Source organism: Alligator mississippiensis, chromosome 2, assembly GCF_030867095.1.
Source record: "Alligator mississippiensis isolate rAllMis1 chromosome 2, rAllMis1, whole genome shotgun sequence".
Classification (NCBI taxonomy): Eukaryota; Metazoa; Chordata; order Crocodylia; family Alligatoridae; genus Alligator; species Alligator mississippiensis.
The window spans coordinates 54407846-54478954 of NC_081825.1; the positions used below are offsets into that span (position 1 = coordinate 54407846).

The 71109-nt window shown below is 42.1% G+C and overlaps 2 protein-coding genes and 1 long non-coding RNA gene across 8 annotated transcripts; 1 reads left to right on the top strand and 2 right to left on the bottom strand.

Moving 5' to 3' along the window:
* The first annotated feature begins 4195 nt into the window (after window positions 1–4195).
* Window positions 4196–45888, top strand: GUF1 (GTP binding elongation factor GUF1). 3 transcript variants are annotated; one of them, XM_019481117.2, is made up of 17 exons: window positions 4196–4582; window positions 6153–6264; window positions 11624–11772; window positions 11998–12078; window positions 14185–14262; window positions 17914–17997; window positions 19320–19384; window positions 20519–20722; window positions 24269–24408; window positions 30558–30681; window positions 31040–31172; window positions 36371–36514; window positions 38349–38482; window positions 41474–41575; window positions 42762–42881; window positions 44582–44618; window positions 45511–45888. In XM_019481117.2, exons 1-17 carry the CDS (start codon window positions 4211–4213, stop codon window positions 45646–45648), a joined length of 2217 nt encoding a protein of 738 aa, XP_019336662.1. In that variant the 5' UTR covers window positions 4196–4210; the 3' UTR covers window positions 45649–45888. The 3 variants fall into 3 exon arrangements, with proteins under 3 accessions (XP_019336662.1, XP_019336666.1, XP_014450410.1); XM_014594924.3 differs by lacking the exon at window positions 4196–4582 and adding an exon at window positions 4676–4758; XM_019481121.2 differs by lacking the exon at window positions 14185–14262 and having other exon boundaries at window positions 4259–4582.
* On the bottom strand, window positions 4753–7233 carry LOC132248542 (uncharacterized). The gene is made up of 3 exons (XR_009459766.1): window positions 7139–7233; window positions 5320–6177; window positions 4753–4863 (listed from the first exon to the last, which is right to left on the bottom strand). It is a non-coding gene; the product is annotated as an uncharacterized LOC132248542 (long non-coding RNA).
* On the bottom strand, window positions 41353–59111 carry GNPDA2 (glucosamine-6-phosphate deaminase 2). Of its 4 annotated transcripts, none has more exons than XM_059721683.1 (8): window positions 58978–59111; window positions 56303–56466; window positions 55494–55595; window positions 54763–54945; window positions 54240–54424; window positions 53951–54125; window positions 42105–42211; window positions 41353–41692 (listed from the first exon to the last, which is right to left on the bottom strand). In XM_059721683.1, the coding sequence occupies exons 2-8, from the start codon at window positions 56424–56426 to the stop codon at window positions 41672–41674; spliced, it is 897 nt and encodes a 298-aa protein (XP_059577666.1). In that variant the 5' UTR covers window positions 56427–56466; window positions 58978–59111; the 3' UTR covers window positions 41353–41671. The 4 variants fall into 4 exon arrangements, 3 of the variants coding, with proteins under 3 accessions (XP_059577666.1, XP_059577667.1, XP_006269738.1); XM_059721684.1 differs by lacking the exon at window positions 58978–59111 and adding an exon at window positions 57184–58648; XR_009459765.1 differs by lacking the exon at window positions 41353–41692 and adding an exon at window positions 49906–50077 and having other exon boundaries at window positions 42123–42211; window positions 58978–59106.
* Between the last annotated feature and the right edge of the window lie 11998 nt (window positions 59112–71109).

The window sequence follows — 71109 nt, forward strand, 5'->3', positions numbered from 1 at the left end:
TGTTTATCTTCACATCACTAATGACCATTGCAGTATAGGAATTGCTAAGAGTACAGTGACAGGGGTGTAGGTTGTAGCAGTGTTGGTCAAAGGACATAGGCAGACAAGGTTCTTTGGGTGAATCTGATCTCTTTTATTAGACCAACTTAAATAGCTAGAATTTTTTTTCTTAGCAAGCTTTCAGGTTTAAAAACACTTCATCAGGCTGAGGAAGCATCTGCAGTTGGTGTGTGCTCTTCCTGGATGGACTCTATAAAATTTAGCACCCCAAATTCTAGTTATTTACTAATTGGAAACATCTAGGTGGGGCAGCCCAAGAATACTCTAGCACAGGGGTGGGCAAAATACAGCCTGCAGGCTGTATCTAGGCCACCAAATGATCCTATGTAGCCCACCAGCTGCCACCAGGAGCCTGAGGAGGGAGGGTTGTACCCAACGCCACTCCGCTGTGCTGCAGCCAGGGCTGTACTGGACTGGGTCATACAGTGCACAGATTCCTCCACCCTCCTCCATCCCTTCCTTACCCAGCTTCCTGTTGGTGCTGTGGCTGCACAGTCCTGGCACTCTGGCCACCTGCAGCTGGGCCAGCAGTGCACAGGACAGGGCTTGATTCAGCACATTCCACCTGCTTGCCCACCATGATGAACTGCTGCCGCTGCGGCGCCACTAGGAGGTGAGTCTGTGCCAGTTGCATGGGGTGGGTGCTTGGCCTGGGGCAGGCACCCCTGACTTTGCCACTACAGCGTGGTGACAGCAGATCATTATGACAGGCAGGCAGGACAGCTACTTAGTGCATTGCATCATGGCCCGTCCTGTGTGGACCGTGCTGCCAGAGGTTGATGTGACAGGACTGCGCAGCACTAACAGGAAGCCAAATGGGGGTGGGGGGGAGATGGATGTGGGGTAGGGTGGGGTGGGGGGCAAAGAAATCTGTGCACGGGCCAGCCTGGTCCCAGCTGGGGCAGAGCCAAATGGTGCAGTGCACAGTTCTCCCTCCTCAAGCTCTTGGTGATGACCAGAGGGACAGATAGGATCAATTGGCATCTTACCACCCTGTCCCTCCGCAGCAGCTCACCAAAACTCATTAAGCCCAAATAATTGTCCATCCCTGCTCTAACTTCTATTATTCTCTGGTATTTGGCTGGTACCTATTTTGGTGCCATTATTAGTAGATATTCTGTATCATGGCTGTGTATTGATTGATCTAGCATTGTCAGCATTACCACATATATTTATGTGGACTGGAATTTGGAAATGAAGATAACTGGCTTCTCAGTTTATTGACATTGACTACCTGTCATCTGACCATGCTCTGGCCCAAGTCATTCAGACAGCCTTATCCCATAGTTACGTATTTAATATACACGCACTGTAGTACTAGTGTTATTTCTGCAAGTAGTTGTGTGTTTCAGCAACCCTTCTGAGGTCACTGAGACATTCTTGTATGTGTTTACTTGTATATGTAATCATTGTACATAACACCCAATTTGTGTGCTGCTAAATCTGTTTACTGAAATATTTAACCATGCCTACAGCTGTTTCTCAGGTCTCCTCAGATCTCATGTCCCTGTGCACACACATTGGCCAGAAATTACACATGCACCAGTATAAGTGATCAGAAACCCGTTCAAATCTGTAACACAACAGAAGTTCAGTGCACATACACTTCTTTCAAAATGGCTGAAACCAGTTTAGATAAACCTGGATGGATGTATCAAACTGAGTTAGGTTAAATTGGTTTATTGAAATTCTATCCTCGATTCCCTCCAGATTCAAGTTAACTCGCAGTCCCCCAGCATCCCAGGATGTTTTGCACCTCTCCCACAACCAACCCCTCATAGGGTGGGCAGGCTAGCCTTGGACCAAGCTGACAAGGAAGCATGCTGTAGTGCCCTCCAGCTTCTGGCCTGGGCTACTGCAGGCTTGTGGATGCATTTTCAAAATCAAGTGAATGCCTGTTCACTTGTTTATCAGTTTAATCTTCATCATTAGACTAACCTGTGAAGATTGACTGGATTGAACCTCCAGCTTTTTGAAGGGTTATTATACGTCTGGGTTTTCCAGGACGTCGTCTTTTTTGGACCCCTGTGCTGCCTCTGGGTGGGTTTTTTAAATAAGAGGAAATTTCTGGGTTGTCTGCTGTCTGGGTCTGCTCCAGATTGGGAGCAGTGGCAAGCTGATTGGCTTTTGGGGGTAACATGCTCCCTGCACAAGAGAGAGAGAGAGCATGCGTGCATGCAATGCGGGAGCTGCTTAACCTGGGCAGCAGGGCTGGGGGGGAGGCAGGGGGCTGCGGGTCAGGAGTGAGGGGCACTGGCAGGGCTGGGGGCAGGGCAGGGGGCTGTGGGTCTGGTGCGAGGGGCACCAGCAGGGCTGGCAGGGGGCAGGGGCTGTGGGTAGGGAGTGAGGGGCACCCGCAAGGAGTGGCGGGGGGGGCTGTGGCTTGTCAGTGAGGGGCAAAAGAATGGGCAAGGGCAAGGCACCGGCACATCACTGCCCCCTCACCGCCATATTCCTCCCTTCCCCCCACCCCTCCTGCGGTGACAGGCGTCCTCTTTTTCGGACCTGGAAATATGGTAACCCTACTTTTTCCACTGTCTGTACTTAGACCCTGGGTCACTTCCGTGGCACTGAAATGCTTTAAGTGCATTATTTTAACAGAGGCAGAGATAAGGGTGATATGTTTTATTAAAAATGCAACCAGGACTCATAGTAGAGATTGTTGGGCATAAACTCATTCAAGCCCTACTTCTCTGTGGGCGAGGAGAACTCTGTGATTAACCACCGGCACTCATCCGACAACAGTCAGAAGCTGTATTGACTATAAAACATCTACTTAAGCACAAAGCAATTCATCAACTGGGGTCGCCAGAATACAAGTCGTCAACTTTACTGGGATTGCCTGAATATAAGCAGACAGTTACCAAAGACTGAGCGTGTTAATGTGACTCTTCACCGCTTCACAGTCTGTCTAGAGCTGTTACGCAGGAGTTACTTCCCTCAGCGGGCCGTTCTGGGAAAGGCTCCTGGGTTGCACTGTTGTTCCAGGTCCGAGGGCTTGGTCCTCCTTTACAGATCCATGCAGATGTCTCCCTTAGAAATCCATGCAAATGGTTCAGATAGCATACAGCAAACAGCAAACACCGAACACTGACTTTACTTGCTTAGGCTATTTAACTCTTTAGTGATGTCACCATTATCAATATTAGTCAAGCTTGTTATTTAACATTTTGGCTCATAGATCCTAAGAACAATAGCACATCCTTGCACCTTAGGAATATTTTCTTGTTATTTTCCCATTCTCAAATTAATTACTCCCCCAAATTACCACAGTATCATTTTAATTTAAGGTTCTAATTGTTCCATTGTTTTAAATGTTCCATGCTCCCTGGCATGTTACTTGGGTTAACTTTAGGCCACAATTATTACCAATTTTGAGTCATCTCGAAAAGACTTCTGGGAGTATGGTCAACTTGACATGATCAGATTTGATTTTCCTTGCAACAGAGATTATATCTTTTATTAGACCAACACAATTTTTGCAAAAAAAAGAGTCTTTTAATTGTTTGGCAAAAATGTTATTGGTCTAAATAAAAAGGCATCCTCTCTACTATGAGTCCTGATTGCCTTTCTCTCTAGAGCCATATGGTTACAACCTGGATACCTGATATATGTTTTATTCTATCTGTATTATGTATCACTGTTTATTATATATTTATATCTCTGAGGGTGATATTTTTATTGGCCCCACTGCAGGGTGTGGTCAGGCAAGCTTTGGGGGACCGGGCATTGTTTTATTTAACTCATAACAGTGAAGCGCTGCCCTAGGTTGGTCACGTGCACAACCCGCGCCGCAATGGGGGGCAGCCGGCCCTCCGCGGGTTCCTCTCATGGGAGGGTAAAGGTCCAGTCCGCTGCCTCACCCCGCCCCCTACTGCGCCTATCACCGCTCAAGCCCCGCCCTGCTCTCCCCCGATTCCAAACACTGCTCTCTGGACGGGGCTACAGCCTGAAGCTGCGGCAGAGACTAAGAAGCTAGAGCGCTCCACGGAGGGAGGAGGAGGAGGAGGAAGCAGGGCGCATGCGCACCGGCAGGACCCTCCCACTCCCAGCTGGAAGTCTGTGGCGTCCCTGCAGCGCGCGCGGAAAGGAGGTTGACTCCACCCCCTGTGGGCAAGCGGCTTTACACACGCCTCGCGCCCCGGGGCGCATGCGCGGTGCTAGACCGGAAGCCGCTGTTGGAATTGCTCCGACAGCTGCTCGCCGCTTCCGGGTGCGGCCCCGCACGTGGCCGAGCCCCCGCCCAGTCCCGCCCTCGACTGAGCGCGCTGCTGCCTCGCTGAAGCCGGGCGCCGCCGATGCTGCCCGTGGCCGGCGGAGGCCGGAGACCCCCCTGAGCCAGAGCCGCGGCGGGCAGGGCTGGGGGCCGTCTCTGAGCCGCCGCGCGGTTATGCTGGCGCGGGTGAGCCGCGCGGCGGGCTCCTGGGCCTGGCTGTCGTGCGCCGCCGCTCCCGCGCGGCCTTTACGCTGGGCGCAGCGATGCGTCGCGGCGCCCGTCAGGCCGCACAGCTCCCGCAGCAAGGTGGGAAGCGGGCTCCTGGCCTAGGGGAAGGGGCACCAGTAGCTGTTGAGCGCGGGAGCGAGGAGCCTAGCCTCTGAACTGGATCTTCCTACACCTGCAATGCTGGAGGCTGCAAGTGGGAGAGGATGGGAGGGGAGAAAGCTCTGCTCGTACACGGTTCTGTTTCCCTTCCGGCGGTGGGTCTCTGCCTTTTGCACCCCGTGGATTATGGGCTTGGGGTCATCAAGGAAGAACTTGGCAGGGAGGCAGCTGGGGACACATCAGCTGAGCTCAGAGGGCGACTAAAGAGAAAACAGGGACAGGATTGAGGGCACAGGATTAAAACAAGTGCTTCAAGCAGGGACTCTGAGCAGAGCATGCTGGACAGTGCCCAGTGGCCCCTGAATGAGTCAGTGGATGCTGCTCCGTGAAACTGCCCAGAGACCAGGGACAGGAAAACAGCCCCAAAGTCCCCAGGGGTTCTCCCAGGCAGAGCCTCCTTCCTGGTCAGGTGGATCACTAGCTTAGGACCAGAAAGAGGTTGACAGGACATCCAGGGACATTGTGGGGCTGCAAGTGGGGAGTGTGGAAATGAAAAGTTGCAGGATACTGGGCAACATAGACCTATGACCCGACAGTAAAGGGCACTTGCAGAAGGTATGAGGCTTAACTTGTGCGCTTGCCAAAAAAAAAAATTGGCCCCCATTGGCCTGGATATCTCATGAAACTGAAGAAAGTTGTGGGGTGTGTGTACTTACCCAGACTTAATGTAAAGGGTGCTTGTTAAGTTCACAGTGGTGTTGTGCTATAGCATTATCAGCAATAAAACTGGCTATCTGTCCTTTTCATAGCTGCTAATAGTCAGTTTTAAGAGGTTTCTATTAGAAACCTTTAAAAGGAGAAGACCTTATTCGTTTTGGAGTTGTTATTGTCACACCATTGATACCTCTCCATATTTAAGGAGTGTGGCTTGGAGCTCCGTCAGTGCTGTGGCATCTGTTAGCAGGCCTCTAACCAACCTCTGGCTTCTAATGGTCTATTTTGTGGTTGATCTTGGAAGCCTTGATGGTGGCAGCTAGTCATTTTCAGTTTCTCGTAGTCTTAGTCGTAGCTGCATCCTCTTCAGTTTTTGGCACATTTGAATGGAGTACAATAAAATTACAGTATAGTGACATTGAAATAAGCTCTACAGTCAAGTGATTTAAACAAAAAGCCACAAATTGGAACTGGCATTGTGGAATTGAATTAATTATGCATTTATCTGTTATGGATTTAAGTGTACTTAATCCTGTTTCATTGCTGAAGGTTAGAATAAGATGGTCTTTAAGGCCTTTCCAGAAGTCCTGTATTTCTGCAAAACAGATTTCAGTGTGTATGCAATTCCTGACAGCGTGATGTCATATTGTATACATTTACAGGTTTCTAAAGTGGGGACTGGAGAAGTAACGATTAAACTACTTTAGGCTTCCAAAAAGATTCTGTAGAATGAGGTGGAGCTTTCTGTAATGTATATAGAAATGATTTTATACCGAGGTGTGTGAAATTACAGCTTAATCTTTTCTTGACTAGGGATCTGTACTTTGTTTTTCAGGAAAAGCTGGATGTGTCTGTATTTCCTGTTGAAAACATAAGAAATTTCAGTATCATAGCTCATGTGGACCATGGCAAAAGTACTCTAGCAGACAGGCTTTTAGAAATGACAGGTAAGAGTAATTTTACAGACACTTATTTAGTTGCCATTAGTTCATGGCAAATATTGCATAAAAGTCTTTGTAAATTTCTGTTATAGCTTTTTGGGGTTTACTTTGTAATTACTATGTTGCTCTGATCTTGGACATGGCATGCTATGACATAACTGCAGATTTTATTATGGTATATTGACAAATTTAAATAAAATAAAAGGAAAATGATGGTAGTTGTCACGGCGGGGTCCTGCAGGAGGGCCGTGATCTCAAGGCCCCCTTCCTGTGCCAAGTTGCCTCAAGGGCACCCTCAAATTCTCGCCCGCCATGTCTTTGGTGTTCAAATCTGTTAGGGAGGCTGCCTTCACGTCTTCTCAGACACAGTTTATCTGTACTCCGAGCCCTGTGGGCTCCTGGATCCCTTTGTGGTCCCTGTTCTATTGTAGGTGTTTCGGGGCACCCTAGCCTTATGGGCTGTGCGTGGCTTCTACCACCCCTTATACCACACCCCAAGCCTCGCAGCTGGAATAGACGTTGTTTGGTCTCTCTCCGTCTCCACTCCCTCTCTGGCACTCGGGCTCTCAGCAGCCCTCTCTCGCTCTCAGGGCCTTCGCGCCCTTCTCTGGGGCTCACCATACCCGCACTGGGGCTTCTCAGCAACGCCTCTTCTCTGGGGCTTCTCAAATGCCCTTCTCTGGGGCTGGGATCTATGCACCCCGAATGCTGCACCTTCACTGGTGCTGGAGTCCTCACACTGCTGAGAGTCCCCTATGAGGCCTTCTCCAACCCTTAATAGCCTTACCCAAACCACCCATGACAAACAGCAACACAAACTCAAGCCCCTAGGCTATAACATAAACAGCAGCCGCCCAGCCATAACAACATCCAAGCCTACCGTGGATTCTTCATCCCACAGCAGTGTCAGATGCTGCACCTTCATCAGGCTTCTCTTCTTTTCCACAGCAGAGAACTCCTTTCTCCTGGGCTGTTGGCAGGGAACTGCCTCTGGCCTCAGCTCCTAGAGTTTATAAGGGAGCCAGGCCCTGCCCCTTTCAATCAGCTGACCACTGGCAGGTGTGATCTCTTGCTCCCTCCAGTTGCCCTGGCAACCAACAGCTGGGCTCCTTATGCACTGCTAGGGCTCTTTCCCTAGCAGTTTCCCCTTTTTAGGAGTAGGGCACCTCAGCGCTCTGCAACAGTAGTATATTAAGAGTGTAGTAATGTTGGGGAGTAAAAGGGTACATATTGTACTCAAACACAATGTTTTCTGTTTAATTTGACAAATCCAGTAGATCAGTACTCAGAAGATTTGCAAGGGCATAAGTGCATAGAAAGTTTGGGAAGGGTGGAAGGAAACTTGGAATCTGGAAATTTCAGATAAAGTGATTTTGGGGAGTAAAACTAAAACATGCTGAAACTTGAGAGCTAGCCTTGTTTAAAAGAATGAAAAGTAGGTAATAATTTAGGAGAAAATCGTGAATGTTTTAAAATTGGAGGTTTCTGTGGTAGGTGAGACCAGTATGGATATAATAGAGAGTGAGAGTGTCAGGATTTGTGGAGTCTGTTCTGGGAATATTTAACCATATGTTGATGTGGCTCTGCAGTGCACATATTAAGAATTGTGTGGGTTCTCTGCTGCTGTACAGATTTCTGAAATTTTGCATACAAAATAGATGAGGTTGTAAATTGTAGACACACTAACCTAATGTACTTATAGGGTACCATTTTGAGTACCTCACTATGATTAATGTGTGACAGAATGAAGCACTATTATTTCTTTTGCATATAGGGAATGGAGGACAGAGAGACTTGTCCATATGAATCATTTGGGGTCATAGAAAACATTTGTGGTGGAGCAGGGAATTGCACTCTGGTCTCCCAAGGCCTCGTGCTCTAATTACTGGTCCATTTTTTATCGTACGAGGTTGGAATTGATAGTAGCTGTGGCAGTTGTTCTCAGGCGTCTGTGGCTTGAGACAGTTCTCATTTGACTCAAGATGTCCCTTGGCAGACTCAAGGCATCCCTCAGAAAGTAGCAGCTCTTTGTTTCACTTGACTATGGAAAACCAATAGAACAGTTCTTCTGTTGCAAAGAACTCAAAGACTATAGTATCATAGAATCATATAAAATTAAGGGATGGAAGGGACCTCAAAAGATCATCGAGTCCAGCCTCCCGATCACTGCTGAGATCAAATGATCCCAGATGTCACAACCAAATCCTTAGAAGGCCGTCAGGCGGGTACTTGTGACGCTTGGAGTGGAATTAATTAGGCAGACGCTTATCGGTTGCAAAGCAAGATTATTTATTCACGCTGTCAAGGTGGTGAATAGCGGAGGTCAGAGATACTTGGTTAGTTACAGCTTAAGGTTCGTAGGTCATGGGTCGGTCTGCATAAGAGTTCGTCAGTTGGGCAGATAAATGGAGAAAAAAGTCGGGCCGGCAGGTCGTTGATTTACATCTGATAAGGTCGAGATGGGGGAGATTGACAAGTGATCAATTTGTCAGTTATTCTCACGCATACGTTCAGAGGTTTTTCAGGTGTGTGCGCTGAGGTCTCCCGTTCTTCACGGAAGTGAAGACGGGTTTTATTTGTGCAATAGCCAATTGCTTCGCCACGTCATAAATTTAATTAGAATCGCCAATTACCTAGCGGTCTTCGCTAGGGTATTATCTCACAGGGTTACTCCCTGTTTTCTCTGACCAGTTATAATGATTTATGTACAGCACAGAAGGCTAAGTTTTATCTCTGTTAGTGTCGCAGTTATAAATTTCTTTTTGACATGCGCAGCAAAAAAAGCGGTTATTATCATTATTGTTAACCTTTAGTTAACCTAGTGCAGAAAAAAAACTGTTTTGAATGGTTTTACTTGTTTGTGACATGGGCACTATCCCGACACCAGAAAGGTGTCTGTCCAGTCTCTTCTTGAAGACTTCCAAGGTTGGGGACTGCACCACCTCCTTGGAAAGTCTATTCCAGATTCTGGTCACCCTTACCTTAAAGAAGTTCTTCCTTGCATCTAACCTGAAACCATCCTCTAACTGTTAATGGCCCTTGCTCTTTGTCATCCCCTGGGGTGCCTTAATGAACAGTTTTTTTCCCCAGCTCCAAATATTCACCCCTTACATATTTATAGATGGCCACCAAGTCCTCTCTCAGTCTTCTCTTCCCCAGGCTGAACAGTCTCAGATCCCTTAGTCTTTCCTTATAAGGTTTGTCCTCCTGGCCCTTAATCATTTTTGTGGCCCTTCTCTGGACCCTTTCAAGATGCTCCATGTCTTTTTAGGAGTGCTGGAGCCAGGGCTGCTCTACGTTCTTTCTGGCGGCTATGCTTTGGCTGGGCAGGGTAGAGCAGGGCAGGTGGTGATGGGAGGAGGGGCTATGATCAAATTTTGGGGTGGCTGTAGCCCCCTTGCAGCACCCCTCCTAGTGCTGCCACCACCTGACCTGAGCACAGCTGCTGGGAAGAGGCTAGAGCAACTCTGGTCCTGAGCATGCAGTGGGCAGCCCACCATTGCCCCATGCACAGATTTGGGTGCACATGCCCCCCCATGCCTCCTCCAGGGCTGCATTCAGTGGTGGGAGCCACCCCTCACTGTGCCCTGGGTGAGCTGCCAACTCCGTCCCACACCCTACTTCACTCCAGCTGGGCAACACTTGCCCGTGCCTCTGCCTCTCCCCTAACCCCACTCCCTCCCTCACCGTGGCGCCCCGCGCCCCTTCCCTCCTCCATGCCCTTTTTCCCAACAGACTTACTAGCCAGATGCTGTTCTCCAAGCTGCCAGGCTGCAGTCCTGGCCACGTACATGCTGTGGCTAATCGCATGCACGTGGCATTTATAGGCAACACTAGCTAATTGTCTGTTAAGAATGATGGATATCAGGAAGTGTTTACATGGCCTCCCCTCACCCCCTGGTTACCCTTTGGGGCCAGCCGTATGAAGACACCTTCCGCTGCTGCTGCCACTACCTCCTCCAGCACAGGGGCTCCCTTTCCCTGCCCGCCTCCACCTCCCAGCTGAGCTTCCCCCTGCTTACCTCCCTCTCTAGTGCCTCCCCCTTCCTGTCGGCTGTTGTCAGGGCCGGGTGGTGGGAGGGCACCGCCACAGTGACTCTCCCCTCCCCACTTCCCTCTCTTCCTTCCTTCCCTGACGCCCAGAACCGACAACAGCTGCCATCATGACCCCTGCCCCTTTGCCTCCCCCCACTCTGTCCTGTGCAGCCTCCCTTCCTCCCCGCTGCCTCCCCCTCCCTGCCAGCTGTTGTTAGGGCCCCCTTCCCACTTGCCTCCCTCCCTCCCTGCTGCCCGGCCCTGACAACAGCTGCCACCATGACCCTCTTCTCCCCCCTCCGCCCCTTAACCCTTGGGCAGGGAGGCATGGGACCCATGTGTGTATGGGGCAAGGGTGGGCTGCCCACTGCATGCTTAGGGCCAGAGCTGCTCTAACCTCTTCCCAACAGCTATGCTCAGGTCAGGGACCCTCTCCCAGCTTTGACCTCAGGCAAGGAGGCACTGCTCAGGCAGCCGGGGCGTGTTCACCATTGCCATGAACTTCCCTGGCAGTGGCTCAAACTTGGGTCCACGCAGCCCAGGCTGCCTCTGTGGCGCATGCGCAGTTGGCCAAAAGTGTTACAGACATACATACAGATAGACAGACTAAGTCCTTTATTATATTAGAATTATTGGCCACATCAGCCAAAAAAAGCTGATTGCTGATAAAATTTAATTTTCCTTTTATCAGTGCTGATATGATATGGACCAATGTATTGATGCGCCTCTATCAAGTAGAGCACATGGGGTCAGAAAGTTATTGACTATATCTGTTTCTGTGTGAAATTTCTGGGTTTACCCTGTGAGTTGTGTATGTGTGTGAAGTTCTAATACTGAGTGACACCTTACAGCATTCTTCAGAGTATCATGTACCCTGGTTGAAAAAAAATCAGCGAGCTATGGAGTAAAAGTGGAACGATTCCTTAAATTCCAGAGGAACTTTCCAATTTACAACTTGCTCTGGGTTTGCCTAATGATGTAGATGTTAAGGCTCTAAATTGTCTTTAGACTCAGGAAGAAAATACTGTATTACTTTGCACCTAAGACTATTTTGCAACCATAAAAATCTGAAACATAATTTGTACATAAAAAGCTTAACTGATGGAGAAGAGCCTTTTGTGAAGGAATGTGTGCCATGTGCTTTGGGCCAGTGGGTTTAACATATTTTGTTTATCGCGAAACTACCATTTTGCTTTATAATTTACATTTTAAGATTATATAAAATTCTGTAGTAGAAATTAAATTGAAACTCCGTGTATTTTGATGCAACAGAAACTTAAACTTATGTAAAATAAGGTGCTAATTCAGTTATTAAAACATTGATTCTTAGGAACAATTACTAAAACCGAGCATAATAAACAAGTGCTGGATAAGTTGCAAGTGGAGCGAGAAAGAGGGATCACAGTTAAAGCACAGACTGCATCTCTCTTCTACAATTATGAAGGAATAAATTACCTCTTAAATCTCATTGATACACCAGTAAGTAAAATATAAGCATCTTTAAAGTTTCATAAAGCAAAATGTCCCTATGTTAAAATAGTAAAATAGTTTTAAGGCAAGTTTATTGCATTGTTTAGCGCTTGTAATTTGTAGAATTATCCTGAGAATTTTTTTTCTGTTAAGTTGCTAGCAACCTTTAAAATAGAGCAAATTAAATCACATGCTACATTTTCAAAGACACTCTTTGTTTTTGTTTTTTCACAGGGTCATGTCGATTTTAACTATGAAGTGTCACGGTCTCTGTCTGCCTGTCAAGGTGTCATACTTGTAGTAGATGCAAATGAGGTAGTTTCAATTCTTGTTTTCTTATGGTACCTCAGTAGCTAATGCCACCTAAGTTTCATAGACAAGGAAAATGGATCAACTTCCATTTTTTCAATTGGCTTATTTCCTTTTGGGCTGTAGCTCAGAAAAAATGATATTACCAGCTCAGAATAAGAAACTGATTTAGGAAGTATGTTTGCGATGATGCATGTTGTCCCATGAAACAAAACAAAACAAAAGTTTAGCCAGTAATACTGCAGGATGAGACTCCTGCTTCGTACAAAGGGACAAACCCATCTTTTTGAGGGTTCCGAGTGCTTTTCAACTCTTAGCTGCTTGCAGGGGGTATTGATTTGTTAAGAGTTCAAGAGGTCAGGTTGGTAGTCTCTTATGTGAAATATAACTATCCAAAACTTGTCCTGAGTTCTGTAACATGCTTGTAATATCTATTACTTATTACTTCTTTATAAATCATTAATTGGATTCCATTTTATATTTTGTTTTCCTTTATTCTTTTATTTTTATTTTACACACACACACACACACACACACACACACACACAGAGCGCAAATAGAATATTGGTATGTTGGTGTTCATTCATTCATGTTATGTGATTCTTCTCTGAGTTTTATGTTTATTTCAGTGTGAGATTTCTCCATTGACCCAGTTCTTTAGAAAAATGTGTCACAACCCATCTCTTACCTGAGCACTTTTATTTCTTTTCCTGTATTAGCAGGAATGTAGATTAGTTCTTTTCATGAACTTTGCTGTTTAGTATTTCTTTCAAATATGCTCTTGTTTTTATATTAGATTATATTAAAGATAGAGACTTGGTATTAATTGTCGGTCATAGTATCTGAAACCCTTTCCCTTATCAGCATTGTACACTACTGTCATTAATAGTTCCATCTCTCAGGCCTGTGTTCTGGGTCATCAACTGCTCTTTAGCAGTAGATTGGGCCAAATACAGTCATTTCTCCCTAATATTTGGATCCATAAGAATTCTTAGCTAACTGTATTGAGTGTCCATGCCCAATCATTTCTTGCCTTGGATGGGCATAGAAGGGGTAGGATTTATGCAGTCATGTCCCATTGCACTTAATCCTACCTTCTGTCTCCCCATTGAAATCTGTATATGGATGGCTATAGCTCCATTCAAAAAAGACTCCCTGCTTTCTGACATGTTGCCCCTTATCAGAAGCCAAATCATCCTTGTTGCCCTAAAACTCCTTTCCACTAGCCCTCTTATATAAGGGAATTGGGGGGAAAAAACAGTTATTTTAATATTTTTTTCAAAATAATTGTATGGGAATATGGAGACATTTAGGTTGAACAACACTGATTTTTTTTTTTTTTTATTATTATTATTATTTTTGTCTCTGTCATACTCCCTTTGGTCCACCCTAGGGTATAAATGTATGCAGGCAAGGACTAGGCATATTCTGATTTTTGATTACTTACATAACATAATGCAACATTAGTAGCTAAAATATACCTTGGGTATCCTGAAAAATCTATAATATAAATATTAATGAACAATTTAAGAAGTTGTGGGTCAGCCTTTGCTTTCTTTTTGTATTCTTTTGTCATTACCCATTATATATCACTGAAGATCAGTTAAATTGAATATTGCCTATTCCCAAGAAAGGAATTTGTGTGGTAAGAATGTGGATTTATGTGGTATGCTTGGTTACTCTTCAGCCTCCGCAAGAGAAGGTTGAGAGGCGACCTTGTGGCTGCCTATAAGTTCATCATGGGGGTGCAGAAGGGAATTGGTGAGGCTCTACTCACCAAGGCACCCCAGGGTGTCGCAAGAAATAATGGCCATAAGCTAGCAGAGAGCAGATTTAGACTAGACATTAGGAAGAACTTCTTCACAGAGTGGCCAAGGTCTGGAACGGGCTCCTAAGGGAGGTGGTGCTCTCCCCTACCCTGGGGGTCTTCAAGAGAAGGTTAGCTAGGCATCTGGCTGGGGTCATCTAGACCCAGCGCTCTTTCCTGCCTATGCAGGGGGTCGGACTTGATGATCTATTGAGGTCCCTTCCGACCCTAACATCTATGAATCTATGAATAACCCAAACAAAGAATAGTAATATTGAATACAGGTTTTTACTGATGTTTTCCAGGGTGTTCAAGCACAAACAGTGGCCAACTTCTATCTTGCTTTTGAAGCACAGCTGGCAATAATTCCTGTTATAAACAAGGTATTGAGATATTAGGCTTTTATGTATGTAACACTGATAATTTTGTATAACTATAAATATTGTGAAATAAAATGAGTATCTTACCAAGTACACTGAGGGCCAACCTTTTTGGCAGGTGTACTGTAAATTTGTCCCGCCCCCTTGCTCTGTCTCATGTGCCATTCTGATCCCTTTTCCTCGCCTGATCTGGTCTGCTTTCTAGCCTGTGCTCCCTTCTGGATCTAATGTTCTGCTTTCTGCTTCCTGACCTGTGTTATTGTGTTGCCTGTGCCTTCGCAGTCTATTGCATGCCACATACAGAGGCTGCCTGTACCACTTGTAGTTTCCATGCTGCAGGTTGGTCATCTCTGGCATAGTAAAATGTGCTAAAAATGGATGCAAATTTACTTGTGTTCCAAGATGCTAATCTAAAAAATAAAAGTTGTTGCAAATAGCTGGCCTCTGTTTAATGTTAAAATAATTTGCAGTGAATTTTTAGTAGTTGTGCAAGGTGCCAGCATTGTAAACAGTGTTTCCTCAAAACAGCAAGGTAGGTAAGTGGATCTGTCTAATAAACTAAGAAATCCTGTAGCAATAAAAGCAAAGGTTTGTCTCGATTAGGATAAAAGCTGTAGTGTTACTTAGCTCAGGGGTCAGCAGCATATGGCCTGTGAGCTGGATGTGGCCCATGGAGCTGAAAGGCTTCGTCTCTGCCCATGCTGGGGCTGGGCAGTGAGGAACCGTGCTAAGATAGCTAAAAGCTGTACCTGCATCACTGTGATGTTACCTTGCCCCCTACTTTCCGGTTGCAGTGCAAGCGCAGCTTCTAGCCAGCAGAAAAGCTTCCAGTTGCAGCTGGGAGGTTGCTGGGGAGTGGGGAGCATGTCATGCTGTGGGGTCCCTAGAAGTGGCCACGATGTCCCTAGGGGCCTGTGCCTGTGCGAGCTTTGCCTTGTAAGTGCCTGCTCCTCTCACCTGTCGTGTCTTGTTGGAATAGATAATAAAATAGGGAGGCTGCCCTCAAGTTTCTGCTCAGTCACGGTCCTAATGGACCCCACTAAAACCCCGCAGGTTCTCCGACTCCTTGCTGGGTCCCACGCTAAGTAGGTGCCTCAGAGGACACCCTAAGCCTTATGGGCTAGATGTGTGGCTCCAACACCTCCCTTTTACCACGCTCCTTGCCTCGCAGGTGGTGTTAAACATTGTCCCTATTTTTACGAGGCCTCAGTCTAACTCGGCCTCTTGTCATCACTGGGCCCTTGGCCCCTGTCTCTGCACCCTCTCTGGTGCTGGGCTCTGCACTATACTGTGTCCCCTGTGAGGCCTCCTCCTCCCCAATAGGCTCATCCTGGTCCACCAGGATAAAAACAACAACAGCAATATAAGCCCCTGGGCTATAACAGAATATGAGTATATGACTAAAGCAAGCCACACTCTTGTCTCTTTAAAACCCCAAGCTGCTCCTTGAGTATTGAGTGTCTCCCAGCCCTGGGTACCCTGTAGACTCCTGGAGCCTCATTAGCCATGTCAACAGTCTATATAGCAGCCACAGTGTTCCTGGGTAGTTCTTCCCTGCAGGAGCTCCTTCCCCAGGCAGCTTGCTGGAGAATTAACCCCTGCTGGCCTCAGCCCTGGGGCTTGTGTGCCCAGGGACATAACTCCTTGTGGTCAGATGACCGGATGCAGGTGCAGGGTGATTCCCCCATTAGCCTGCTGCCGTGGAAGCCTGCAGCTGTGGAGCTCTGTCTAGCTCCTTGGGTTCTCTAGCCAGGCAGTTCCTGCCCTTAAAGGAGCAGACATACCTTAGTGCCCTGCGGCAGGGGTCATGGAGGGGGTGAGGGGAAGCGGTAGCAGTGTGGATGTAGCTTCCCAGCTCCAGTGTAGTTTTCTACTGGCTGGGATTTGCACTTCCACTGCAGCTGGAAACTGCTGGGGCTGGGGAGAAGAGGCAGCAGCAGCATGGGCTCATTTTTCAGCTGTCTGGCCCCAGCACAGCTCCCCTCTGGCAGGAAACTGCACTTGCACTACAGCCCAGGGGGTGAGAGGTTGGGAGAAGCCATGCCAGTGCTGGTGCAGCTGCTTGGCCCTAGTACAGGCATGGACAAACGCTTCCTCACTCCTGGAGCACAGCTGAAGCCAGGTTTTTTGGCTTACAGCTTGAAAAGTTTGCTGGCTTCTCAGCTGGTCAGATTGAAGCTGAAAGCGGCCCTGATTATCACATCAAGTGGCTAGAATGTGTCATGTATATATAGAGGTTCAGAACACATTAGAATGTTTTCACATGTTCTTATGCGCCTGAAGTCTAATCAAGACAAATTCTAACTTTGAGGATCTAAGCCAAGATGTCATTTCCTCATCTTTTAGTTTATTGCTGTGTAATTTACTGTTTGTGACTGCTGTATATGGTCTCTTGGCAACATGAAACTTGAATTACTTCTGAGCTTAACTGATACTTTGAACTTGAACCTGAAAACACCAAAAAATCACAAGTGCATATGAGATGTTTGCTTTTTCTTTTTGCTCTAATGAAGCTATCAACAAGATGAAAAATCGTATGGAATGTGCTTTTTTCTAATGGGATGCATAAAACAGTTTAGCATATCGTGATGCAAATGTATCCATTTAAGTATTGGATATATGCCGGTTACAACATTCTCTGTAGCTTTTTTATTATTTCTGGTAAATAGGATAATCCCCTTTGCTATGAAGAACAGTTACACTAGCTCAGTGATTATCAACTGAGGTGCTGCAGCACCCTGAGGTGCCATAAGATCCTTTTTAAGGGTGCTATGAGGCGTGAAGAGGTAGGCACTGTAAGATGTAAATTAGTTTTTGAGGGTCAGAAAAATTATGGTGGGATGCCTTGAGTTCCAAAAGATTGAGAACCATTGCACTAACATAAAACTTACACTATGAGTTTTGCTTTATTCCAGCATACACTTAAAAAAAAAAAAAATCTTTCATAAAAATGATACATTGGTAAGGGTGCCAGAGCTGCTACTTAATCAGTATTCAAGAAATAGGCTTTTACTGAGAGTAAGAAAACCCCCCAAAATAAAACACTGCCTTCCCTGCTCCCTCCCCCAAAGAACCCATATCCCAACAGGTGGTAGAGTGGGAGATTTAGTTATTGAGTGTTTAATTAAGCAAAATGTAGTGTGTAGATGTGTTTTTTTTGTTAACATTTGATCCTGGAAATAAGGCTGTGTGCCTTACATACTTATCATGAAATTGTATCAACCTAAGAAAAACAGTTGTATTGCCATCATTTACTGTACTGGAGAAAAGGTTGCCTGATACCGGAAGTGTCTACATGAGACGCTAACTGCACAGTATCCTAATAATACTGCGCAGTAGTGTGTCACAGCACAAACAGTGCTAATATGCTACTGTGCAGTAGTGTCACTAAAAAAGGTGTTCGCTAGTGCTACTGCGCAGTAACTCGTTACTTTTTTAATAAAAATTATTAGAAGAAATTTTATTATAAAGATTTTACTGTTTAAGGACTCAGAAAATTCCTTGATATAGATAGTCTTTTAAAGGTAACTGGTGTTTACATTCAGTATTAATGACCAGGTATGTAATGATTGTTATCTTTTCGGTGAACCACAAACATGCAGTGTATGTGTGTATAATAGCACTTCAGATGTATAAAAGAACATTCTTTTATAGATTGACTTGAAGAATGCAGATCCTGAAAGAGTTGAGAAGCAAATTGAAAAACTGTTTGATCTCCCTGAGGATGATTGCATTAGGGTAGGCTGTCTTTCAGACTTCTAAAAACTGGTTGGTTAATAGACTTTTAAATTCTGTTGGGATATCATACAAGATGTCTTTGATCTCTGTTAAAAAGTTAATACACGCTTAAGCTTTTTTTTTTCCTTTTTGACATGCAACATATAATTGCATTGTGCTAGAGAGAAATTTTTACCAGTTTGTATAAAGAAAGCTTTCATGCTTAACAGAAGCTTCAAGGACAAATTTGAGATTTCTTATGTTGTCCTTCAGGCTTTCTTGTTTTTTCTTCCTGATATCTTATCTTTCTCTTTGAGGTTTTTTTACCGTATTGTAGAAATTTGTAATATACAGGCAGTCCTTGACTTACAGCATTTTGAGTTACAATGTTTTGCACTTACATTTATAAATTGACACCCTGTTTCAACTTTATGACGTCAGTTTTGACTTTACAACGCTTGATCTGATGCGACGCCACACCAGCGAACAAGTTTGCTGCGTTGCTCATCTCCCTAGAGCAGGCTTGTCCAACATAAGGCCCGCGGGCCGCCATGTGGCCCTCCAAGCTGTTTTCTGAGGTCCGAGGTGCTGTGATGGGAAATGAAAGTAAACACTGTACTTTCGTTTTGGGGAGGTGATGTGATGCTGCTTCCTGTGAGGTCTTTGAATATGGCTTGCCGGCCCACTGGGTGATAAAAAGTTCGTGATCTGGCCCCACATTCAAAAAGGTTGGACCCCTGCCCTAGAGCATATCTGTCCAAACTTCCTTGGATGCTTTCTTTAAGAAAGCAGACAAGACTCCAGAAAAACCTGCAGTCTCAAGACTCCTGAGAAGACTCCAGCCAAGAACCCTTTAAAAAGTCCAACCAAGAGCCCTTCAAAAAGTTCAGCAAAGTCACCTCAAAGAAGTCCTTCCAAATCAATATGATTGCTATTTACAATATAAATACATTAGCTATATTACTCATCTGTAATTGATCGAGTACAAAATTCTGGGGTATTTCTGGTGAAAATGGGCTATTGGGCCTTGGTTCAGGAACCAATCCCCCATTTATAATATTGTTTCTTAGGAGAAAATTGGTTCCAAGTTGCAACGTTTCAACTTAAGATGCGGTTTTCAGGAACCAATTGTGTTGTAAGTCTGAGGACTGCCTGTATCATAACTGTTGAATAGTTTCACAAAGTCTGGAATTAAAAACTGTTAAAAGTATTCTGCTCTACCTGTGGTGTTAAGCATTATAATTTTAGGAAAAGTTGCTTAAGTTTAAATGACATTGTTTATTTAACAGAATTGCATCTCAGCCAGACTTGTTCCAAATGATTTTTTTCCTTGAACTTGTTAGATTTCTGCTAAACTGGGAACAAATGTAGAAAGAGTGCTTCAACATGTCATCAAAAAGATACCACCGTAAGTTTTAGTCTTTTTTATAAGTGATGGAGTGATAGTTAACTCTTCTTAAATGATAAATGCACAAATTTAACTTTGGTCTAGTTTATATTAAATTTCTGACCTTTGGTTGCTAATGATTGGAGGTGCGGGATCCATTTGTAATTGAAATGGTCAGTTTTTAAATTCTTCTCTTGAAAAATTATTTTTTTTCAATGTGTATATTAATACACGTTGGAATTGTTAAATTTTAAATATGAGTAAAAAGCCATTATTAGATGAGAATGTTATATGAAATGGTGAAGAAAAAGCAGTTATATGATAATATGTTTGGAGTAAGCCCTCAAATAAGGGAGCAGATAAAGACTGAAACAGTATTTTATAACAGTGGTTATTTGAATTTCCTTTTACACATCAAACCCTTTTAACAGAATATTTTCTTATCAATGTTGGAGCAATCCTAATACGATTTGGGGGAGCACACAACTGTTACTTGGTTATATTTAATAATATATTTTAGGTGCACATACTTCCTTCTGAACATTACATTGTTTAATGCAACTTGTCCCAGGGCCTGAAGTTAACAATATATGTTTACAGCCTTTTCAGCTTGAACTGCAGTTTTAATTAAGATTTTTATCTGGGGATTTACCCATTGTCAGAATGAAGACAAAGGTTGCTAAACTGCAGTTTGACTTTGGATCAATACTTTGTTTTTCATTCTGTTCTTATTAGATAATACCTACAGTAACAAAAGCCAAACAGAACCCAAAAGATAATGTCAGTGGGAGATGGAAGAGCTATATCAGCAAGTTTTTTTGCTTGAGTGATTTTTAATCAGTGGAATATTATTTGTGAGGGGAATACTAGAAGAGGAAACAATTTAATGTTTTAAAAATAATTTTCAGCTTTTGTGAAATAGAGCTGATATGCAAAAATGAAGTATACAATACATATTAAAAGACTGCAGCTGGCATGTTATTGTGGAATGGCTTAAACTGACTCCTAATATCATGTGCGCTATATATAGTAGACCTATATTTTTGCACAGTGTTTGTTTGTTTGCTGCACTCTGCCTTTGTAGTCTGGGTGTGTGTGTGTGTAATGGTAAATAGTTATGCTTACTCTATTTATTATTTCTGTTTTTCATAATAGACCCAGTGCTCACACTAGCAATCCACTGAAGGCCTTAGTGTTTGACTCCACTTTTGACCACTACAGGGGTGTCATAGCTAGCATTGCACTCTTTGGTGGGCAGGTTCAGAAAGGAGATAAGATTGTGTTTGCTCATACAAGGAAGACTTACGAAGTTAATGAAGTGGGAATTTTGACTCCAGATGAACAGCCAACTCATAAATTGTAAGTAAGAAACCTTTGAGTAGAATATAATAATTTAGTGTTTATGATGGTAAGATTCAAAGTCCTGCACGTCCATGTCATCTGTCCAGTTTTAGCTCTGGATGGCAACGGCTGGGTGATGGATTTTTGAAAGCACCCACTTCAAAATCACTGAAGATTAGACTGATGATGACCCTTTTGAAAGATTCCACTCTGAGCTTTTGTCTAAGAGGTATTATATGATCTCAGTACAGGCAGTCCTCGGACTTACGACATAACTGGTTCCTGAAAACTGAGTCTTAAGTCGAAACGTTTTAACTCTGAATCAATTTTCCCATAGGAACAATGTTATAAATCTGGGATTGGTTCCTGAACCAAGGCCCAATACCCCATTTTCACCAAAAATAACCCAGAATTTTGTACTCCATCAATTATAGATGAGTAATATAGCTACTTTAATGTATTTATATTGTAAATAACAATCGTATTGGAAGGACTTCTTTGAGGTGACTTTGCTAGATTTTTTGAAGGGTTCTTGGCTGGAGTCTTCTCAGGAGTCTAGGCTGTAGGTTTTTCTGGAGTCTTATCCGCTTTCTTAAAGAAAGCGTTCAAGGAAGTTTGGACAGATGTTCTCTGGAGAGATGGGAGACACAGCAAACTTGTTCGTTGGCGTGGCGTTGCATCAGATCAAGCATTGTAAAGTCGAAACTGACGTCATAAAGTTGAAACAGGATGTCAATTTATAAACGTTACGTGAAACGTAACTCAAAATGTTGTAAGTTGAGGACTGCTTGTATTTTGAATCCATTTCTTAACGAGAAGTCATATCATATGCAGCATTTCCCTAGCATATCAGTAGTGGTGCACTGATACATGGGTCTGATATTGGATCAGCACCAACATAAAGAAAATTGGTTGTGTTGGAAATTGGTCTGATGTGGCCAATAATTTGGCCAATAAATGCCCATGCATGCGTGCAGCTGCAGCACAGCAAGCAGGCAGCGAGGAGCACAGCCTGGCAGCTTGGAGATCTATGTACAGCTGGTAAGTCTGTTGTGCTGGAAGTGGAGGCGGGAGGGAAGGAGTGTGGGGGGCAGATCAACACCCCCCGTGGTGAGGATGGAAGTGGGGCAGGGGCTGGGGCAAGCAGGTGCTGCTCAGCTGGGGCAGGGCGGGGTGCGGGACAGAGCTGCTGCTTGGTCAGGGGGTGTGGGGTGGAGGGTGCAGCTCCTGCCACTGTGTGCACCCCGGGAGGGTGTGTGTGTGGGGGGGCATGTGTCCCTGGATCTGCATGTGGAGGGGGGCTGGGCTGGGACTGCCCTCAGGGTGGGCAACAGCAGTGCTGGGGGGGGGGTGCAAAATTTGGGGTGGCTGCAGCCACTGCCCTCCCTGAGTGCCCGGCCCAGCCCCTTCTGGGAAGAGCCTGGTGCAGCCTTGGCCTCAGCCCACAGCTACAGCCTGCCCTGCTCCATCCTCCCAAGATGCATGCAGTGGCAGGAGTCATGCCCCCCAGATGAGCTGTGGTTCTTTCCCCTCTCTTCCTTCCCCTGGCTAGGCAGCGCTTGCCCCAACCCCACTTCCTCACTGCAGGGGCCTTGATCTGCCCCCTCATGCCCCTTTCCTCCCCCTGCCCCTTCCACCACAACAGACTTACCAGCTGCATGCAGCTGTATTGGAAATCAGCTCGGTATCGGTCAATATGCCTCCTTAAAAATTGGTATCGGCCCCAAAAATCTCTATTGGTGCACCCCTACGTATCAGGTATATGCAACCTCCTCCCTTTTCTGTTGGGACCCATCTTTGCAGTGTCAGCAGGCAGACTAAGGATTGAACGAGTTTGGAGACTGAATAACCATTTCATCTGTAGATCTAGCCTCTTCTCAGCTTGACTGAGGCACGTTGATAAATTATACCAGGTTCTCATTGTGTAGTTGCTGTTCATGTTCTTTAGCTGAAAGGACAGACTTGAGGTGGGAATTTCTAAAACGTCAACGTTTCATAGGAGTTCAAGACTCCATTGACTTTCAACGTAATTTATTGTCCTAAATCACTTAGCCACCTTTGGGAAATTTCACCCCCTTTCTAAAAAAGCTGTCTACCTAATACCTTTAATGAGGAGTACATTCATAAACATTTAGTTTGAAGTAAGTGAAGCCTTCACTCTTTCCTTCAGAAAAACTTTATAACTGAATTTGATACAACTGCCATCAAGGCAGCTAACCTTTGAAACAGAGTAACATTAATAAAGCTGTCAGAACAAAATGAAATAAAGACTCTTCTAAGATCAGGAAGGCTGATTTATATGTAAAATGCAATGTGGTGCTATCCTTTGGGAGGAACTAAGAATGTCCTTGGAAATTTTGCTGTTTGAATCTCAGTCCGTTTGGATGAAAGAATGAGATGAGAGTAAAGGGTGTTTGGTTCAAGGGATGTTACAGACTTTTTTTTACTGTATTGGCATCTAATTGAACTGGAGACAGGAAAGGAAATGGTTGTTTTAGGATATCCATAGTAAAGGCGCTCTCTCCCCTTCAAAGATGAAAATCTTTTCTTAAAAGACAATTAGAGCTAAATGAACAGTCTGTCAGTCTGTACCATTTAATTGTTGTTTAAGTTCTTACCAAATTGTGCATTAGTGTTTTTTCGTTTCAAATGTTATTTTCCAATTCCTTTCTATCTAAATTTTCTGTGGGCATGTCTCATTTGGGCACGTAGTGTTTGTCTTTCATGCTGAACAGGTAGTCTCAGTTGCCCTGCCTGATAGGCATGTCTTTCTGCTTCATTTTCTAGTTTATCCACAGGACCTACCTTAGGTAAGAGTTGCAGTCAGGCTCTTATTACAATTCTACCTATTGAGATGGAAAGCTTTTAATCTTTTTTTAATGGTCTGCACCTATAGGTGCTATCACGAACCAGTTCCTTTCTGCAAGTGTCAGGAAAATTCTGTAGACAGAATAGAAACATAAATAGACAAACAATTTCTGAAACATCTTCAGCCAAGTCCTGGTTTGGCTTTTCTTAGAGGTTCTCATGGAAGCTGGAGAAGGCCAAAATAACTGCTTCTTTCACTGTGCAGTTGAATTTTTAATTATACACCTTGTATTCCCATGTTAGCAACAGGGTAGGGTGGTGATCCATCCCCGTCAACCAACAAGGTTGTTCACAAGGACTGCAGAGAGTCATTTCTACTTGTCAGAGACAGGTTCTGCTAGTATCTCAAACTAACCATGTGGGGTCTGACATCTCTTCTGGCTTCCCTATTTTAGATGTTAAAAGAGTGTTCTTGTCCTTGTCTTTACATAGGAAATTGGATACGGCTGGAAATCCAAAAAAAACTAAAAGGAACATTTAATTTCTAAGTGTAACTGAAATTTAATTGCCAAGTCACAAGATTCATTCCTGAAGCGTCTGTTGCAGTAAACAAACAACTGAGCAGCAATATTAGACTGATTTGGGAGTTATGGAGAGAACGTGCTTGGATTTTGGAGGGAATAACTGCCAGGGGAAAAAAACTTTAATGTTATTAAGGCATAGTAAAAATTTCCATATAATACCAATTTTATTTAGGTATGCTGGACAGGTGGGCTATTTGATTGCTGGGATGAAAGAAGTCACAGAAGCCCAAATAGGGGACACGCTGTATTCGCATAAGGAGCCGGTGGAGCCCTTGCCTGGTTTTAAATTGGCGAAACCAATGGTCTTTGCAGGTGAGCAGCACACTGATTCAAAAACTGGAAACAGTTTTGTATTTCCTGCAAAAGTAAAAGAGCTACTTGGGCAGTGAAGAATAAAACAACGTGCATATAAGTTACAGGTTTTGAAGAATATTGCAGTAGCCAAGTGCTGCTCTAGAACAGCGTGCAGTATGGCCTTGAATAGTTTTAAGAGTAACAAGGATTAGTGGTTGCTTTAAAATTAATATGAGACTGACACTATTTTTACTTGAGGATGATTAGCTTTGTTCACTCGGGGTTTTCAATATATAGATACATAGATCTTGAAGAATTGCATCACCCATTCGGACTTATTTCAACTGATAAGCTTATGTCTACTATTTATTATGAAGCATTTTCTCTGGGAAAGGGCTTTTATCTGCTACCATCACTTATATCACAGTATCTTTAAAGGCAAAAGGTACTAAAACTAGTTCTTTACTTTCCAAGATTAAAATTGTATTTAAATACATTATAAGCATAATGGCAAGGCTATTGATATGTTAGGTATGGGGTTTTCAACCTTTTAAAATAAATGTACCCCCAGCAGCCCCCTTTTTAATAAATGTATCCCTGGGGGAAGGGGGAGGGGTGGCACACGGCCAGATGTCAGGTGGGGGGGAAGGGGAATGGTGAGCAGTCGGATGTGGAACTGCGGGGGGGGGGGCAGGGGAGGGTGGCGGTGGAGCAGTGGCAGCATGGCGTCTGTACAGCCCTGCTTTCACTCCACCCTGGCCCTGCTCCTGTGAGGCGGTGGCGCTCTGTCCCCGGTTGACAACCCCTGTGTTAGGCATTTATCTGTTGCTGTAGTAGTTTGGGAGGCAACATTTCTGTCTACAGAGGATGGGGAAAGGTGATTTCTAGGCCCCTTCTACATGTTACATTTCTATCCTGATTAGCTTTGGGTGGGCTGCTGGGTACAGGGTTTAAAGTCCACAGTGGGGGATGCCCTTTGACTTCCCTGTACCTAGCAGCCCAGCTAGAACTGCCAGGTGTGGGGCTTAAAAGTCTCCTGAAGGGGAAACTGCTAATCCGCCAGAACTGCTGTGCCTTAGTTTTTGACAATCAGCTGATTGCCTGTCTGGGCAGCGTCAGGTGACCTCGACTTATCAAAGTCTAGGCCAGGGCTGATCAATTGATTGTCAGCTCTGACCCTGGGACCTCACTGAAGCCCGTTCGCATCACCACTGGTTCCTGGGCCAGAACTGACAATCAGCTGATTGACCCCAGTTCAGTTTGCCAGGTCCAGGATTATGATCTAAGCTCCCCTTGTATTGGCAACTAGTAATGGCATGACTGGGATCTTATCCATAGTCCCAACAGCCATGACCCCTGCCATGCATTTGTGGCATGGTAGGAGGCGTGACTGTTGGGCGTGCATGGGGCACCTTGCCATGGCGGCATGGAGCTCCCAGTGGTGATACAAGCCTCACCGTCTGGTCCCACTCTGCCCTGCTGTGCTAGGTCTTGCCTACTGTGCTGTGGAAGCTCTGGGGGGGGGAGGGCAGTAGGGCAGGGAGTCCGAGCCTACAGCAGGCACCCTGCATCTGTGCCCCCCCCCCCCCCCCCCCATAAGCTCCACTCTGGCTGTGCCACTGGTGGGGAGAGGGAGCTGGGCTAAGCCTTCCACTCTGCCTCAGCAGCCGCTGCCTCCTATGGGTGGTAGCCGGGGCTCGGGCACTATTGTGGGGGGCAGGGGGGTCCAGACCCAGGTCCCTGGCCCCATAGCCCTGGCAGCTAGGATCCCCCTCTGGGACAGCTGTGGGGTGGGAATGGAAGGGCTGGGGGCTTGTGACTTGGGAGTGAGGGTCCTGGACCTGTGTCCTAGTGGGTGAAGGTGACAGGAGGAGCTCTGATTTTTCCATGGTAAAACCCCCTGAAATTAAATACCAAAATGTATAGGTACTTAGAATTTATTTTATTATAGTGATTGAGGCACTGGTAGGCTTCCAGATTAATTTAAAATTGTAAATATATGAATAAAACATTGGGTGTATGCACACATTCATGCGACACAGTGCTGGGCGCTTTTTGCACGGATTGGTATAAATGGCGAAATGTGTGTCAGTGCTGAGAAAATGGTGGCAGTGCATTTTTTTAACTAAAACACATTGAAGGTGCTTTAGTTTCAAAGCGTACCACTGCTATTTTCTTAGTGCTGACGTGCATTTTGCTGGAGAGGGCCAGGCTGTCTATGTGTGTGCTGTGCATTCCACAAAGTGGGGAGCCAGGTTGCCTGTACTATCTGCTGCAGGTGTGACATGCATAGCTGGGAGCGGTGTGGGGGTGCTATTTGCGCAGTGGGGGGAAGCAAGTTGACCATATTGCACGGTGGGATGCCCATGTGATGTGTGTGACTGGGAAGCTGGGCAGTGTGTGCTGCGGGGGGTGGTGCCCCCTGGGTATATGATCTGCTGTGTGTGGCCCCCCAGTTGGGCAGCCCTGAAATATACATATACAGAGTTCAGATTTAATAGGTGTTCAGAGCAAGTGATTGCTGTATTGAATTCTCCTTTCAAATATTTCCTGTAATGGTCTTATTTGGAAAATATATAGCAGATACTTATGACTTGATTTAATTTGGTCCTTACATGGTTGCATGGAAGTGAAGAGAGAGAGGTCATGAACAGTACACAGTGACTTCTGCTGTTTATCACTGTGTTCTGGAACGTGTGAACCACAACCTAGTTTGGCCATCAGTTTGGGACCAGCACATAAGGGAAAGATGTTAAACTTTGCCAAGTGGTGGAGTAGTGTGTGCTGCCTACAAATAGGGGACTGAATGCCTCCTGGAGTTCCCATGATGGAGCTTATTGATGCAGAGTAATCCATGCCATCTCCAGTAGATAACTGCGTCATAAGGACTCAGTAGAGTCCATAATGCCAGTTGATCAGGCTGTTGCTTTTTGGCAATTGTATTTATTTTTCCTGCATTTCATTTCTGATGATTCAAAACTGCATGTTTCTTTGTTTTTGTGCACTGGACTCTTTTTTTGGAAGGGGCATCTTGCAGAAGGGCAGTGATTCTGCTTGTCTGTGTATTTTTCATGGACTTCCAGATTATTAGTAGTTTTTATTTAATCTGGTTTGAATTTTAACTTTTTTTCATCAGACTTGTTTTAGGGTTTCAGTTAGATAGACAATTGAAGTGTGTTCATAGGCCAGCAAATTAAAGATCTTCTTGATCCACTCCTCTCAGTACCTCTTAACTTCCCATCCTGTACAGACATTTTAAAGAATGAGGTGCTTCCTGGTTTGATTAAGAATGTGTAGAACAGAAAAGATCATTACATAGGAAAGCTGGGGAATAAAGGAAAACTGGGTACACTGAAACAACTTTTCAGAGTGAGATTCAAAGTTTATGGAAAGCATATAAACTGCTTCTTCAGGAAAAAAAAAAGAATATTATAACCAGCAATGGGATAAATTGAGGTCGGCAATTATTGCTAAAGATAGTACAACTTTCTGGCTACTTGTATCAAAGGGAACAGCTAATTTTAATTATAACATTGAAAATAATATTACTGCAGACGATTGGGTAGAATATTTTTTTCAATCAGGTTACTTCTGTGGAACAAATAAGTAGTAATAAACCCCTCACTGATGCAGTTAAGTATCGGGTAACATAGGATCAAATAGCATATTTCCTCAAAGTACAACAGAAGAATAAAGCCCCAGGTCTAGATAGAATACCAGTGGAAGTTTACATTGATAATATCAAATGGTGGACTTAGATCCTGAAAAATGGTATAACTCTATAATTGAGTTGGGCCAAATCCCAGATTCTTGGAAAGGGAGTTTTATTGTACCTATTTTCAAGAAAGGCTTAAAAGATAAGCCAGAATCTTATCGCCCTATAAGCTTGATAGACGTTTCAGTTAAAATTTGATCCCTGCAGCTCCTGCCCTTGCCTCCAGGATGTTATGGAGCCTTGCAGCCAGATGATGTTACTACTTGCCCTTGCCAGCAGGAAACTGATCTGTTTATATGGGTGGCCAGAGATCTAAAATGGCTGCTGCAGTCAAGCACCTGTTGGCTGCTTGGCTCTGGTCTTAAAGTGACAGGCACCAAGAGTGCCCTGTCACACATGGGTAAAAGGGGAAAGCATATTACGTGAACATCAGATCGGATTCAGGGATGGATGTTCCTTTATTGATAACATATTTATTCTTCAATTTTTGTGACAAGTATGCGCAAATCAATACTGTATATTGCATTTGTAGACTTATCAAGAGCTTTTGACCGTAAGATAGAAGTAAACTTTGGGAGAAATTGATAAATTATGGGATTGACCCTTCCCTTTTGCATTTGTTGATAGAATATTGCAAAGATACATGGGCCCAAATTAAGTGGGACTTGAAGGGTGAATTTACACAAATTCACATCAAAACGGGGTTAGACAAGGATGTATTTTGGGCCCTTTGTTGTTTAATCTTTACATGAATGACATTATTGGAAATATGCAGGATGTGCATTTTCATCCCCCAAAACTATTAACAACACCAGTCCCTATTTTAATGTATGCAGATGACACTGTTATACTGTCAAAAACTCCTATTGGATTACAGAGAGCAATTACAACTTTTGAGCATCTTTGTGGAGTAACTTAAAGATAAATTATGCTAAATCCAAAATAATATATTGGGGAAGTCGTTTGATAAAATATCCATGGAATATAGGGGGGAACCAAACTTGAAGTTGTCAAAACCTATAGGTATTTGGGTGTGTTATTCACAGCTTCTCCCTCATGGAAACATCATATTCAGTCAGTTAAAACTGAGGCAGCCCAATCAGCCGTGGCTATAAAGAAATTTTTTAAAACCACAGCAGGACAATCAGTCCAAGCTCCTATATCAGCATATAAAGCCAAAGTTACCTCTCAGATCTTATATGGTGCTGAAGTATGGGGTTCTGCCAATAGTAATGATGTAGACGTACCTGAGAACAAATTTCTTAGCGCTCTTCTGGCTTTTCCTCCCTTAACTCCTGTATCTTTTTTGAGATTAGAGATGGGAATGGATTCTATTTTAACTAATATTATTATTAGAATGGTAGGATTTTGGTTTAAAATCCTGCCCCTTTTACCAGCTTGTCTCCTTGAATTATGCTACATAGAAGATATTTATAATCCCCCTCCTCTCCAATCACCCTGGTTAGCTTTTCTTTCCTGTACTTTTGCACTTTCTAGATGAGATACTATATCAAAGATAATGAAAGATTTTTTTCCCTAGAAAAGGTTCGGGTTTTCCAGAGGATGCGAGATATTGCCAGGCAGAATGATTTTGCAGTGGCTAGGGCTACTTGTATTGTCCCTTTTATATACACTTTGGAAGTTGGACTGGGGGGAGAAAGGTATTTACAGTTGGATCTCAATAATAAATGGTGATCCTCTTTGACTAGATTAAGGACCAGACAGATGCCCACAGCTGTTGTGGCTGGACATAGATTTTCCATACCAGCGGCTAAATGATGTTGCCCAGTCTGTCTAGGAGTTTTGAAAGATACTATCCATTATGTTTTAGAATGCTCTTTATATAATGACATTTATTACCATTCTTGCAGAAATTGATACATTTTTTCAAACAGAGATAAGTTAATCTGGCTTTTACAGCAAACACCAAATTTAGTAAACTGCCTTGTAATTTTTGGTTATAAGGCTAAGGCGATTAGCGCTAAATATCCTTTATTACTGATATGAGTGATGCATTTTAACATTAGACTTGATTTTATTGTGTCAGTTGTGGATCTGTGTACAACAATATTGTAGGTTCATGTCTTGATTTACTACTATATTTATATTAATAATGTTTTTATGTTGGGCTTTATTTTTGGTATAATATTTGTAGTTTGGTTACTTTGTTCGAATTTATTTATATTATAGTCGTATGTGTATTATGTCATTTTTGGGGGCATGGCATTTAGCCAGAATCCTTAATAAATTCTGTTCTTTTGAAATATTTCCACGTAAAACATTTCCTTTAAGGTGAATTAGATTTTAAATCCATTTCCCTATTTGTTATGTTATATAGGAGCTACGACTAAAAGATAAGTTTCAGCCTGTTGCGATATAGTTAAATGGTTTAGATTAATAAAGTGAGGTTTGCAAGGGCCTTTTTGTGAACTGTGTGACTTTGTTTTGACAGGAATGTATCCAGTAGCCCAATCAGAATATAATAACCTGAAAAGTGCTGTAGAAAAACTGACATTAAATGATTCCAGTGTAACTGTTCATCGCGATAGTAGTGTTGCCTTAGGAGCTGGATGGAGGTGAGGATTATTTTGTTACACACATTTTAACTTTAGGAACTATTTTATAAATGAGCATTAAAAATTGTAAATGATAAAAATGGCATTAGTCTTTTATTTCTGGGAACTTTCTTTTTAGTCTTATGATTTAGAATTTAAAGGTTTGATATATTCCTACTCTACATTTGTGCACAGCACGTTTGTCCAGTTTAGCAGTCCTTGTTCAAGAAAAATCATATTGAACAATTTTCAGTTTCATATTTCACTTTATCGAGGTTGTCTTTATTGCACTTAAGGGTACTGAATCAGTTAGTTAGTCCCTAGCACTATCTTCATAATAAGTAATACAGTACACACATTTAGTAATATTTTTTTTCAGGTTGGGGTTCCTTGGTCTTCTACATATGGAAGTTTTTAACCAGCGCTTAGAGCAAGAATATAATGCATCTGTCATTTTGACTGCACCGACTGTTCCATATAAAGCTGTTCTTTCCTCAGCGAAACTGATAAAGGTACCATAATAGTTATTTATTGGAGCTTGAAATGAACCGTTTCTAAGAAACAGTCGAATCCCCAGTGCTTAGATTTTTTTTCCACTTTCCATTTAAGGCCGCTTTCCTCCCAGGAAACTTGAGTTGAGTGATTCTCAATGAGGGGCTGCCCTGAGATGCTTTGAGGGTGATGCAGAAGGTATAGAGAGAGAAACAGGAAAGGGCAAGCTCCAGCTGTCCCTGCTTGTCTGCTTCCCCACCCCCCAATGCCTAGACCCTCTGCAAGGAGGGTAAACACCGCAATACATACTTTCATTATTGAAATGGGGCACTGTTACTAGCTGAAAATTTGCCATTTCCAGCTGATAAGTAGGGGACTACCCAGCTTGAGGTGGCCAGCTGATTTCACTGGGAGATTGTGGGGCTAGCCACCATTTTCGTGGGCTGACCATGCTGCCCCCCCCCCCCCCCATGCCTCTGGCTGAGGGGACCTGATGGCCCTGCCCCTCATCACTGATTGGTTGCAAGGGCTGTCCTTCATACAGCCCTGCCTCTTGCCACTGATTGGTGGAGAGGGGCAGAGCCACATGACAGGCAACCCTCTCAGCCAGTCAGTGGCGAGGGGCAGGCAGGGACAGTAGTCATGTTGGACTCCCCTTTGTGCCAGCAGCCCCCTCCCCACTTCTAAACCCCGCTCCCTCCCCCCCCAGCAGGTTGCTGTGCGGTTGGGTCGCAACAGCATGAGGAATGTAGGCTTCCTCTGGAAATCAAGCATTTTATTTTCATTAAGTTTTTTTTTTTTTTTTATGTGTGGGGATTTTGCAGGCTTTGCCTGTTTTTTTTGCAGGCAATGCTGGATTTCACAAAATTTACAAAATCGCTATTTTGGTAGGTCCCTAATAATAACATAGTGATTACTGTAATTCTGTATCAGGGATGGCAAGTAACTGCTGACAAATGCATCTTTCATCTCTCCTGTTCCCTGTTTTCTGTATCCTTTTTTTTTTTTTGATGAATTGTTATTAAACCTTTAAATAAAGGTGACTAATTGCTTAACTTTTCATTTGAAAGAAGTTAGGGTTCCTGTGCAGACAAGATGTCTGATAGAAACCCACAGAAAAAAGGAACCATAACATTAAGTCACTGAGCAGTATATTCCATTTTCAAGTACATTTTGCTTATATCACTGTTACTGTTACTGTACACGGCAAGCATATGCTACAACCTTAGTTCTGTTATAGCGAATACCAGTCATTCATCACCCTTTTTATTTGCTCTCTGCCAAACTATACGCTCGTTATATAAAATCATAGGCAGGGCTGTTCCTAGGGGGGCGTGAATCAGGACAACCACCCTGGGCCCTGCGCTTTCGGGGGGCGTGCAGAGTGGGACAGAGCAGTGGCGGTGCGGACCTGGGCGGAGTGGAGGGTTTGCATATAGCCGCTCACTCCCCCCCCCGAAGAAGCCCCCGCCACCAGCTTCTTCAGGTCCGGGGCCCGGATTGGAGTAGGGGCAGGGCCCCACAAGGGCTGATTTGCCCTGGGCCCCACACCCTGCTTGGGTCAGCTCTGATCATAGGAAAGGGACCTTAAGGATCATCTAGTCCAACCCTCTGCACATATGTAGTAAGCACCATTGTAAAGCATCCCAGACCATGGTGCTTACTACATATCTGAATCCTATCCAGAAATGCTCTGTGGCACATATGCATGTGCCAATGGAACTGACATTCACAATTTTTGCTGCAGATCTCTTTAGGTAGGACAATGGTGCTTACTACAAAGCTTATGCCACCTCTCTTTGAAAACGTCCAGTGAAAGAGATTTCATAGCTTCCATGAGCATTTTGTTTCATTGCACTGTGGTTCTTAGTTGAGAAGGCTTTTTTCTTTCCCTGAGATTTAATCTTTTGCTGTAATTTATATTTTTGCCTTGTGTTCCGCCCTCTGTGACGAGAACAATTTTTCTCCCTCTTGTTTATGATTGCCTTTCAAATATTTTAAAATTGCCATCGTTTTTCCCCTTAATTGCCTTTTGTCAAAGTAAACATACCTAGTTTCTACAACCTTTTATCATATAGCTTGCCTTCCAACTCCTTCAATGACTTACTTTTAGACTGTGCTTAGGTGTTTTGTATACTTCTTACAGTGCCAAAACAGGTTGCAGCTGAGGTGTAACCGGTGCTTAGTCGACTAGGATTCTGACCATTCACAACTTCCAGAAATAATAATGAATTATTTAGAACATCTAAGTGTTGGGTGCAGAAGGATGAAACCAGTGCAGTTAGGTTATAGTTACTGCAGTGCAGCAACGTGCCTGTCAGTCAAGGGGCTAGTTGGCATAAGTCTCATTTTTTATTCGGCCAAAGTGAAAGTTTATTTGATCATCATCTCCTTGTCAGTGGTTTACCTTTACATTTTCTTCCTTGTAGTTACCCATTTTGGGGTTTGTGCACATTTGTGTATGTGCATGTGCCTAGCAACCTAAAGAGATCTGCAGCAAAAATTTTGGATGTCAGTTCGGTTGGCACAATACATGCATGTGTGCCACAGAGCATTTCTGGATAGGGTTCAGATAACACAGATTCCCCATATTTTTTGTTTATTGCTGGTGGGAATCAAAGAGACCATGGGTTCAGGTCTCATTTCTTTTACTAACTTCTTTGTTTAAACCTTTGTTGATGTATCCCAGCCCATTAAAAGGGAAGGCAAATTGGGAGTCGCACCCATTTCTCTAATATGGGAAGCTGCATCTCGGGTTAATTCAGCATGCTCAGAATCTATGAAATGAAAGACTCAGTGCTTCTGTCTGAAATGTAGCTAGCCATGTGTATGTAACTGTTTTGAAAACATCACCATATGACTAGGCTTGGCAGGATTTGATTTTTATCAGTAAACGTTGATAAGCATTGATTTTTGCCTCACACTCACAGACTGACAAAAATATTTCCATTGTTAATAACTGAAATGTATAGAAAGGAGATGTAAGAAAAATGATGGCTGATGAAGTGTGTGACAGCAGGGGGAGCAATGCAAGAGAATTGTGCTGACTGTAGTTTGGACTGCAACTCCCAGAAATCCCAGGGGACTGGGAACAAAGGAAGAGGAAGTGACGACATGGACGATGGAGCTAGGGGCTTGCAGAGCCAGGACTGATGTCAGCTCTGCTGCTCTGCTGGTGGCAGTCTTACAGTAGCTATGTTTGTCATTAAAAAATTGTTGCCCCCCCACATCCCTAATTTCACACAGTCTTGAAAATTCAAATCAATAAAATTAAAATAAATGCTTAAAAAATTAGAATAAATTGACAGATAATATACATTTTATTTTTTTTTAATAAAAGCAAAATCTATCAAGCCCTATATATGACCTGGACTGTATCATAATGTGCACATACAAAAGGGAAGAATTAAATTTACAGAGGCACCTTTAATTTTAGTGCTTTCTATTTCTGTGTTTGGGATTTTTTAACCTAAATAATAGTTTTCTATGTAAATATATCTTTATTGCATGTCTACTAAGAAATCCCCTCTTTTTGGTCTTTCCTATGTTTTTCTTTTCCCAAAAGCTTTAATAACAACATATGAATTGAACTAATATAGTATCTTGTGTTTCTTCTGTATAATTTTGATTGTGATGAGAGAGAAATTATTTGTTTTGGAAAACAGGAATAAGACAATTCTTTCAATTGTTCATGCATTCAGTTATTTCATGAAAAGTAAACGGTGTGCAACCAAAAACTTTTCAGTTTTCCATTGATTTTAATTTAAAACTAACATATACTTGTGGGGCTAAGTAATTTTTTAGCACATCTTACCAGATGTTATACAGCTAAGGCTTCTAGTAATGTAATTATGAAGAATATAGAAAATACACTTCCAAATGAACATTATAGGAATTAAAGTTACAGTGGTGGGAAGATCTACAGCTGTACCACCAATGGTAGAACAACATTCCCAAAGTGTTAGAATTCTTTGTGTGTGGTAAGTTTCAGTGCCTTCCAAAATTTTGTAGGATTCTAGGATTCTAAGATTTCAAAATGTAATGTCTATATTTTTGGATAGTTTCAAAACATGCTATTCATTTATAGGCTTACTAAGGCAAAACATAGCATTCTTCTAATTATCATGCTGCCGATTATCACACTACTTTTTCCCTGCTACTTAAATGTTGAATTGTTTTTAGTGGTTATCATCTCACTATTAAAACCAGAACCAATTCATATATGTAATGCTGAGCCCAGAACCCCAGCTGTCAAGTGTCATAAATGCTGTGCGGTCTCACCCATTGGTGATTTTTAAGAGCAAGTTAGATAAATTTGTCAGGAATGATAGATGCTGCTTTTGGGGCAGGGGGATAGACTAGATGATCTCTGCCAATTCTGTCCATGCTTTCTATGATTAATTTAGTATTTAAATAGATTTTTATGAGAATAAATCCAGCATTTGTTGCAAAATGTAGACCATGTATGGTGAGAGGGGTCTCTTTCAGATGGTTACCGGATACTGTGGATAAGGCTAAGGGATCTCATTGGGCAATGAGAATTAAAAAAAGCCCCTGTCATGCTTCAGCCTGCAGTTCATTTTAATGTGATTATTCTTTAACATCATTTCTTGCCATTGATATTCCTAATGAACTGTCTGCAGGTATGTACGTTTTCATATTGGAAAGGTTCTTTAAAGTATTTTTTCTGTCTTTTGTTTCAGCTGCTCCTTTGACAGGAACATTATATGAATAAATATTACCAATTGTATGGAAATCAAAGGGTTTGAAAGACTACTTAAAAGTTGTGTATTTGTTCCCATACATTTGAACTGAGAAAAAATTAAATATTTTTTTTTTACTTCTCTGAGGATCATAACCTAGATGACATATACTGTTCAATATCTTCGCCACTGTAGTGAGGCATCTGTGATGAGGTATTAGAATTATTTGGCATATATTTGGGATAACAGTATTACTCACAAGTGTGTATCCAAATAACTGCAATACAACTCTATATCATCTCTCAATATTGTATTTTCATTCAGTTCATCCCTTTTTCCAAGAATGTAGTTTACTAGTAGTACTTTTTAAAGACAGAAGTTAAAGCAAGGTGGTACGTTAAAAATGAACTGGTTCAGCTTTCATAGCCAACAACCTCCTTTGTCAGATGCTAGGCGCACGTGTGTGTGTGTACATGCTGCTTTAAGTTCTCAACCTGCAGTTTCTCCTCTTACAGGAATATGGTAAAGAAGAGATTATTATAATCAACCCTGCTGAGTTTCCTGATAAAAATTCCGTCTCAGAATATTTGGAGCCAACTATTTTGGGTACTGTCATAACACCAGATGTATATATGGGAAAAATTATAACTCTGTGTCAGGTTTGTATATCACTTTAGTTTTGTATGCGCATTATTAAACTACCTCTGGTGTCTGAATGCTAAAGTGATGGGTAGCTTGGAAATGTTAAAAAATAATAATTCTTTTCCAGTAAAACCTAAATGTTAAAACTCGGGTGTGAATGACCTCACTTCTGACTTCAGAATTCCATATAATGTTCAAGCTCAGTATCCAAAGTCTTTTGAATGCTGTAAAAAAGATGTTTGTTCTAGTTCCTTGATTCTTCTTCTAGAGGGGAAATTAGTGGGAGCTGTTGGAGTAATTTACCTACAATGTTTTTAGGAGTAATTTGAAACATATTTTTTATCAGTCCCAAAAAAACTGTTGGGAAGTTTGCAGCTTCCTGTAGGAAAGCTTGCAGGTTCTTGTTACTCAGACGAGCATCTATGCAGGTATGATTCACCTGTTCTTGTCCAAATGTGGAACAGATCAGGATGATAAAAATGATGCTCAATATCCCATTTTAGCAAAAAAAAAATAGCAAAGTGTTGCTTCTTTCAGTTGCAAATGCACATTTTAAAAACTTTGTTCTTTACCTGAACAGCCCAATCTAGTTGCATTGGAAAGATTTTATTTATTTATTTATTTTTAATTAAGTATGAAGACAAAAGTAACAGTTGCAATAGACATAAATATCATAATGCTTTGAAACATATAAAATTACATAATACAGAACAGTATACTGTTACATTAGTGCCCAACGCATATAGTGTAATTAGTAGTCTGGAAATAAGGGAGTTAGGTATTGATCCTGCAGTCATCTGCAGAGCTATACTCCCATGTATACTTCAGTGGTGCTAGGTGTAGCAGTAAGATCCACATACTAAAAACTGTTTGCAGAATTTAATGCATTAAGGGGTAGGAGCAAAATATATTAGGATTTTCAGTGATGAGGCAAGAAGCATTTGGAAATCTTGTATTAGGTGGTGGAATAAGCAACATTATTTCATATGAAGTACAGATACTTAATGTTTTGTGATGTTATAATGCTTATTTAGTTTGGGGCCTAAGCAAATGACTAGAAAAAAGAATGTATGCTGTCTCATAGCTTGTGGCTGGAGTTTCTCAATGTACCATATTACTCACGTCTAAGATGAGGGCTGGGAATGGAAAGGGGAGCCTCTCATCTTAGAATTAAGTATGAGGGTGGGAAGGCAGCTACTGTGGCTCAGGCTGTAGCCCCTACCTGGGGTTGGGGCTGTAGCTGCTGCCTGCCCCACTCTCTGCTGCAACCTCTGCACCCCCGCATTCCTCTCTCCTCCCCACCCCCCAACGCAGCCTCTGCTCCCCTGCCTGCTCGTCTCCCTTGCCCCCCCTTATCCTTGATCTGTGCTGGCAGGCTCTGTCCATAGTGGCGTGGGACACTAAGCATGGCCCCCGCCTGACCCTGTAGCAACAGCGCACAGCCCACGTGGCTGCTCTGGGGCTGGGGCCATGCTTTGTGCCCCAGACTAGAATGGAAATGGAGCCTGCCAGCAGAGAGCAAAATTAAGGAGTGGGGGAAACAGAGGCTGTGATGTGGGGGGAAGCAGAAGATGTAGGGGCAGGGGGGGATCATAGGCGGGGGGTGAAGAGGGGGAAGGGCAAAGGAGGGGGCACAGAGATGGAACAGAAAGGAAAGTGGGGGCAAGGCTGCAAGGAGGGCAGTAGCAGGGGGACAGGCACAAGCAGGGGACAAGCTACTTAGCCTCCCCATACCACCTGTCCACCCTCCTGGAACACTGGGGACGACCCCTCAGTAATTAGATTCTGTACATGGAAACTATACATTTTTTATGCAGGGGAGAACTTCTGTTGTTTAAACTTATGTTGTAGGCTCGCAGGGCAGTTCAAAAAGACATAATATACATTGATGAACAGAGGGTTATGCTGAAATATCTCTTCCCACTGAATGAAGTTGTTGTGGATTTCTATGACACTCTAAAATCCTTGTCTTCTGGATATGCTAGGTAAGCTTCCTTTATTCTGAAGAGGTTAAAAATATGAAAGAATTTTCAAAGGCATGGAAGGAAATTTTCAGCTCTTAACACTAACATTTAATTGGGGAAGAATATTTTTTGTAATGATGCAGAAATGGTCTTTTATGCATGTCCTAACTAGTGTTGCCTTACATTCTAGTTAAAAAAAAAAAAAAAGAGAATGTGATGAAAAATACTGTGATTAGAGAAGGGACCCGACAAGGAGGGATACAACAGGGCAGATGAAACCACATTCTAAAGTTATGACTAGGTCTTTGACCGAAGCAAATATGCTTTGTGTTTTTCATGCAACTATGGGAAAACTAAAACTAGATCGTGAAAAATAGTTGAATGTTCAGTCAGCTTTGAGATGTGGGAGCTATTTTGGTTAGTAAATGTATAAAAGAAATTGTTACGTCCATTTGGCAGACAGGGTTCTTTGGGTACATTTCCATTTGGAATATTTTACATAGTAAGAGAAGCCTAGGAATTTTTGAAGTATAAAATATTACTACAGCTCTACCTTTTACCCAAGCCTTAGACTGTTTCTTTGAATAGGGTAATGGCATTAAATCTTTTACAGCTGAATCAGCCGAGGCAGAGAAGGAAGGTCATATTTGCAAAGTCAGTGGTACTTAACTGCTCTGGCCCTGTGGGCCTGGTGAGCAGTGCAGGGACAGTTCACTGTTAGGATCATGTGCACAAAGTTGGTCCCAAGTGTGATCTAGCCTGCTAGCACAATTCTCTGTGCCAGATCCAGCCACTGTGTAACTCTGTGCCAGCACAATCAAGCACACAAGGCCATTTCATCCAGGCCATGGGGTTCCACATAGGTCTGGAAATTTGGCAGTGAGGGAGTGGCAGCAGCATTAGTTGCCACAGCTCTGGGAGCAATTAACATTTCTACTGCTTCCTTGCTGCCAAATTTCTGGACTTGTTGGGAGCCCCATGAGCTGGATGACATGGCTCTGCAGGCTGGACATGACCCACGGGCCAGAGGTTGAGCACTGCTTCTATAACTAATTGACAGAAATGGGACAGAACCAACTGAACCTGACTTTAGGTGCCTTGGCACTCATGTTTTCTTTATATATCAGTTCTGAAATAACCATAGTTCAATGTCAGATGCTGTAAGGAGAGACACTCAATGGGATGGAAGTGTAATAGCTTCCATGCATTTCTGGGTATCACTATGATCATTATTGAAAAGGGAAATTCAGAACAGTTTTTTTACATTTTGATTCTGTCATGCAGGAAGGAGTTTTGAAAGGGGCCAAATGGAGTTTGGAGTTTAACTTCCTCTGCCCTTTTTAAAATTTCCAGCTGTAAACAGATTACACTATGAACATCAGTGATAATTAATCTAGGTATCAGTTAACCTAATTTACCTTCCTATAGAATCTTCTCTTGCCAGCATTGTTCCAGTGTGTGGTGCACTCCATTATGAGACCTGGCATTGTATGAGTATTGTTATTGTGTTAAAGGGATGACTGAAAATGGATTTTTAAGGAAATAATTCAAAATGGTAATTCATTAGAACTAGTCAGAAGCCCACATGAAAAGAAATGTTCTCAACTTTGTTCTGGGAATTATGCAAATAACTTTGCACATTGAGATGAAAATGCATTCCTTTAGGTAAAATCTTAAATGTTGGAAAATATAACAATGTGCTGGTAACTTATTAGTAGCCTAAGGGAGTTTAGCTGACTGGAATGTTACTTGGTAGATGAGATTTAAGTTGGTGAAAGCTCATTGCCTCTTGTGTCTGAAACCTGATCTCAAGAGATTTGGCATTAGGATGCATTATGCTTTGATGTGTCCTCAGTACTTATTTCTTTAGTGATCATAATTATGTTAGTCATTTTACAGCATAAGAATGACATGATCTTCTCCCTGGAAAAGATTATAGTTTACAACGGGCAAATGAAAAACTACTACTAAGTAGTGGAAGAGTATTCTGAGAATTACAATAACAGGGTCATAAGCTTGTTTTCGTGTTGCATGCTGATTAGTCTTCTGTGCTTTTCTTAAATTTGTTTTATGGAACTAGGATTATAATTGGCATTTTTTTTTTATTGCTTGTGTATGATTGAGCTAGAGGAGCAAGAAAATGGTGAAAAGAAGGGGAATCGCAGGAAAAGAGGGTGGGAATTAAAAAACTGAACTGGGGGTTTTGGAAATGAAGGAGAAAAAGAGAAGGAAGCTAATGGTGAAGAGGGGAGGGAGAAGCTGAAGAGAATGAGATTTGTTATCAAGTAGGAGCAACCAGTTAGTCAAATAGGAATATAAATAAAAACAGTTCAGCAGTCCTATTTTAAGGTATAGAATTCTAACCACAGATAAGTTTGGGCTGTGTAGTCTGCTGCTGCAGCTGATAGCCTCTGTGGGCTGGGGCTTTATGTAGCTTCCCCCTGGAATAATTGGGGAAAGAAGCTCCTTGGTCCCTGTGTAGGCTCCTAGAGATTCCACTGGAGATGGTGATGGTCCCAACCATGACCGACTGGTGCCACCTTATTCAGGGGGTCATGTGCCCACCCCAACAACCAGTCAGCGACCTGTGGGGGGCATTCCCCACAGCCAATCTTTCCGGCTGTGAGGGGGGCATCCCCATGGCAAAGCTTACCGACCAGAAGCCGCGGCTTACATCCAGCGCTCCCACGTCCTGGCCGGTGCTCACGGGGGTGGGGTCGCCTGCCCATCGCAGCTGGTCAGGGGGTGCATGTGGGTTCTCAGGGGGTGCACCACTGGTCCTAACTTACCCTACTTAATAGCTGGAAGAAAGGATGCCTGCCAATATTTGGGAATAAGATTTTTTCAGTTCTGGAGAGAACTATTTACTAAAACAATTTAAGGAATCTATCTGTATTTTAACAAAAATCCAAGTGTCTTTTTATTAAAATGGTATAGAAAACAAACTTTTAACACCGGGATCACAGGATTCATCACAAGTGTTGCTAACTTTTAAACTTTTTCTCTGTGTAGTTTTGATTATGAAGATGCAGGATACCAGGCTGCAGACCTTGTCAAAATGGATTTTCTTTTAAATGGAAACACTGTTGAGGAACTTGCAACTGTTGTACACAAGTGAGTTGATGAACTGGACGGCCTCAGCCAGCGAATCAAAAATAGTTTTATAGATGCTGGTAACATACATTAATATAGGACAGAGTACTTCACCATTCAGCTGCCTTCAGGAATGATCTGTAAAAGAAAAGAGGCATTTTAAAACTTGAGATATACTTAATACTTTAATTATTTTTAAAAGATACAAATTATTAATCAGAGAAAGTAGAAAATGTTAAGATAGGGTAACTGTGGATAAGCAAGAGTTTACACTGAGGGAGAAGGATAAACTTTCTCCTTTGAAGAGAGCAGACAATATTGTGGAAAGGTTTGATGAAAATAAGACACTGGTTTCTTAAAGGTATCCAATTAATTGAAAGTTGCTTAGTTCTATGTTCCACATAATTTCAGTTCCTTGTAAATTTGCTTTTGTGTTCCTGAGTTATGCCATACTTGGAAGAGTGTACACACAGTGAAAACAGCATTTTTACCAGGTGCCTGTGGTATATAAAGTTTTTTTTCATAATTTATCATGTTGAGTTTCTATTACCTTTTCAATATAGGGTTTGATATACAGCCCTTCACTGGTCTTTAGCTTCTGAATCCACTGTGACTTGGAAATCAAACAGGTTTGGTGAGAAGAGAGTTTATCAAAGACTGGAAAAAGAACATATGTAGAGTTCATATTTATAAAATGGAAACATACACGTGGGCACTGTAAGCAAATATTATTTTATGCAGATTTTAATTAACAAGGCAAGCTTCTTCAAAAGAGAAGGAAGCTGTGGTGTCCAGATTCATTTGACTCATTTTCCAGTCCTTAGTCAAATCCTACCTTTGTATGTGATTTTACCTCAGTATCAGTCGAACATTATCTTCCTTAAGGTAGACCCTTCCTTCTAAAACTGGTTAAGACTTTCAAGCTGAATTATTCCAGTATTATAGCATACTTTAATACAGAGTTCAAGGATATGAAAATCAATATCAAAGGACCAGAATTCTTAAATTAGACATCTTAAACTGAATTAGTTTAATTATATTGAACTACTTATTCAGTAAGATGCAATATATTGACAGTATATTTTGAATTTCATTACTGCAGATTGTGTGAAGTCTTTTATTATAAACTGTTAAAAATATTTATCTTTAATATTTTTTCTAGGGTTGCAGTATTTGCCCTAAAAACACTTGTATATTTCTTTTTCAGGGACAAGGCACATGCTGTTGGTAAAGCCATATGTGAACGTTTAAAAGATGCTATTCCTAGACAGTTGTTTGAAATTGCCATCCAGGCTGCTATTGGCAATAAAATTATTGCAAGAGAAACGTAAGTTGCACTTGTTCTGACTTCAGTGAAGTTTTGTGATGAGAACTCTTTATTTTCTGTTCAAATAGATTTTGTTGTATAAACAAACCTGTTTCAGGGTGAACAGTGGCAAGGTGCTGTCACTTATATTTCCAACTGGTGGGAGACTTAAATAAGGCGGCCTACATTTTTTTCTCTTATAAGGTATGGGCAGATGAAACAATTATACTGAATTAAAAGTGGGGGAGACTTCCTGCTCAGAAACACATATCATCTGATCAGTCCTAACTGTTCTGTTTGTTCACTGTATCCTGCAGTAAGTAAAGCTAAATTGGGGCATTTTGAAACAGCTAAATACTGCAGTTAATTTTCCACTTGATGTGGGATTGGGCTGGACACAAGATACAGCTGCAGTGGCACATGGTAATTTCTAACCCTCTCCTTTTTGGTATAATTGTTTTGTCTATCTATACCCCATATACTATCAGTTTTTTGCATAATAAAATGATTGCTTGATTTTCAGATTTTGAACCTGGTATTCTTTTCAAGTTTATAAAGTCAAAGAAAAAACAATCCAGTGTTGTTACTATGAGTGTATAAAAACAAAATGCTTTTAATGGATGGAGCATAAGTTGGAAGCAGATCACAAAGGGGAGTTACTTCTAGGATGTAGCAAAATAGTTTTCACTGATAAAATTTTCTTGCTGTATGCTATCCTTGATTAGACTTCCATTTAATAAAGGGTCCTAGCACCTTGGAAATATGAGAGGCAGGAGAGTTCTCTTTTGTTTTCCATCCCTTTGCAAGCTGCTGCTTCCATAGGAAACTGTGTGCAGGCTGGACCAAGGCATTTCCACAAAACCGGCTCCACTGAAAACCGACCATTGTTATTTGGTATGATACCAATTCAGTTTTTTGGTTGCTGCAAAAAACTAGGATTTGGATTATGGCAAGTAATTGCAGACAGTAGAGGATCCAAGCAGAAAAAGTTATCATGCCAGTGGTTCTTAATATGTAAAGAATTGATGAACAGTAGAAATCTGGGCATGCCTTTAAACAACTAGTCTTCTCTAATACAATGGTTCTCAACCTTTCTAGACCCAAGGCACCCCTTGGTAAATGCCAGCTCTTAGTTTTTCACACATTTTTTGACTAAGGAAAGATAATAGCAATTTTTGTGCTGCAGCAGGACAGGATGTTTTTAACAATGGGTTTGTTTGAAATCTTTGGGTTGTTCCATGGCACTCCTGAAAGGATTTCAAGACAGACAGCACCAGCACCTTGGTTGAGATGTTCACTCATCTAGCAGATAGTGAAGATTGCTTCATTGCAATAATGAATTCTTGGCTACACAAAAATTACTGGCTTTTGGTTAATGAAAGTATTGTACGTTTTTAAACTACACTTATTTTGATAAAGTCACAGATGTAACTTTTAAAGAGGAAGATCATAACATTTTAAGTTATGTAACATACACTCTTTTTTGGATTTTGCAGTTATTTATTCAATACTGGGAGAGTTTTAAAAGGCAACCTTCAAGTTTTGTTTGGACTGTAGTATTTTAAATGCGATACTGATTTGGGTAATGATGCCCAACCATCTGAGGATTGTGTTGTATTGTTTCATATGTTCTTAAGGGTTAGAATAAGGCACCTCATGGAGGGCCTGGACTTCCTAAGATATTCAGTCATGCAGACAGTATATGGTATTTTCTCTTTCAGGTTGAAAGCTTACAGAAAGGATGTCCTGGCAAAATGTGTATGTATTTCTTTTCAGTTGGGGAATTCCTAATGCATTTAAATGTAAATCCTTTCACTAAAGTGACACGATCCATCTACCTACTTCCTTGCGCCTCTTTCCGTGTCTGCCAGAGAGGTTGTGCTTGCTTTTCTTTCTTGTGGATTGTTTGGATATTGTAACCCACTGTGAGCCTTTCTGGAAAGGGAGAGGGAGAAATCTAAATGTATTCTGGTGATTGTCTTTTTTTGCATCCTGACACTTTTACTATACTTGTAATACGGTTCAGAGAAGTTGGCTGTTTTACAGCAGGTGTGTGTGTGTGTGTGTGTGTGTGTGTGTGTGTGTGTGTGTGTGTGTGTGTGTGTGTGTGTGTGTGTGTGTGTGTGTGTGTGTGTAAGCCACGCACACGCCACTGAGTCAGTGATATAAGAAAGTCCCCAAGCTGACACTAGTTTATAGATAGGTTTATATTGATTTTCAGTGATCAATTTAGAATGTAGTTTGAATGATGTAAAGCTTAGCTTTACACAGACTAGAGAGAATTATACAAAAAGCAACACTTGTTGGACTTTTAAGGATCTAAAAGACCAGAAATAAGTTAGAGAAGTAAAGCTTGCTTTCCCTTAGTCTTTGTACCCCTTGAGCAAATTCAGCATGCGATCAACCTGTGTGATAGGGAAACTGATAGTGCATACCTATGGAACTGCCTAAATTAGTCTGTTCATTGCTTCTCTTCTCCCTTCCAAGAGGTGACTATTGGGACTTAGTTTAATTATATGTTGCTTATTATCTTAAAAAAGAGAGACTCTGGTAGACTTTATAATAGTTTTAAAACTTGCGTTACAGTATAACTTTTAGACTAAGCGGTATTTAAATATGTGGAACTTGAATATTTTTTCCCCTTTAATAGTATGGTGGAGATATTTCAAGAAAAATGAAGCTTTTAAAGAGACAAGCAGAGGGAAAGAAGAAGATGAGGAAAATTGGCAATGTGGAAGTGCCAAAAGATGCCTTTATAACTGTCCTAAAGAGACAATCTGACAAATAATTGGAAACTAATAATATACTTTAATACCTCTGGGGGAATTTGTGTGCAACTTCCATCTAGTGTACTTGATTTCTAATACAAAATGTTGTACCTGCATATTCAGAGATACTGTTGTAATCATGTATATATATATTTGTAAACTACAGTTCAGTTTTTATTACCAGGTGCTACTTGATAATATGTACAAGTGCTTGTAAATGGTCTTAGGAAATTAAACTTGAATGATTGATGAAAACTAAATATTTTTCCACATAATTTTTATTAAAATTTTATACTTTCCAATATTTGAGTAAATAACTCATTCTAACACCATGAATAATACGCTATGTCTAATCTTGTGGAAACCTTTTGTGCCCGAAAGAACCAGGGCAGTGCATCATACAATTGTATAAAATAGAATTCTAGTATATTAACTGTCATCGCAGAAAGGTAATTTTCTTATTGAGAAACTTGTATTGAATAGTTACCTCAAAATAATTATTGTCCAACTTACTTGCTAATAGTTGCTATTTTCAGCTAATAGTACCTATGTTACAGCAGGATGTGGTTAAGTAGTTGGAGGATTTTAATTTTAGTGTTTCAAATAGTAGATAAAAAGAACATGCAATCAAGTTCCTTAAATCTGTTAGTATTGCTCAGCTGTTCTTCTGTTCAGCCCAATTACAGATTCAGCAAAAACACCAGGGCCAGGTTATTCCTTATCTGTATTAGGAAGAACCTAAAACAATAGTCAGCAGCCTGTACCTGCCAATGCTAGGGGCTGCTTGCGCTGGGCAACAGGGAGAAGCAGCCAAGGTAGGGGTAGGCAACTCCTGGCATGTCTGCCAGTGTGTGGCACACAAAGGCATTTTGCTTGGCATGTGTGCTAGGGGCTGGGTTTATGCTGCCACAACAGGGATTGGGCCCCTTATAACTCCCATGCTCCAGCATATTACAAATCGAGATTACAGGTGTTTTTCACATTCTGCCTAAATATATTGCTGATCCCTGAGCTAAGGCCTTTTATACTATTCAATACAGGGATATAGGGTCAGTTCTGGACACAGATCTTTTTTGGAGTGGTTACTTCTCTAACATACTAAGTATAGATCAGGAAACATACTCATAAAAAAAAAAGCTACAGGATTGGTATTTCTGAAGAGAGGCTTACCTTTGATGAAGAAATGCATGTACAAAAGTTTATACCCAGCTTAAATGTAGGTGACTTCTTTTAAGTAAGAAACTGGGGGTGGGCCGACTGCTTGATCCAGGAAGATTAAAAATAGCCTGATTAGGGTTAGTGGGCAGGAGTAGTACAGGCCCAGGGGTGGCGAGGGGTTGGGCTTTCCCAGCCCAAGGGCTGTATTGTGAACACAGGCATTTGCTAGATCAGGTTAACCCTCTGGAGAGCAGGTGAACTAACTTTTAAGGATAACCTCCTGGAAGTGAACTAATTTAGATCAGACACACTTTTTGGGGCAATTTAAAGCCCTGTTAATGGCTGCAGGACCAGGCATTGAAGTCCATCTAACTTTGTTTAGGTCAATATAAATGTAACATTTGTACATATCCCAGATCATCACTGAACCGGAAGAAGATTTCAGACACAGGTAATGTAAGAAGAAAGATGAGAACTGCCAAGAGGTTGGATGGAGTTGGACCTTATCAAAGCTATTAAAACAACTGTCTTAGTGAATGAAGTGGGCTTATTCTATAACATAATCCAGCTATGGTCTAAGCACTAAACAGATGCTTCCTTTTTTGAGACAGGTTTCTAGTAATTGATGTTACTCAGAACAAGGTACAAAGGCAAGTTCATGCAGAGAACAAATAAGATTGAATGTGGGATTAAAAAAGGGACAGAGTGGCCCTCTATAAATTTTTGCCCTGTGAAAATAGCTATTCCTGCAAGAAATGCAGAAGCTAGTCTTTATTTCCCTCCTGAAAAATTTTAACTAAAAAAAGTTCTAGAAGGGTCCCACTAAGTCTCTGTGGGTACATCTACATGTTTATTAATGCACAGTAGTTACTGTGCATCTAATTTATGACTTGCTTAATGAAGGACTAAGAAAATGCACAGTAACTATAGAGTTACTGTTCAGTAGTGCTGGCACATGATTTTTTAGTGACATTTACTGTAAAGTAGCATATTAACATGTTTTTTGCCTGGCATGCTACTGCAAAGTGTTATTAGGCTGCTGCACATTAAGTGCTTTTGTAAACACACCCTGTAAGGAGTATGTGGAAATGAATTATAAGGATTATATAGTGTTCCTACCTGCTGCATAGCCATTTGTTACAGCTTGCTTATTTTTCTATGTTATTACTAGTTTCAGAATACATTTATTGCAAGTTTGGCTTCAGGCTTGAGGGAATTTAACTTTGTATTTGAGGCTGGTAACATTTCATTTGATTTTTTGACACTAGTAAGACTATGTTTCCCTACTTGTACTTAGTGGCAGCTTCCTACTAAAGGATTATTCAGTAATAAACGTACCTGTGTATGACATGTTTGTAGTTAAGAAATGCTTTCAATTTAGCTTTCAAGAATGTAATTTTCACAAGCAAATGTTTTATAAAGCATGAAAGCACAAAAAGAACACTGAATACTTTACTTTTAAAGTTTGTGTGTAACATACAGCAGGTTTGTGTGAGGACAGGTACACAGTGGGTGCATCTACACATGCCATTGGGGGCAGCAATAAGACTACAGAGCTTATTGCTCTGCAGTTTATTGCTCCTTGGCATGTGGCTTACATGTGCATCTGGACTGCAACACATTGAGGGAGCCCAGGGACTGCTCTGACCATGCTCAACCTGCTGTAAAGGAGGTACTTGGAGCATGAGGGTGCTTAAGTATGGGCCTAGCTGGCTGGCAGCCTGTGAACTGAAGCACCCTCCTGCCTCAGGCAGCTGATGTGTGCGCTGCTGCATGTAGATACTGACAAGAACTCTGCAGCAGGATAGTACTTGCATGTACAAGCTGCAGAGTTTATTACTTTCATGTACCCTAATAAGGGCACATGAGTAGACCTTGAGAAGTCTACTATGCAATTAAATTGGTCAACTGTGCAGTAAACATCTTGCATAGATCCACCCAATGGCAGATAATGCATGGAGCAGAGGATCAGCACAAGGCAGGAAGCAGAAAGCTGAGCAGGCTGGGTAAGGGAAAGGGACTGAAGTGGCACTTTCCAGGAAGAGTGTGGGGCTAGTATGTGGTATGTCCAGCAAAAAGGCTGGCCCCCACTGATATTTTTATACTATGTTTTTGAGAAGCTGGCCTGGGATGAGATTAACTGCCCTCTTAGCTAGAGAACAACAGTATGCTTTCACTACAGCTCACTGAAAACTAGTCTGCTCTTTAGTCCCCCTTTACATTCAACAAAATAAAAGTTTAGACATTTTCAGTTTGTGTACGTAAGCTTTACTTGGAGCAAGAATGTAGAGTGTTCAACAATTATAATAATACAATGCAAAATAGCTATCCTACTGCAAAAGTGGTTCAGTAACAGATGTCATTGTATTAAAACAAGTCTCTTTTGTAGACTATTACATTAAATAATTGCAAAGAGGTTATATTATCACATCACTGAAGCAACTAAATTCTTGTCTTAAAAAAAAAAAACACTTAACATTTTTCCTCATTTACAAAGCTCATAATTACTAACCATATAAAAATGCTAAATTAATTTGTAACGTAACAAAGAAAAGTGCTATGGCAGAAATCTGATACGTACAAAACTGTAAAATAAACTTTTTGAAGGGGGCAGCTGCATTTTTAGGCACCATTTCCATGTTTGTTTGTTTTGTTTTTTTTTATTTGCCTGAATTTTGTGCAGTAGTACTTACTCTAATTGCTCTTGGACAGCTCGTAAGATAAATTTAAGGCAACCAAGTGCAAAAGCTCAGTGTGCATTTGAGATATGTAAACAGCATTTCATAGTAAAAAAAAGTGTGCAATTTACAAGTCCATACCAGTTGACAATGGAGAGGCCAAAAAAACTGTTCTGCCTCTAAAAACTAGAATGAGGAGTATAGTTTTGCACTATTGGAACTAGGATTACAATGCTTGAACCAAGATTCCATTTACTCCAACACATTACATTGCTGTGCTATATAGAGTACTCTGTTGTTTGCCATTTCTCATAAGCAACTTCCATTTTTATTTGCTAAACTCAAGATAACAAAAAGTTATAGCAAAATGTACAAACACATCATCATATAGATATGGAATGTGATTGTATAAATATTGGACCTTAAAAAAAATTACAGTACCTAATATTCCCCAATTTAGCCAGTTGTCAGCATATTGGATAGCAGTAAATTCTTCTGCTACCTAAAAGTAGTTGCTGTGTTCACCCATGTGAAGTTCCTCCTCAATTCCTCCTTCAGTTCTCTTTCATACTGTACAATGGATCCACAAGTTTATTGTGCACATGCATTAAACCTTAGGGGGGAAAAAGCAGCTAATGTAAAAGTCAGCACACATTATCTATGTTTATTTACTACAAGTAAATACATTTTTAACAGTCCACTGAATTAGCAGAGAAAGCAGAATGACCACTCAAAAGCACTTTTAGAAAAACCAAATTTTATGCAGGCAGTTACTAAACGTACACAGATTAAGCAGCAAGGGCAGTGCAAGTTCCTAAATGTCCCACAGTGATATATCCAGACTATGTATTTTTGGAATAAGCTAACTCAGGACACCACTAGGAAATTCAATATTTCAGCTGTATCCAACAATTGACTGTTACTGCCAATCAGTTTTTAGCCTCCAATTTCAATTGGATTTTGGAGTACACAGATGCACTGGTTCCTCTGTTGGGACAGAAGTTAAACTGATTGCAATATATGTGCTACACAATTCTTTATTCCATGGGTTATGACCACCTGGAATTGCATCATATACTAGTTTGATGATGCTCCAAAATGGCCTGGATCGTGACACGAAAGATTACTATTAGGGGCATGTGAAATGGCCTGTATTAGATACAAATCAGTGATTCAGCCATAGACAAAGCTTTAAATATTTTTTCAACATACCTTGAGGTACCAGTCATAGCTCGTGAATACTACAATGCGGGGGGAAGGCATGCTCAGCAGCAAACCTGGAAGTGCTTCTGGTTCACTTTCAGGTCTGCTGCTGAGCACGCTGAGGAGCCCCCTGCGTTTCTGTGGGATGCTTCATCCCCACCTTACCATCACAGCATTCACGAACCACCTGGTACCCTGAGGTATGTAGATAACATCTAAAAGCTGTGTCTGTATCCGAGTTGCCAAATCGTTCTGAATCGATTCAGAGGGTTTTGATTAAATTTGGAGAGATTAAAAGGGCTTCCTGATTCTATCCAATTCAGGGATTTGGGCACCAAATCGAATCGGGGACCAAAGCTTCACATAGCCCTAATTACTATTTGTGAAGATGTCTATTAATAAGCTTCCCATGCACTGAGGCTTGCAGAACAAAAAGCTTAAAGTTATTAGAAAGATCAAAACCCCCCATATAGATTCAACACTTTGGGCACTGGTGTGTCAGTTTTATACCTTAGATCTCTTCAACAGACATTCACAAGCTAGAGATGCTGGGAGGTTACCCAATTGTGGGGTGTTTCAGAGTATAACTTATTTTTTCAGCATCTGTCATGGCAGCTTAAGTTTCCAGGCTTGACAACATCAGTATCAAACTCTGACCTCAAGACAATTTCAACTGCTTTTTATTAAAGTTAACAACCATTAAAGACTATTCTACCTTGTACCAGAGGAGGTGAACCACAGCATTGGCTAATGTTTGTTGTATGCGTTATTTTGTAGCTGTCCTGGTTTAGAATTACCTTATTACAATACAACTCATCTATTTCCATCAAAGTTACACATGCATAAGGAATTCATATTAGTGTTTTCAACTGAACAGTAAGGAAATTAAAGTTAGGGCCCTTGACCTTGGTTTACTAACATGGCACATTCTGTGTCTGTTATTATGTTAAAGAGTCTGTAAATATAAAACATAATATACGCACATATTGAGGCTAACTTACATGTTGCTGTAGTAACTGCATTTCCTTTAGTTGGTTCCCCCCTATGCAGTTTTAATGATAAGTTTAAGCAATCATGTGAAAAGCCACTTTATACAGCACCAGCACCTTGGGTTTTTTCTAGTTTATATCTGCCATCATAGGCCAGGCATTACACTTTTACCAGTATAAGTGATTGGTAACTGGTCTATATCCTTAGCAGAACAAAAGTTTGACACACAAACACTGGTTTAGAAGTGGCAGAATCTGGTCTAAGATTTTCCCTCTCACCTCTCCCCAAAGGGCAAACGTGTGTTCTGTTTGGTACTGATCTGAGCTATGGTGCTTACAGTGGGCACGTCTACATAGGCTAATGTACATTAAAGTGCACATTTTAATGCATATGCAACCATCACAAAAAAACATGCTTTAGCTAATGCATATTAAAATAGGCTAATGCGCATTTTTCTAGTACCTTACAATGGAGGTAATGGATTTTAACATACATAACCTAAAGCATATTAATTGAATGTGTAGACAAGCCCAGAAAAATTAGATCAATTCCATTTTGGGCTTTTTGAATGGCTGTACCTAGACTTAAATGTCAAACAGATTTTAGGGATTTCCCTATTCATGTTTACTATGAGCACTGCGGGCCAAAGGTTCTCCCCAGTTCATGCCTCCTAAGATTTTCCTTTTATTGCTGGTTATTTCAAGAATATAGTAACCAAGTTTTGAAATAGTGAAAAATGGGTATTTCATTTTGAAGTCATTTAGGTACTGAAAAGAGTTCGCAGTTGGCGTATAGGATCCAAAACAATGACTAGGGCTGCTACTGTCATTCTACTGTGGCCCCATTTAAAACTTTACACAACCTTATTTTACAAATCAGTCAATAGTAAAAATTCTAGTAGTAGTGGTAGTATCCTATTCAATTTATGAAAGGGTACAAAATAAATTTTCCATATAGCCCTTTGCTTCTTCAAAGCAGTGGTCATATCAGCATCACAAGTCTACTAGTTATATATCAGTATGTCTGTTAGGTGACAAATTCATTATTCAAGAACCTTCATAACATTTTGCATAGTGGAAGGAGAGAAAAGTATTCAATTCATGAAGTAATTCTGGCAAATTTAGATTAAACGTTCACAATAATAGTAGTTCGGCTATTAAGACAGATATAAAGACAGATTTTTTTAAAACAAAACCATAATAAAAAGAGACAGAAAAGAGCAATGAGATACTCATGTATAAATCTGAGAGTGAGTGACAGTAGGCAAGGGAAAAATAATCAAGCCAGGGGTTATGTCAGCACCAAATATTGGTTTGCTTTTAAATTGGTAGGGTCCAGAGATTGATTTGGATAGGGAAGCAATTTTAAAAAGACAGAAAGCCACCAGCCTAACTCTCAGTAACAAGCAGACCCTGGACAAATAAAATAATATTGTGATTAAAACAAAACCAAGTCCCACCCTCTGTTCCCCAAATCCCTAGAACTTTAGTTTCTAACTACATTATTTTCCCAGCCTGTCTCCCTGACCTCATCAGGTTTATCTGCTACAGATCACAAAGAAACAAGTTTGTCAAGTAGCAACTTTCACCATAACATTAAAAAGCCATTCAATTAGAAGTTAAGGATCAATATATAAAATATCAGTAAAGCAGCTTTCACTGAAATAATTAAATCAAAATGCAGCATGTAAAACCGTGTACGTCTTGGATAAGACAATTTATGAAATAGTGGATATTCAGTTATACAAATGCCTGATTAGGCAAGCTGTCCTTTAGTCATTCCAACCTCTTTGTCACACATTGAGCTTCTGGGGCCCAAAATTCTAGCTTATTAAGCAGATAAGACAAATAAACAAGATGGAGAAACACTATAGACTACAGCAAAAATGTTAACAGCTTAAAGTCATTTGGGATAAGTCTGTCATATCAAGTTTATCAATAAAAACCTGAATTTCACTTTCCAGTGTTTTTAAAGTACAGTGAAGGGGCATATGGCTAACAGTACAAACTTAAAAAAAAAAAAAAAAGAGGGAGAGACCATGTCTCTTCCCTGACAAATTTTATTTGAACATCACAGATTCTGTACAGTTCTTTTTGCTTGAAAGAAACACAGCTAAGTTTTTTAAAACTCTGTATTATATTCAAATTACAAAGCTCAATCTTTCATATTTCAAATACTGTAGCCATTTTTCCTTTAATATACATGCTACACTGAAGGGCCAGGATTTAACCACTTAATTTTTAAACTGAGTATTCAAACAAAGGCAACTATTCTATTTTGATTCAGTGCTCACCTTTAAAATATTTCACGGTTTTAACTCTTAGTTCTAAAGTAGCATCTTCATCACATACGAAGATAGTGCGAGGGTGCTGCTGGAAAGCAGAAACTGTCCACATATGATTGACCCCTTCTTCAATTGCCTTATACAAGGCAAAAGCTTTGTGTGCACCTGTTATGAGAATCATTACCTGAAAAGCAAACAGTTCTTAGTTTATCTTAAATTTCAAAGACAATTTTGATAGTAGTGTCCTGAATATAAATACATGCAAATAAAAAAGTAGTTAGAATTAAAAAACTCTTACTTCTCTAGCATCCATCACTGTACCCACACCGACTGTTAATGCCATAGTTGGTACTTTAGATAAATCTCCATCAAAATACTTAGCATTTGCCAAAATGGTGTCCATCGCTAAAGTTTTTAATCTTGTTCTCGAAGACAGACTTGATCCTGGTTCATTGAAAGCAATGTGACCATCTGGACCAATGCCTTTACAAAGCAGAAAAGAATCATTTCTAATCTTTAAAATAGTCTCAAAAACAATGAACTGTCTCTGCACTGCGCTGCCCCACCATTCTTCATAATCCTATCTTATTCCCCCCCCTCCCCCCCCCCCCACAGTTGGAACTAAAGGTTATTTATACACTTGTTAGTTACCACAAATTGGACTCTCTGTATCTTCACATTCAAACTGATTCTTGATATCAGTAATGAAAGTCTCTTAAATCTGTGCTTCAAAGTAAAAGTTCTTAGATAAAAGTTCTGAAAGTCCTGATTCAGTCCACTTATTAGCCACAACTGATCACTGCTAGAGCATTTCCCCATACCTCCAACAAACAGTTCGATTCCCCCAGCCTCTTCAATTTTCTTTTCAAATGCATCACACTCTGCTTGCAAGTCCAGAGCATTCCCATCCAGGATATGAGCGTTATTAGGGTCTATATCAATATGCTTAAAGAAATTATTCCACATATAGGAGTGGTAACTCTCAGGATGATTTCTGGGAAGCCCTGAAATGGTTTAAAGTGAAATTCACATTACTATGAGCTAACTGAACCAACCAAAGTTACGCTTGGATTTACATATACAGTGCTTATATTAGAAATGCACCATGTCTCAAAAATCTGTCTCACCAGAACACACAAATGAAATAAAGAGTTTTAAGTGATCCTCCTATAAAAACAGACATATCTCTTAACTGCCATGGATGTGATACAGTCATTCCAGAGAGTGGATAGCATTATATTTAAGTTTTGTACAGGACCTTGGAGGAAATTAGGCCCAATACTTTGTTCTGCAGCGCTTTCTGTAAGGATTTTAGTCACCTTACAGAGTGACAATTTAGCCTTACCAGCCACTTCAGTTGCACATTTTTTTATTTTTTTTTTGCAGAGGAAAATTAGAAGCTGACTTGGGAGTTAAAAAAAACAAAAAACAAAGCCATGACATATGTGCTTCTCAAGTCTCAGTTTTGTGCTTTAACCACAAGATAGTATTCTTTTCTCCAGCATTTAAACTATAAACTGAGCCTCTCAATATTTTCAACTTCAGAGCTTACCGACATATTCATCCATGTTGAAAGTCTTTACATATTTGAAGGAGAGATCTCCGTTCTTGTGATATTCTATCAGCTTTTTGTAGCATCCCAGTGGTGTACTCCCTATATTAAATAATTTTGTTATTCTTTTGCTTCATATGCCAGTAAGTCACATTTTTAGATCCATATGGAAAATTATAAAGTCTTCTAAAGTTGGCTTCTGTTACTATAACAGGCTCAAGAACCTATTACATTTCAAGAGGATTCTGAAAAACTCCTACTGACTAGCAAGTTGTCAAGCTTCAACAACACTTCCCTATGAAGTATTTAAAAGAATACAGTAGAACCACCAAGATTTTGGTATCCAGGTGATTTTCAACAGGTTGCCAATTAAGAACAAGATGCTTAGCTGTTTGCTGCAGCATTCACTTCAAAAGGCACATCTCTTTCATAGAGAAGTAAGGTGAGAAGGGACCCCAAAAGATCATCTAATCCAACCAGGATCAAATCTGCAGCCTTGGTGCTATTAGCATTGTGCTCTAGCCAACTGAGCTAAGCCACCCCTGCATCACCTGGAGCATATCAGCAACCCTGTAAATATGACTGAAGATATGGCACCTTTCTAAAATAAAAGGTGCACACCACCAGAGCACCTCAGAGGCTCTGCAGTCATTACTACAGCTATATGCACATAAATCTGAGGAACCTAATTTTGGGGACTATCTGTGTTCTGTACTGCATAACATTTGATTATACAATCAAGCAAAGGATTGCTACTGACTAAGCACAGAACAAACACATCTGTTTGCTCTCAATTATGAGCATTTTACCTGTTGGTAGACCAAGCGTAAAATATTTTCCTTCACTTGGCTTGAACTGGATAATACGGTTACAAATGTATTTTGCAGCCCATTCACTAGCCTGGTCATAATCGTCAAGAATTACAAGTCTCATTCTGGTGGCGAGCAGCTAACAGGGGAAGTTAGGATTAAATCTGTGGAATATGTGAGAAGCAGTCAGCATCACATAACATATATACAAACTGGAATTGAATTAGTTTAGTTTCTTCTTAGATGGTCCAAGACCTTAAAAAAAACACCCCTTCCCCAAATTTACACTTACAACGTAACACTGAGAATACAAAAAGCATATTATTGTCTCAACGCAAGAATAAAGCGAAGTAAGTAGTCTTGACTAGGCCAATTCAACCAATTTCAACATTCTGGACCACTTCAAAGGGTAAGAAAGCCTAGAAAATAAATTCTTAAAATGTTAGCTATTTTTAAAATGTGTTAATTAAAATGCCTTCTTCACAGACCAAAACTGGAAAGATCACAACAAGATAAATACACTTGTGAAACCCAGAGCTCTAAAGCCTAAACAGTTTGGGAAGCTTAAATGTCTGCCCCATTTACTACCAAATAGTTTTATGAATGCTTCCACGAAACTTGGTGGGACCCAATGAGATAGTTCTTAAGTGTTTGCAGGATTGAAGCTTTAATATACATCCCTCCAGAGAAGTGGGTGCAGTCTTGGTACTTTGTCTAGCAGTTATCTAGTGAACAACTAGCAGTTACCCTCCTCTGAGGAAATAGCTTCCTTTGATAAGCAGTTTTTGTTTAAAAAAAAAAAAAATCATCAAGAACATCCTTTTCCATAACAGGTTGAAGCTGGGTGAATTTCAGTTACAAAGAGAAGGCAAAACACACACTTGTATTACTGTTTTCTCTGTCAATTCTTAAGCAAAAACAAGCAGTTAAACCCCCGCTCCTCATTACAGGGAAAGACCACCTTTGTGGCAGGTGCCACAAATGAAGAGGAGTGCCTTACCAGGGGTTGCTCCAGTTTCCCATCCTATCTGCTGCCGCTCCCAGTCTCCTCCCCACCCCCAAAATGCCACAGGCAGGGCTAGTTGAAGCCACCTGCCATGCTGTGCTTGTACCGCAGGCTGGGCATACCTGCCCCAGGGACAGCAGTATATCTACCGGTCATGAGCCTTGGCTAAGCGACAGGGTCCTCTCAAAGCCCTTTTCCAGCTACTGAGGGCAAGTTTTTCTAGTCAAAGCCTTTGTACACTTACACTGGAGTATTCAATTTTTTAGTAGATCACAAAACAGCAGTTTTCCAGTTATAGCTAGATCTTAATATCTCAGCTTTTTTAACACCACTGCAGTTCAGGCTTGAACACCAACCATTATTTGTGGGGGCAGTTAAAGATTTATTCTTCAAATGATATGAAAAACCCACAAATTAATTTAAGTGCAAAAGCTATGTTTGTGTGTTAGAAGTCAAAATCTAGAGAAAAGGAAAGAGTAATTATACCTGTGTACTTAAAGTCCAAGAGTATAAAGTCTGAAGATATAAACTGTTTTATTCTATGAAAAGGATGCAAATTCCAGGCCATGGCTATGCCACATTTTCTTCTGCTTTAGAGTTTTTTTTGGTTGACAACTAAATAAAGCATGTCCTGGCTTCACACAAGCCAGTTTCAACCCATGACTGGCAGACACTGATATTCTTGGCTGATTTAAGTGGTCAGTTTTAAAGTAGCCAACATGATGGGACTGCACCTCATACTTTTGTAGGCAAGCACCTGTTCCTTTCAACAGGTAATGAAGAGCTTGTTACTAAAGCAGCTTATACCCCTTATTACCCAATTCTTTCATTCACTTCCTAGGCAAGTTGCAAGTGATGAAGCTACAGAAAGCATCATATAAAATAGGTCCAAATCCAAAAGCGTGATACTAATTTCCCTTTAAAAAATCATCCTATAGCCCCAGCAATCCCACAGTGCTTTAGCAAACCAGGTATTGCCTCTTCAGCCAACCTTACTGCACCCCAAGAAGCAGCAGCAGGAGCAGGCGGATGTGCTGCAGCCGGTCAGGCAGCCACACTCCAGTTCTACACAATTTTCTCCTATCGCATCACGTCACTGACAGAAATAAAATACAATGCTCCCCCTGCCCCAGGTTTTCCCTGCCTTACCGGCAGTCTCCAGTCTCAGCGAGCACTGCAGTCGCTTTCACAGCAGTAGGAGCCCACCTTTGTGGCAAGTGCCACAAGTGAAGAGGAGTGCCTTACCAGGGGTTGCTCCAGTCTCCCACCCTATCTGCTGCTGCTCCCAGTCTCCTCCCCCACCCCATATGCCACAGGCAGGGCTAGTCGAAACCACCCGCCATGCCGTGCTTGTACCGCAGGCTGGGCATACCCACCCCAGGGACAGCAGTACATCTACCGGTCATGAGCCTCGGCTAAGCGACGGGCCTCTCAAAGCCCTTTTCCAGCTACTGAGAGCAGCTCGGACCCAGGCTCCGCTGTTTGCAGCCCCGGGGCTCAACCTCCTCTCCCACCCCGGGCTGGAAGCTCCCGGCCCACAGGTGCCCGGGGACAGCGGGGTAGGTGGGTCAAGGGCTCCAGACGCGGCACCGGCAGCAACACGCTCAGCGCGGCTGAGGGGCGCCCTGAGGAAGCCCGAGCCCGAGCCCGAGCCCAAGCCCTGCCCCACCTCCTGCAGATCCAGCAACGCCCCTGGGGCCGACGAGGAGCAGAAACAGGAGCCGGAGTCACAACCAGGCCCAACCCGTGCCGCTTCCGCTCCAGCAGCCGGGACCGAACCAGCAGCTGCTGTAACAGCTCCGTGAGTCCACCGGGCTTGTGACCCGGAAACAGCAGGGAGAGGCCGGAAGTGGGAGCGACAGCAGCGCTGCGCATGCGCCAGAGAGACCATACTTGGCTGCGTGCGCAGGTATGTGTAGAGTGTAGTTGATAGAGTGCGCATACGTCGCAGAGACTGTAAAGCTTGCGTGCACACGCGTGTGGAGGGGTGTTGTTACAGCACTTGTGCTCGAGCTGTGGGAGCTTTTAGTCAAAGCGTGTCGCGCGGGGTCCTCGCAGTAGGACTAGAGACATACGGGACTTGGGAGTTAGGCTGCCTGTAGGGAGGCTGTTCTGGTATCTGCTGCTCCCCTAGTTCTCTGCTTCTTTTTATAAGTGGCTTTCAGGCAAATTGGGGAAAGCTTAATTCACTGCAGACCTGAACATGCTTAGTGACGAACTTTTACCCTGTTGTTACAGATCTTACCTCTCTCTGCAAAGGGGCAGTAGAAGTGGGCCAAACCTTTTTGAAATAGGGAAAACTAATTCCTGATCCTCAGAAGTTTTGGGGAGGTGATGCCTTTTGTTAGACCAACTAGATATTTGCAAAACAACTTCTTTATTTGCAAGCTTTTGGGCGAACACACCCTTCATGCATAGGGGAGTGCAAAGATTGTAAAATTACTCCTACATGGAAAGGCAAATACATTCATGATCCTCAGAAATACAAAACTCCGTATGTCTCGGTTCAGAGATGATGCCTTTTATTAGACCAACTAAGAAATCACAAAGAGTTATGAACTTCAGACACTTGTATCTGAAGTCTCAAAGGATAGTAAATCAGCTTGTGTGTATTAGGTCAGATCAGAGCATCTTAGACCATTGTTTTCCTCAACATTAGATTTTTTTTACAAAAAAACCCCATCCCAAATATGGTTTCCTGATTAGGTCATAAATAGGAAGTGGAGACTTGCTGACACTTCAGTGTTACAGATAAAACTATGTAATTTTTAAATGATCATTTTATTTAGGTTGATTGCTTAGAGTTCTTTTATTTGAACAGCAAAAGGCATATGTTTGGAAATATGTTATCCAGGCTTTTTACAATAGCCGAAATCCAGTGAAAGGTAGTAGCAAGCTAAAAATGTAGTCCCTTGAGTATAATTGGTAGTCAAGCCCAGTAACTATACAGGATACCTATCTTTGTCATCCAAACTACTCCTAGAAATTGGGTTCCCTTGATTAAATAGTTATTGAGGTATACTGAAGAGAAAGGTAGCACAGCTGAACTGTATGCCTGCTTGAGGAATGTATTCTGTGCTAAAAGTTAAGCACTTTTCTCCAATACTAAATTTACTGATTTATTTTAATGTTAGAAATTAAAAGAGTGGCTGTTGTGTCTTTTTAAAATCACGAAGTAGAAATATTGAGTAAGAAAGAATATTTACAATGTAATATGCATGGTTTAGAGAGGGAATACATTTCAAAATACTGGTAATTCAAGTTTTTAAGTGGAGCCACAAGTAAGTTGGTGTAAAAGAAAAGAAGGTTCTTGTTTAAACAGATTTCCTTAGAAATCAATATCACAATTCTTTATGTCCAGTGCTATAGGTTTTTTTTTGTTTCATTTCAGTATTGACATACTAAAGTCTTTCAGATTATGCTTCCCCACACTGGGAAAGGGGCAAAAGATTATTCAACATACATACTTTAACTTTTGACTACACATCACCTTCCAGTAAACTACCCAGGTTAGACCATCTCTGCTGTATTTTTTTCCTTTATTTCTTCACTTTAACTAGGTTATTCAATTACTTATTTCTTTTTGCTTAAGCTCCAAGCAAAATATAGGTGAGCATTTCAGAGACAGTGTAGAACAGTGTTTGGTGTTGCATGATTGACTTTGCCCATTTGTTCTGAAAGTCACATATGGCTAGTTTGAGGGTTTTACACTATACTTTCAAGAAGATTGTGCCTTGCCAATAATTTTAAAAAGGGAAAAATGGCAAATCTAATTTGTATGGATTTAATATTGTTCAATGTGCATGTATCAGAAATTATTAATAAAGCTGAAGTTGAGTAGGGGCTTATGCAAGAATTTTGATGTGGGGAAAACAACTGACTAAAAGTAGGGGGAACAATGTTTCTGCAAAAAAGAAGCTATTAAGGTTGGAGGGAAGCTAGTATTGGAGTTCGTTGAGTACTGATCTTCAGCACAATCTTCTTAAATGTTTTAATGACTTTAACACAAAAGAGGAGTGAATACTGATGGGATTGGTTGATTGTAGAGTTAGGTATCATTAACACAGGAGGATCAGAATATCATACGGGAAGAATAAAATGAGCTTTGCTGAAGGACTGGTGTGATTGGGAAAGGGAAATTGAATAGTACAAAAGTGCAAGGTAATGAAGTGTAAAGTCACCATTTTAAGCTTTTCTGCTGTAAATTCACAATCCTCTGTCTCACATTGTTTCAAATGATGTTGTAACTGCTCTTTCTCAAGCTCTAGTTCCTGCCTCCCCTTTAACATTTCAGCCATTCCAAACATGCACAAAATAACGCCCATGCAGCAGCCACATCCTTTGCACTACCCATGTGGCTTATTGGTTGTTTAATATTGTTCAGAGCTCAGACCTGCCTCAGTCAGGGAAGTATCACCCTTGAAGCATCCCCTTTCCCAGGGACATTTCCTCTTCTTCATTACCCACCTCTCTAACCTGCTGGTTTTCTCCTGTCTCAAGCGAGCAGGCAAGGGGGTTTTTCCGGCCATCTCAACATCCCTTATCACACTAACGATTGCTACCAAAAGCCCCGACAGAAGCAGGAAGCCTTGGGCTACTCCACCTGCTGTACTGACCAAGAAAAACAAGAGAGATACATGGCCAATTTCTTGCAAAAAGAAGCCATGGCCTTATGCGCAGAGCATATCAAATCCAACCCCACAAAGCGCCAAATAGAAAAATTGTTTCTAAATTCTTTGTGGGGTAAATTTGGTCAGAGAACCAACTTGCCCAACATCAGCATCGTTAGAGACTCTGAAGAACTTTTTGGCTACCTCTTTCTCCCGCCTGTGAAATTTCATCTTGCAACTTAATTGATGATGAGGCAGCCTGCGTGTCATGGAAGCATACCAAAGAGCGTTACACGCTATCGGGTAACACAACATCTTTATAGTCTGCTTCACCACCCCTTATGCATGCTTAGAGTTGTACGAGCTGTTAGCTTGTAAGACCGGTGTCTGTACCATGACAGATTCTGTGATATTTGTGAGCCGCGAGGGAGATTGGAACCCCCCTCTAGGCGATTATTTAGCTGAGCTCACCAGCAAAATCCCACCACGTGAACATTTCACAGAGTTTGTGTCGGCTGGTCCGAAAACCTACGGGTACAAGTTGTCCAGGGGCAAGGTTCTCTTGAAGGTCAAAGGAATTACCCTGAATGTGGCCAACAGTAAAAAAGTCATCTTTGAAACCTTGAGAGATCTTGTTCTAGATTATGGGGCAAACCTTGCTGGGGACACCCCTAAAACAATCATGATACAACAGCGTTCTTTTGTCAGGAACAAAAGCAAGTGGATGATAGAAACCAAAGCCTTCAGAAAAACACAGAAAGTTGTTTGTGACAAAAGGGTCCTCACAGACAACTTTAACAGTCTTCCCTATGGTTTTTAAAGATGGATATGCGATGAAAGCACCCCTTTTCTGTGATTTTGGCAGGCCCTAAGAACTGTGGTAAAAGTTTATAGAAAACCAAGATCGCGCTGGTAGAATGCTGTCTGTTATGCCTGAGAATATCGTGTGGTGCTATAGCTGTTGGCAGCCTTTGTATAAAGAACTGCTTTGTAAATATCCTTTTATCAAGTTTGTGGAGGGTCTACCAGACAGTCAATGACAACTGCTTGTTTCCTCCTAATAAATATGGTTGTGGTAGATGATTTGATGGACTCTGCTTGTGACAGGGGCGAAATCAAGAACGCCTTTACCAAGTACGTGCATCAGCAGAATCTTAACATTATGTATATAGTTCAAAATGTTTTCTGCCAAGGGAAAAGGAGCCACACCATTAGCCTTAACACAGAATACATGGTTTTGTTTAAAAACCCCAGGGATAAGCTACAGATAGTGTTCCTGGCACGGCAGATATACCCGGGTAAGGCCCAGCTCTTTCTAGAAGCTTTTGAAGATGCCACTAAAACACTTTATGGGTATCTGGTGGTTGATTTAAATGCTTCTACCCCGACGCTTTTAGATTTAAAACTGGACTTTTTCCTCCCAACCAACCAGCTGCTTACACTTAAAAACAAAACAAAACAGTGGGTGGGAATAAAAAGAGATGATGTAGCGGCGGCCTCCTCTTAGCTTTCAGGATGGTGGAAGGGGAACATGTCTAACTGTGTAAAAAGAAATTTTGCTTTCTTAAAACTGCTTCTTCAATCCTCCCCACAGCAGAGAAAAGCTATACTCTGCTCGGCCTCTGACAATTTAGTAGCGGCCATTTCAGAAATTTCTCTGAACACCTTAAAAGGAAAACATCCCTTTGACACTGCATCAAATTGGCATGCTGAAAAAGAGATGCGGGATCATAAAAAACCTAAGTAACAAAAGATTGTCTCTTAAAAAAAAGAAACAGCTGGTGAAACAGTCAGGGGATTTATTGGTCCTTTGTTAAATTTTGCTCTCTCTCTGATTTACGGGGCTTTTGGCTAGCCAGTGATGAAGCACGCAGAAAAAATGTACCTGGTGCCCAAACATGAACTGGAACAATTAAGGGCTCCCCAACCGCATCAGGAAAATATCAGAACTGAGGCAACCCGCTTATTGGATGCTGAAATGAGGGATATTCTCCAAAGGCCAGGATTAGCAGAATATGATAAGGCTAAACTGTGTGCCACCGTGTTTCAGAAATACCTGACCTACGAGGGTGATCTGGACAGAGGGAAATTAACCCTGTTTCTGCCAGAACAGACCCCCCTAGAAGCCCCCACGAGCCCCGACACTGTCATTCAGGAAGTATGCGTACGTGCATGCCCAATACAGGAAAAATGCTAAAGTGTTGCTCACTAAGCTGAGCAAGTACAAGGATATTCTTGGGATGATCCAAGGGTGTTTTGTCTACAAAGGGATGCTCAGCAAGGGTTCTAACATGCTTGACTTGGTCTGGAGAACCCTTCAGACTCATGCCGGGACTAGTAAACAGCTGCCTAAAGGCTGGGACATCTTTATGAAAGCCATGGCCAAGCTGAACGTACCATCTTCTGTTATGGGCAATGCCATGAATCGTGATCATCTGGAACGCCTGAAGGAACTGCCTTAAACCAAGAAACACTAACAGCACCACCTAAGAAGCGAAAAGCTGTCTTTAAAAGCCATTGGCTCTCCATGTAAAGTTTTACACTTTGAATTAAGCTATTCTATACTGCTATAAATTCATAGATTCATAGATTCATAGATGTTAGGGTCGGAAGGGACCTCAATAGATCATCGAGTCCGACCCCCTACATAAGCAGGAAAGAGTGCTGGGTCTAGATGACCCCAGCTAGATGCTTATCTAACCTCCTCTTGAAGACCCCCAGGGTAAGGGAGAGCACCACATCCCTTGGGAGCCCGTTCCAGACCTTGGCCACTCTAACTGTGAAGAAGTTCTTCCAATTGTCCAGTCTAAATCTGCTCTCTGCAAGCTTGTGGCCATTATTTCTTGTAACCCCCAGGGGCGCCTTGGTGAATAAAACCTCACCAATTCCCTTCTGTGCCCCCGTGATGAACTTATAGGCAGCCACAAGGTCGCCTCTCAACCTTCTCTTGCGGAGGCTGAAAAGGTCCAGGTTCTCTAGTCTCTCCTCATACGGCTTGGTCTGCAAGCCCTTAACCATACGAGTGGCCCTTCTCTGGACCCTCTCCAGGTTATCCGCATCCCTCTTGAAGTGCGATGCCCAGAATTGCACGCAGTACTCCAACTGCAGTCTGACCAGCGCCCGATAGAGGGGAAGTATCACCTCTTTGGATCTATTTGTCATGCATCTGCTGATGCATGATAAAGTGCCATTGGCTTGTCTGATGGCTTCGTCATGCTGCCGACTCATGTTCATCTTGGAGTCCACTAGGACTCCAAGATCCCTTTCCATTTTCGTGCCACCCAGCAGGTCATTTCCTAGGCAGTAGGTGTGCTGGACATTTTTCCTCCCTAGATGCAGCACTTCGCATTTCTCCTTGTTGAATTGCATTCTGTTGTTTTCTGCCCACTTGTCCAACCTGTCCAGGTCTGCTTGCAGCTGTTCCCTGCCCTCCGGCGTGTCCACTTCTCCCCATAAAGTTTTTGTATACAGAGGATTTTTTAAATGAAACCACACACATTTAAACAACAACCGCTTTATACAGCATCAGCTGAGTGTTTATTTAGACAAAGTGTTCCTGAAAGTCATAGCAAGAAATACGTGTCTGGGCATGTTGAAACATGTTTTGAGCAAGCCCGGCCACACGGAAATTTTTATATTTACTTTTTACAAAATGCATCACCACCCTATCATTTTGTGCTAAATTGTCGGAATAATACAATTTAAAAATCTGTTCAAATGATAGCCCCTTGCTACGGTGGTGTAGGAAAAACACGCAACGATATCCACAGGTGACAGATTGGGAGTCTTGTACTTGTTTTGTGTGAAAAGCAGTGTCAGTAGTGTGCTTGTTTTAAAACAACATAATGCTTTGAGGAAAGAGAGAGCTGTTTGGCGGATGACTGTATGAGTCGAAAAATTCTCCGCGGTTCCGATCCTCCAGGTAAACACCTAACCGGTGTTTTCCAGGTTGATTATGTGGGTGTGTGTTGACCACCAAGCTCAGGGGCCTTGAGACAGTCAAGTCTTAGGAAGCCAGTTGCAGGGAGAAACATCTAAGACAGTTTCTTTGGCATAAGGGTCTGAGGATAAAACCTTGGTGAGATGCTCGGTGTCCATCTTCACATATAGTCAAATAGGACGTTTCTTCTCTGATTTATTTCTATGATGTTGTCAAAGACCCCGTACACCATCATGCTAACTGTGGTGGGCAAAGCCGCAGCAAAGTGTATTTCTGCTCTCAGGTTCCCGGTTTTAATCAGCGAATAATGATCAGCGCACAGACAGGTCAAAGGCAAATAAGGTGTACCCCAGAGCAAACTCCTCACGGTTGATTATCAGGGCCCGATCTTTCATATGTTTACTGGCTGTCTGTACCAGCTGCATGTGTTCTCTCATGCAGTTACTGTTCAAAATCTGGTTGTAGGGGTTTTGTCAGGGTTTGTTCTCCATTGATATAGAAGGCCACAAAATTAATATTATAATGTTTAAAATTAAAGAGGTTCTTAGCATAATCCTCACTAAAGGCATTGTTATCCATGAACCCAATGACGATGAGTTTGGGCAACTGCCCCAGAAACATATTCTCCTGGTTGCTGACTTGTCTGCTGGCAGGAATGCTGAACACTTTCATACCCATGTGGTCTATGGGGTATTTAGTATTGGCCATAAGCAGGGCCTCCGCGTGGCCCAGTTGGACACCCGGGGCTACCTTCGCTTTTTTCACAAACAGTGAGGTGGATGTCATTTTTAGTATATGTTGGCCAGCCACTGTGGCACCCAGCAAGCAGAAGACATCTTTGCTGCGTGTCAGTTTTTCACATCCACACCATTCAGTAACAGTTTTTCTTGAAAAAAGTTGCTATAGAGATGACCAAGCAGCTCTATCCTTTTGCTTCGGTCTGCCAGGTTTGCCCATCTCCAAAAGCCGTGATTATCGCCATCCCGCGTGGCTGTTTCATGATGCCCTTGGGTATGTTTGTAAAACAGGCCGGCAGAAAATTGTGTGATGAGGGTGTCAACGCTGTAGTTGAGAACCGATTCGATGAAGGCTCAGTAAGGGTAAAAATTGTTGCTCTGGCTTATGAGGCTAGCGGGTAATTCACCAGACGCACTGCCGACCTGGCATCAAGATCAGTTTCATCGCCTTTTACAATCTTGCAGCAAAGGTACAGCAGCGTGTTGTTCAAACCTGTGTAATCTTTGCCATTCCTGGCTATGAAAAAGTCAAGGTGGCTGGACTCAGTAATAGCTGACAGTGCAGGGATCTCAACATACAGGCTTTTCTCAATTCAGGTCTGCGTAGGGGCTATTTGAATGCATCCAGTTTGGATTTGGCATATTCTTCAGACCCACAGTGAACAAAGGCCGTTGCAGTTAAAATATATTTGTTTCCTCCAGGAGAGTGCCCCTTCTTTCTCCCAGGATGCTTCTTGGTTTTTTGTGTGTGGCAGCCCCGTCGACTTACCCTCTTGTTTTTAAGGGGTTGAGGAGGTCCTGCATGTCTGGAGTCCGGTGCGTCTCTCTTTTAAGGCTCTTTCTTTGAATATACACAAGGCCAGACCCCTCCTGCTTTGCCAGCTTGACCACCTTATCCCAGGACAGCTCGGGAGACGTGACCGATTGCATCTTTGGCTATGTTTTGCACTGCATTTTTAGCATAGGGCTTAATAATCTCCAGACCCCTTCTCAAAAGCAGAATGGCATTTCTAAAGAGGCTGCGAAATATGTCTCCCACACCAGCCCTGTACATCACGGGCACCCCCTGATACCCAGGAAGACCATACCTGGCCTGAGCTTTATAATAATTTCTGTGCACGTTAGGATCCCCATAGTTTTTACCACCACCATCGTGCTTTTACTTATTTTAAAATATCAAAGTCTTCTGGGGGTGTAGGTGAAACTTAACGATCACCTTAAGAAAGCAAAATGAGATGTGTTTGTTCTGATCTGTCTTTATTTCAATGCTTATCGTGTCAATGTGGTGCTGACTAATGGGAACATAATGCGGGTTGTTGTATGTGATGGTGACAAACTCATTGTTGCTCCCATGGACAGGGATGCAGCATAGCAAAGGAATCACAAACTCCCCGACAAGCCGATGTTCCACAATGTTTGTGTAGACATACGGTGAATTGAACCCTCCAGTAATATCAGCTAGGAAGGGTGTTTTTCTAACAGAGGCCCCAGGTAGCATTTCCAAAATATAGGCTAGCTCACCAGGCGTATAAGAACTATAAGAGTTACCTTTGGCTTTAAATCTCACTTTTCAGATCGCTTGGTCATAATGCGTAACTAATTTGTGTGGAGTAGGGAAGGTGGTAATTGTATTGTTTATAAGATCCAGTAACTGTGATGGTTGTATAATACCCCCGAGGCAGGAGGTACCCCCATCTTTTAGTCCCAGAAATGATTTTGAAAGGGGTGTCTTCATTGATGTTGTTCCAGCTGTGCGGGTATTGTATTTCTGCTAACCCTATCTCCCAGTTCCCCAGCAGATGCAGAGGTTTAACCACCTGTATGGTAAAGTTCAAGCTAGTGTTCTGCGGAAAAATCCTGGTGCAAGCATTGCTGGGCAAAACGATGAAAAAGCTGCCATCACACATCTCGGCCTTCTGACTGAGGTACCCCTATATGTTACAAACTTGGGAGCCTTCCACCCAGCTGTTAAATTTAGCTAGCCACCCCAACCATTTCACCAACAACCACTTCGCTTTTCTTTTATTGCTAGAACTTTTTCAACCCTGTAAACTCTGTCCTGCTTGGGGTTCACTTTTTGAAGTTGTTCAGGGTAAAAAGAACCCTTGATAGGTTTGTCTTCGTAATCTTTTAGGCGGTACACAGGCATCTGCATGCGTTTAAGGACTTCGTCCACTATGAAAATCTCATCGGTGAATGTTTGTTCATAACCTTTATCAAACTTCCCTTTGGTCCTAGACACTTTCATGTGGTCTCCTTTTCTAAACACGGGTGGTGCAGATTTTATTTTGAAATAGTCCCCGTACATGGTTTTCCACACCCGTGGAGAGTTTGAGACATTCACGTCAACAGGCCTGGTGTGGATAGTTCTGTGAAAACTCTGGTTGTAGCTCTTTATAAACTCTGGTAACATATCAATGTAGCGAAAGGTGTTACAGGCTGTTAAATATCTCCACATCTTTGATTTTAATGTTCTGTTAAACCTCTGGACCACTGTCTCTTTCACTTCACTGTTCATCACAAAATGGTGAATATTATACTGTTTTAACAGTTTGCTTAAAGACTTTTCTAAAAATTCTTTTCCCTGATCAGTCTGTACTTTTCAAGGTATGCGGCCCTCTGTAAAAATGGTTTTAAAGGCCGGAGCTATTTCATCGCCTGACTTGTCTTTTAGACCCACGGCCCAGACATACTTCGATAATACGTCTATCGCTGTTAAGATGCACTTAACCCCATGATTGTGCATGGAAAACTGCTGCATATCTACCAAATCTGCCCGCCATTGCGCATCAATATCTGAAACAACAGTCTTGTTTCTTTTAAAACGTCTTCCAGTGGGTTTGTGTACGGTGTAAGTGTCCTGATCTGAAAGCCAGGCGGCCACCCCCCTTCTGTTCAGAACCTTATTCTGTCTTTTGGCAGCTTCAAAAAGCGTATTCACCCTGCCAAAACTGCCAGCTCCACCAGGAGAGTAATAAATTTCCTTTAACATAGCTTCCTGTGTAGACATGTCTGGTAACCACTGCCCCACACCCACCCCACGCTAACACCCGTGTGGTGCATTCAAACACTTGAAGACAAATTTAAACCATGATAAAACAAGGTTTATTAAGCAGGCAAGAAATACAACATTAACGAGGTCTTCAGCCTCATCTTGAACAGTTGTTCAAAACTAGGTCACACAAGAAACCTTCTTCTGAACAGAGGGATGGGATACTTTTCTATTTGAAAATAACCTCCGAGTACACCCCTGCTCGGTGACCTCTGTGGTCTCGTAGCCCTGCTCGGCAATCTCCACAGGCTCAAAGCCGGGGTTAACAGTCATAGTCTTCGGACAAATATGTTGCATCAGTTTTTGGTCTCGAATTGCTCTCTTTTGAATGAATAAAAACAGTTCACGCAAAAGACCTTTACTTTCGGTGGGGTTCCAACGTGCATGTTTTGAAAACTCTCTATGAAGGCGTTGTCTACCTGCAAAAACATTGTTATTAACACAGGCCCAGACAGTTTAAACAAAATCACCCCAACAAAAATCATCTAAATTAGTTACCTCAGCAGAGTCCCTTGAGACAGAGTTGTCCACACTCTCCATAGATGGTTCTGATATGGACTGCTCGAGTTCTGTCACGGTCCCTGGTCTTGTTTTGGTAGACTTAACATCCATCTCACACTCCTGAATCTCTTCCATGTCTGCCCCCCCTATGTCTGAGCATGGTCTTAGACAAACAGAGGGGTCATTGGGAAAGCAGATAGACCTGCTGGGCTTGCAGCCTAAACCCCACCCCCTCTACTTGCTCCAGTTGGTTCAGCATCGTTTTTGGGAGGTCTGAGGCCTCTGAAACCCCTGTCAGTTGGTCAGGGGTTGGTGAGATGGGTTGTTAGAGGGGTCACACCACCCCATAGGCCACACCTGTGCTCCGGAGGGCTAGAGCAGTCTGGGACCTGATAGTGATAACTATACCACGTGATCTAGGGCAGTTCTTGCAGCATGAGGGGTTGGGCTTTGGGGTCTGCGTGGGCTGTCCTTCTGATGTCATGGACCATGTGGTGGTGGTGTTACACATCACATGACGGGATGGGGCGGAGTTTCCAATGTCACGTATCACGTGACTGGGGGTGGGGTGGGGCTGATGATGTCACACACCATGTGATGGGTCAGGGGGCAGGGCTGATGACGTCACACCACGTCATGGGTCAGGGGCGGGGCTAGTGATGTCAAGCGCCATATAAGGGAAAGGGGGCAGGGGTAAGGGGGCAGGACTTCTGGTCCCGCCCACCTGTCACATTTGCATTGAAGGGCAGTGAGCCTATACTACTAATATATCTTAAGAAGCTTTCAGGTTGAAAAAAATGTTTGTCAGGCTGAGGAAGTACCTGTAGTTGGTGTGTTTCCTGGTCCTGGATGGAAGAAATAGTAAAGAAGCCATACACGCAATGCAATGCAGGCAAGAAAGCCAGTCAGTGAAAATGGAGGCATCAGGTTGAGGGACAGGCTGGAGTGGCGTGGAAGGGGG

Coding starts and splice junctions, on each gene's coding strand:
- GUF1 (XM_019481117.2), top strand. CDS start 4,211: ATGCGCGGTGCTAGACCGGAAGCCGCTGTTGGAATTGCTCCGACAGCT. Junction 6,265..11,623: donor CAGGCTTTTAGAAATGACAG/GTAAGAGTAATT, acceptor ATTGATTCTTAG/GAACAATTACTAAAACCGAG. Junction 19,385..20,518: donor GTCATCAAAAAGATACCACC/GTAAGTTTTAGT, acceptor TTTTCATAATAG/ACCCAGTGCTCACACTAGCA.
- GNPDA2 (XM_059721683.1), bottom strand. CDS start 56,426: ATGAGACTTGTAATTCTTGACGATTATGACCAGGCTAGTGAATGGGCT. Junction 55,596..56,302: donor TACGCTTGGTCTACCAACAG/GTAAAATGCTCA, acceptor TATTTAATATAG/GGAGTACACCACTGGGATGC. Junction 54,126..54,239: donor CAGTGATGGATGCTAGAGAA/GTAAGAGTTTTT, acceptor TTTGCTTTTCAG/GTAATGATTCTCATAACAGG.